Below are 72,089 nucleotides of genomic sequence, written 5' to 3' on the forward strand. Positions count from 1 at the left end.
CCGCAACTAGAAATGGCCCAAAATGCAACATGGTTACCTCAAATGTTTAACACAAAACTGACCCTTTTGTTTTTCAATCAAAGTGGGAAGGTGTGGTTCTTGGGCCCTAGCTCAGCTGGTACCTAGGGATTCATAGCAAACCTGTACATTTTTGAAAACTAGACACTTGGGGGAATCCAGCATGGACTGACTTGTGTGGCTCTCACCATGTTGTGTTACCCGGAATCCCCTACAAACCTTAAACTTTGACTAAAAAAAAAGACATTTTTCCTCAAATGTCTGTGATGGAAAGTTGTGGAATCTGTACAGTGCCACCCACATCCTTACACCAGCATTCTCCTAAGCCCCCTGATAAAAATGGTACCTCGTATGTGTGGGTAAGCCTAGTGTTCGCAGCAGAAAATGCCCCAAAATGCAACACAGATATATCAAATGTGTCTATGCAAAACAGACCCATTTTTTTGCAAAGTGGGTAGCTGTGGTTTTTGGTCCCTTGATCAGTTGGCACCTAGAGAAACCTATCAAACCTGTACATTTTTAAAGCTAGACACTGAGGGGAATCCAGGATGGGGTGATGTGTGTGGCTCCTACCTTCCTGTGCTACCAAGAATCCCTTGCAAACCTCATACTTTCACAAAAAAACACATTTCCCTCATATTTCTGTGGTGGAAAGTTCTGGATTCTGCACAGAGCCACCAACTTCCTTCCACCCAGTAGTCTCCTAATCTTTTTTATAAAAAACTCACTTGTGTGGCTGGAACTTATCAAACCAACAGCAATGGGAGTTCTTGCTTGGGAACTCTTAATGACTGGTTGGGTACGTTCTTGTCACTTACACTAGGCTCAACCACACAAGTGGCGCAGCATTTTTATCAGCAGAAGTGAGGCAATGCTGGGTGGTAGGAATTTTTGTGAATTCTTGCAGATTCTGTAAGTTTCCATCACAAAAATGTGAGGGAAAATTTGCGTTTTTAGTCAATTTTTGAGATTTTCAGGGCATTGTGGGTAAGAAAATGGTGTGGGATGGATGTGAAGCACACCACCCTGGACTCCTCGGTTTTCAGAACTGTCTGGGTCTAGTAGGTTTTTCCAGGGGAAGCCTACCCAACCACAAAAAGTGCAGCTGTTCACCATTGCAAGTCGGATTTAGACAAACTGTCCTGGTCCATTTGTAAAAACAACACCCAAAATAATCAAATACCCTTTTGCTTGCCTTTGGGATAAGATGCTTTAGTCTGAAGGGGAGAAGGAAGACTGATTCCCCATTTTGAGGGGGGCATGGCCATGCCCTTGCTGGGCAGGGAGCCACCACTCCTACAAATAAAAAAAATGTAATTCCTGGTGTCTAGTGGTCATTCTGCCCCCTGTGGGGTAGATGGGATATTTGCCTCACTATATACCCCTTGGGGGCAAAAAAACGGCTTCCTTTTTTGGGGGTTGGGGACATGGGTATGCAAATGCTGGGCAGCCCCGACACCCAAAAATAATAAGTAATCTGCGATGTCTAGTGGGCTTTTTGCCCCCAAGGGGGCCAATGGGAGTAATTGGCCTGATTAACCCTGCATCCCCCGGGGGGGGGGGGCAGAAAGACTGTTTCTTTATTTTGTGGGGGTGAAGGCATGTCCATTCTCATGCCGGACAGCTCCCCACCAATACACATATATTAAAAAAAGTAATCCCTGGTGTCCAATGGTATTTTTGTCCCCTGAGGAGGGGCAGATGGGGATAACCTTTAGGAGGAGTGGAGGCATGGCAATGCCCATGCTGGGTAGCCCCCACCTCTACAAATAAAACAAAAATAATCCCTGGTGTTTAGGGGTTTTCTAGCCCCGGGGGGCAGATTGGCTAACAATAATGAAAATCTGCCCATGGGTGCCAGAAACAGCCCTTGTCCAAGGGGCCACGCCCCAACTTATATTTTCTAAAACGCCTGGTGTCTAGTTGTATTCTGCCCTCCCGGGGGGGAAGACTGGCCTAAAGATAAGGCCAATCTGCCCCCATGGAAGGCAGAAAATGGCCACAAATAACTTCCTAATATTGGAAGAGGATCCTTACCTAAGGGGCTGCTCCCTGCTCCCCAAATAAATTACTGAAATGTAGTGGGGTGATCCCTGCTTGGGGCTCACCCTCCCTGGGCAACCAGAAGCAGGGATACACTTAGGAAAGGTTCCATTAAAAAGGGAAGATTCTCTCCTTTCCAACAATGCCTCTACTGTGTGCTTTGCTGACTGGGGGCTGAGATAGCCCTGTGAGCACCAAAGCAGTAAAAGTGAAATGAGACAATCATCTCATTTCACCTTCACTTTCAATGTAATGACGTCTGCACACCCTGCGCGCAATCATTATTAAATTGAAATGCGTTGGGTGACTGGGGAAGCTGTTCCCCAGCTCACGAGGTGAAAAAAGAAAAAATGAAATCCCTCTGCCGTTTACAGCAGAGGTATTTGGTGGCCATGTGATGATGAGGGAACGGTTCCATCCTCAGCACATGACCACCAAGGCTGAGGATGGACCCGTTCCATCCTCAGAACCGAAATTGTTAATGGAGATGCAATGGTTCCATGGCCAGGTTTGACTGCAAAACCAGTGACCAATTTGATGCTTGTTTTAGGGCCCATGATTTTCATGCTATACTACTGCATTTAAGTTGCAAATTGAAATCTTCTGTGGAGTACTACAGATAACTCTCAGGATGGTGTTTAACCAGACACTTGTCTAAGCATTGACAGACTAGGAAGCTACCTTGGAGCTACAACAGCCAGTGGATACCAGATTGGAACTGCAAGCAGCAAAATATTATTCTCATAAAGGGGGCTTATGCAGGATTAAAATATTTCTTCACCAGGGAGGGACACTCATGCATGGAAAGCAGTATAAGCATTCAATGTTATTAAGAATTATTACCCTAGCATGTATTTTGAAAAAATCCTATTTTTCAACATGTTAGGATGGAACCTCCCGGCCACTCCCTCTCCCTATTAGAGGGCAAATCACTTTTTTTTTAAACATGTCAAGTACTATCTACATCACTATGCCACAAGCAATGAATCAAGGAGAACAGCAGGATACTACCAAATTAATTACACGGTCTCAAAAAACAGTAAAAATATCTCTGAGAAGTCACCTTAACAAATTTCAATACTATGTGAGCAAATAAAACAAACACATGGTAGTATCCTTGCAGCTAGACTTTCCTTAAGGGAACAAGGAAAACAAAAACGTTATATCAAAAACCAGTGTGTAAGACGGTATCTTTCAAAAGTAACATGAACTCCTAGCATTGTTCCACAATATACAGAAATATATAGTGCCATCATGCATTATAAAAATATATTTATTGCAGTGTGAATTCTTTGCAAAGAGAATCTAAAATTAAAAACTTTGGAAGGATTTCTATGTTTCATGACACATCATTACCTGGATGTACACAAAAGGGGGACTGCTAGAAATGGGGTCTCTAAGTGGCAGAGGTATGCACCCAGTCCAATTAGGGACCACATCCTAGTCAGGGTAAGTCAGATACACAATCTAAATTAAATTGTGCTCACCCTCTGGTAGCGTGGCACAGAACAGTCAAGCTTAACTTAAGAGGCAATGTGTAAAGTATTTGTGCAACACTTAAATTACAGTAACACAGTGAAAACACCGCAAGAGACTCCCCACTAGTTTAGAAAAATAGAGAATATTTATCTGAGTTAAACAAGACCAAAACAATGAAGCTCCATTAAGCAGAACTCAAAATATGAATTCTTAAAGATTAAACTGCAATATAGTGCTTATAACTACAAATCGCCAAGTGGGGATATCTGGTCATGATAGACTGGGTTAAATTCAAATGTTCAGACTGACCGCAATGAAGTGCAGGTTGGATACAGTCCCTGATAAGTCCCGCTGAGGTTTTACCTGTACAAGAACTGGGCCAAGAGTCCAGTTCATGGGGAAGAAGTTTACTGGAAGCAAGCAGAGCATAGCTGGCGGTGGTCCATGGGGCACGATAAGCCGCCTGGAATCCTGGACAGACTAGCTGGCGCCTCGGGGTCGTGAGTGGCGATCCTTGTTGTGTGAAGAGATGAACTTGCGCCTGCTCACACTGATGCTTTGTGCGAGCTGCGTGATTCTGGTGTAAACGGGAGGTTTGCGGTTGCAAAGAGCACAAAAGCTTGATTTCAGGAGCTGAAAATCTCTTCCAAGGGCCCAGGACTGGAGGAGAGCCTCTTGGTGGTCAGGAGCTGGTTGAAGACAGGTCCAGGACCTGTAGTAGAGTTGAGGGAAAGTCTCTGATGACCATGAGAATTCCAGAAAAGAGGCAAGCCTGCAAGCCCTTTGAGTCACCTGGTTCTGTATAGGCTGTAGAGAGCAAAGTCCAGTCCTTCTTACTACCAGGCAAAAGGCAGCAGACCAATACATCAATGCAGTTTTGCAGAGTGCAGAGTGGCAGTCCCTCCTGGCAGCACAGCAGCCCTTTTTCCGGTCAGAATGCCTTTCAGATACAGAAGTGTATTTAATGGGGTTTGAAGTTCAGTACTTGTACCCAGTTGATCCTTTGAAGTGAGGGAGACTTCAAAGAGAGGCTTTTGAAGTGCACAGTCTCTGCCCTTCCTTCCCTGGCTCCAGACACCCTACAGGGGGTTATGCAGCCCTTTGTGTGGGGAGAAGCACATTCAGGTGTGCTAGCTCCTCCTTCCCATTTAGCCCTGGAAGACCCATCAGCCTGGTGATGGACCATCAAGATGCAAATGTCACACCCCAGCTCCCTTTGTGAGTGACTGTCTAAAGGGAATGCACAAAGACCAGCCGTGTATTCAGACATCTATAGGGAGACAGGCAGAGCCACAGAATGGTTAAGGTAAGAAAATGCCAACTTTCTAAAAGTGGCATTTTTAGACATACAATTTAAAATCCAACTTCTCCATATGTTGGGATTTTAAACTGAGTCCGCACCAAACTCCAAATTTCAACCTTTTCCCAATTGGAAGTTACACTTAAAAGTTGATTCAAGCTAACCCTAATGTTAACCTTCGGGAGAGGTGGGACTTGCAGTAGTGAAACATTTTTCACTGCCAGGACAAGTTAAACTTAACAGTGCATGTCCAACTTTTTAATTACACTGCACCCTGCCCTTGGTGCTAACAAGCTCCTAACTTCGGGGTGACTAAGTCTAATAAAAAAGAAAGGTTTGGGCCCGGCAAGTGGGTACACTCGCCAGGTCAAAATAGTAGCTTAAAACTGCACATAGAGGCTCTGCAGTGGCAGGCCTGAGACATGTATAAAGGGCTACCATAGTGGGTGGTAAAATCGGTGCTGCAGTTCCACCAGTAGCATTTAATTTACAGGCCCTTGGCACATATAGCGCACTTTACTAGAGACTTACAGGTAAAGTAAATATGCCCATGGCAGATGAGCCAATATTGCCATGGTGCAGAGAACAGAGCACCTGCACTTTAGCACTGGTTAGCAGTGGTAAAGTGCACAGAATCCTAAAGCCAGCAAAAATGAAGTTGGACAAGCAGTAGATCAGAAGGTAAAAAGTTAGGGGAAACCATCCCAAGGAAGCCAGATATAACAAGGACCCTCTTTGCCACATTTATAGTCTAACAATTCTCATTTTGGCCCACTGGTGGTCAGAATCATGCACAGTTTCAAGCAGTCACACTCCTGATCACAAATGGAGTAAAATGAAGCATACAACTATAACAATGGATGGTAATCTTCAGAAATTACCATCCATTACAAACGAAATATATTTCACACCCAAGCACTGATAGTGAAACTGAAACTTTTGCAAATGAGTATTCCGTCTCATGCCTCCCTCATGGGCTCTGTGAGGGACTTTTTAGTAGTCAAACAGTCCTGCCATTTACAGTGAGTCAGAGCTATAACAAGGAAATCTTTTCCACCAGGCTGCCACTGGACTGAAAATAAAAACATCTGCTGGCGTCATCAAGGGCCTCAGCCAATTTCAGCTATGTCAAAGTCATGACAGATTCTCCGTCAGTCATTGGATATTACCATGGATGATATTAAAGATTGGGAACAGATTTGGCACAGCCTTAGGAGTCAATGAGGCAGCCAAGTTCGGATTAAATGAAAACTGAGTCCACTATGACAGCTGAACGAATTGTGCTTACAAATGCCAAGGTTCATCTTTTAATAAAACACTTGAGAAATATATTGGACAGGTACATGCAGAGGGGATCCTCTTGGCTCGCAGGATAGTGAATGATTGAAAAAGGCAGAATATTGGAGGTGTTTGCCTTCCACTCTATTCCCATAATGGCCAGCTCTGCTACAAGAGACATTATTGATCATATAAATCTCTTGCAGTGTGTAATTGAAATCATGCACCAATAAGCAATGCAGTACAAAAGAAAAGCATATTGCCTGCTATTTTTTCTATTTTGATTGATTTAAGAATTTTCTACATTTACTTGGTCCATAAAAATGACACAATGGGCTACATATATAAGTCATCCAATCAACCTCTTTTCATACTGTGTTCTTCATTCAAAAGATACCATCAAATGCTCCAGTTCTTAGTTCATTTGTAACGAACAGCTATTGATAGTGAAAACTAGTAACTACCTACTTCATAAAATAACTTTAAAATCTTAAACTTTGACTATGAATGAAAACCTAAGATAATATAATTCAAAAATACTTTTATCAATATAACATCACCACTCCTAGCTCTTACGAGTGATAGAAGGATTCGCTGTGCAGTGGTTGCTGCATCCCTCTGTTCTAGAGACACCCAGAGAATTAGGTTCCATACAAAAGGTCAATAGGGGCACACTGCTAATCAATCAAAGCTTCAAGTACACTTTGAGCAGAAATAGTTGCAATCTTTTCCTAAAGACTAGTAACAATGTTAATATTATAAACAAAATGAATGTTTCATTCCTTTCCTAAAGGCAAATAAAAAGAGTATCGTCTAACCTCTCCTGAAAACTAAATACCGATACGAAAAACAAAAGGAATAGTTTCAAACTTTTGCTGGCTGATAATAACAATAATAAAACAGTAAAAACAGTAATGATAAAATGTATGTTATAAAGTTCCTAATATCCCCTAACATGTGGTACTAAGGAATGCAGCTGATTCTGCCTTGATGAGATTCACACTTGGGATTAACCAATTATGGCAAATATGAGTGTCAAACTCTAATCGGAATAAATCGGTGTAGAAAAGATTTCAACCCCTCTTCTGCTGGGCTAGCTTTCCATAAGGCGGTACTATCTCAGAAGAACGGATGAATAAGTGATTAATACTTTTTAGTTATGGGTATTAAATTCAAAAGAATGTGTCGTTTCAGAGTCTTCTAGAGATTTAATAACCAGTGTAGACTGTATCGAGAAGGTATTGAGAATCTTTCCTGGTGACAACACCTAAATGAATAGCTCTTTTTGTGCCCTAATTTTAAAATACATTGGAAACTGATGCCTTTAACCTCCCTTAACTCTCAAGTGATCTGGTAAAATGATTAACCCTCGCCTCAAGTGCACATCACACTCCTAAGAGGAGTTAGACCTAACAGGGATTTGGTTAATAGTATCTACAGAAGTAATTTCCTTTTATTAAAATTACATTTGTTATGGCTGACACGTGAGTGATATAGGCACCTGCACAACAGTTTGCCACCTTTTAAATAGGCTGGAGTGAAATCTACTTCTTAAAGTCCATGGTTACTACTGCTGCGCAGAGCAAATAAGCTGCCTGATCTATCCAATATGCCCATGCTATGAGGAATGCAGATATAGTTGCTGCACAGTTCATCTTACTTTACTATAACCAACAGCTGCTGGGATTGTTCCAGTGCAGAATTGTACTGAGCACTATTGAAATGTGGATACATTGAATGCCCACAGGAGATGGAGTGATATAATAGCTTTCATAAATTAAATACACATTTTTTCAGACGGGAAGCAATAACAATGGAATTTGAAAGGCATAAGTCATTAGTGGTAAACACATGCATTTGGTACTTATTTGATAAGGTATTGACTCTAAATCATTCTTTTGTAAGAGGTTATATAATGGTACATAAGCGCTAGTTGGCCCTAAACCAATATCAGAACTATGCCTGTTACTACTCTAGCTTTCATAACTGTGCAGAAGGATGCTAAAGACATGTAAATAGACTTACTTAGGAGGATCTTACATTCGTCACTTTGGACTGGCCCATGAGCTACCATTATCATACAGGCGGGGACTCCCTTGTGTTCATTGGGGCTAAATACAGCCCTTGATAGTTACAGAATCAAAATCATCTATCTCACAGCAAATGGTCCTTCTTAAAAGGAAGAAGTGAAGATAAACAACAGACATTCTTTTTAGCATTCCCTCGTAATCTTAAGTAATGACCGTTTTTATATTTATGAACTTTGTATGTGCCTTACATTTTATATTACTTTACCCATATTTCGGTTAGTGTTGTTATATCCCTATGCCCACCTAACACCTCATAGGCATAGATCACGAGACTGTCTCTCACACTGCTTCAAGGGTGAGGCAAGAAATGTTCAATAAGTATTTGGTTTTTTCCCTGAAGGACCCCTTGGTTAGGTTGTTTTCAGGGCATAGCCGTCTTAAGCTGACAGTAGACGCTTGCAGAACAAGAACTGTCTGGTGTTGAAAGTGTGTCAGACATAAGCTTAGAGTTAGATGTTGAATCATAAATCCTGTGTAATCGTCAACCGTCTAGCATGTTGAGTTACTTTTCCACCACATGAGGATGAGAAACATCTGTATGAACTGCAAAACTTACAAAGAGATTTATATAACACAAATAGTTTCAGTCTGGTGGCATGTTCTGACAAATGAATGACACCTTTCCTTTGGAGCTGATTTAAGTGTGGAAATTTCCAAAAGTGAGTGTGTCTTGCACACAGAAGTGAGCTGGTAAATATCTCCAAATGTACTGTGTTAAACACGACGGGCAGCAAAGTTTATTGGACAAGATACAAAGAAAAAAGTTAGATTCTGGTAACATATAATAAAAGTGTTCATTTTTTCAACAAACTCAGTTGTCACTGGTTGAAAGCTTACATGCATTCCCCAAAGTGACACTGAGTCCATTTAGTGGTCAATAACAGAGTAGCTACTTGCATAGCAGTGATATTTTAGTAGCATTGCTTACAGTAAAGCTTGTACTTAAGGATCTGCTGAACAAAGGGGTTTAGGTAGTTACCAGCTATAGAATACAAGACTTTATATAATTGAAACTTGGTTGCTCATATAAATTGCATGTAATTGCATGATTAACATTCTTACTGTGTTCTATTAGTTTGAATGTTTGGTAAATTAATGTTTATCTTGCCAGCTTGATGATCATTGCTTTGCAACACGCACAGCATTCTTACTGATCCAAGGGACTGTTATGACATTTGAGAGAAGAATCGTTCAGCAAATTTCCTTAGAATTGTGACTCCACTTGTATACTCTGAAGTAAATGCTTTCCGCCATGGAGTGCACACATCCTGAATGCATTCTGCACACAGTGGAATTATCGTGGGGGTTCTTTTCTGACTTCCTATTAAGGTAATCATGTTTTCTTCTTTCAGTGTCTCTATCCAACCGCTGGTATGGCATCTAAAGAGTATTTTCTAACTTTTCATGGCTCAGCTGGTATTTGTGACACCATTTAATAAAACCCCAGGCCAACCGACACCCTGACATATGGTGAGCCCATTCTCAGTTGTTGTTTTTAATCTGCTGCCCTTTACTTCAGAGCCAATTATCAAACAGTTTTGGGATCACTGACAGAACAATGGAAATAAAAATATTATGTGGATAGAATATTGTGTCAAATTGTCTAGGTCCAAAATATCAAAAAACTAAGTGCAAATATGTAAGTATAAATTTACTATTATTAACTCCACATCTACGTCCCCTGAAGATACATAGCTGGTCAAGGTACATATATGTGGAGGTATGTATAGTAAAATGTTGCTTACTTATAGAAACATACCATCACAATATTTGGTCCCTGATGTCCTTGACATGATATTTTGTCCACACAATATATTTTTCTCCATTATTTTTTCTAAACACCCGCTTCTGACCCTCTTTACATATTTTCTTCGTATCTTCTTTTTGCCAAATAGTTCTGACTTTGAATATATGCAAGTCATGTATAGGGTTCTTTAGGCCTACATAGTAGGCTCCGCTGCCTTGCGTTCTTTTTTCCACAAATCTCCACTCTACCATCAGGCTACCCCATTCAGAGACCTGATGATGATCCCATTTCTCTGATGGGATCAAAACGTTGTTGACTGTGGCACAAACAGTTAAAAATAGTTTGTATCATATATTAATGGTTAGTGCTGTTCTTGTGGATAGAATATGCACTATGATCACTTATCACAAGTGTGCATCACATTTAAGAGAGCAAAGAGCACATTTTATTCACTGGCACACACTAGGTCCTCGTAGTACATTCTCTGTTTTGCATTTTTATTATTACAATCCATTTGGATGTGCTATCTATTGTTCTTTAGTGGTATTTGTCCTAGTTAGATTGAGGCTTCGCACATTTGGCAAACTTGAATGGGTTATGATTTGGGATAGGGTTTAGGAATTAGAGTTGGTATTGGGCTAAAGTAAAATTTAGGAAGGATTAGGATTTAGATTTGAGTTAAGGTCTAATGATACATTTTGCTACGAGTATGCATGAGTAATTAAATAATAAATATATCTGGTAGATGGAGCGGGTGACAGTATGATATAGTCTCTTCTAGCTAGTACTCCCTAAACGTAGATTGTGTTCTTTAAACTAACAAACAGCTAACGTTCATATAGAATAGCAAAATGGATGCGCTGAGGCTAAATTCCGAATAGTGAGTCTATATCCAGGGCCGGCTTTAGCACTGTTGGCACCGCTGCAATAATCTTTTTGGGCGCCCCCCATGACCTCCTTCTCAAGAACTCCCTCACTAACACCCTCCAACAGTGCCTCTCATCTTTCCGTAGCCCCTCTCTAACATACATTTCATTTTTATTTTTTATAGCGCTACTCGTAGTTTAGTCGCACTCAGTTCTGTGATCTGCATGGTACACGTTCTTTGCAGCAGGTACATCTGCGCTACTTTATGTTGTGACAAATTTGCCACTAGACAAAACTCCATCACTCCACCAGCAACATTCACCACCAGTCATTGTTACCTGAAAACTGCTACACATGCAAGGAACTTTAAAGTACGTATTTTATAACCGAGTTACTTTAAACACAATGTCCCCTCCCAAAGGTGCGACTGCACCTGTCCCACCACCCTAAAGCCGGACCGGTCCGTTTCCATGGGAAACATGAGGAACGAAGAGTTTACATTCACTTGTAGGCCAATGGCTGGTAAAAAATACACCAAAGGTGACAAAGAGAAAGCGCTTTCAATCAAAAGACCACTGAAATGAAGTGACTATCAAAAAGCTACGATAACAAAGGCCTTGATGGTTTTGTTCTCTCTTTTTCCTAAAACTGTAATATTCGTTTTCGCTTTCTTGGCCAGGCACCCGGCGTGTATCATCTTTCACACAAACGCGTCTCTCGATGGCACACATCTGTGATAGAGGCACGGAGCCTGCAGAGGCGCTCAGCTCTGCTCCCTTCTGCCTCGCAGATGTGCCCCGTGCTCTGAACCCACACACTCTTTTAATCTATGGTCTACCTTGAAGAGGCTCGATGAAAGACAAAGGGGTACATAGCTCGGGCATTTTAGATTACAGAAAAAGGAGGAAGACATTGAAGAAGTGAATGCTGCCAGATCAACAAAGAATATAAAAAACAAACAAATGCAATAAAAAAACGAAACCATATGTGGAGGGCACAGAGGCAAATATCTCCTAGAAGTAAGACATCAAAGCCTTCATTCGGAATGCAGAGTGATTTTCGATTCGTTAGGTACAATGCATTACAGGCTGAACTGTTAACTGATCAATAATCCTAAAAGATGCAGTGATGTAGAATTTCTGCATCCTCGATTTATTGATCCCTAAAGTATGGGTAATCCCTGAAGTGAGAATATCAAAGAAGTCTTCCGAAGCTCCTCAGAATTACGACCATAGACCTATCAAAATAGTCTATCAATGAAAGGACAGCATATCCAGTTGGTGTACTGTTTTTTCAACAGTGCTTCACACGAATAGGAGCTATATCAGAGATCTTTAAGAGCACTGAATGGCGTGCAGTAAATGCACATTGATATGGATTATAGCGCACAGTGAAAACACTTACAACAGTGATGATATGATGTATTAGTTCAGTCACACATTTATCAAGAACATCCACAAAATTAATATGTCCGAAAAAGCGCAACCTGTTTTTTCGAAAGCACACCTCAAATATCAGGACACCCTCCCTTATGAAATCTCTCCCTCTTTGTCTATGTGATCTCAAGCAAGAAGAAAAGATATCTTCCTGACACCCGTAGATTGTCGAGAATTAAACTATGTCACACAGTTTGAAACACTTTCACTTGTAACCACAAAATGGTGGGACAGATGCAAATCTGGTGGGAGGGCACTGACATGTAATTTAGTCATGTCATGTGACTACCACAAAACCGTACAATGGCATTGGGCCGATCAGACAAGAAAGCAGGGACTGCTACATCCAATAGAGGCCTGTGTGCTGATCTGGCAAAGGAGTCATTGAACATTGATAAATTTGTGAAGGCCTTAAAGAATAAACTAGGTTTTACAGTCAAGGTGGTAGGAAAGGAGAGAGTGCAGGACAAGATGAAAAATACCCCAGTGCTGAAACCAAGTACAAGTAATTAGAATATGCAGTGCAGGAACTGTTGGTCTTACAGAAAAATTGAGTGCCTTGATAACTAATGTGGTACCAGATAGATAGCGTGGAGTCCTGTGAGACTTCAATGCAGAACTTTTTTTAAAGATATGTGCAGTGTGCTTGGCTATTTGCTTGATTTACAGACTAAAACCATGCAACACATTGTGTGCAATGTATTCAAGCTGCCACTCAAAATGCACAATGTAGGCCTGTCAGCCTCAGGGTCGTCTTCCCCCAACCTTTTTGCCTCACTCCTTCATTCTTGCTGATCTCGTTTTTGTTGGCCTTAGGACCCTGTGCTCTTTACCACTGCTAATAAGTGCTAAATAACGTGTGCTTACTCCCTAAAGCATTGTAATAATGGCTTACACCCAGTTGGCTTATTCAATTTAGTTGTAAGTTCTTAGTAAAGTGGTACAACATGTACCCAGGGCCTGTAAATTAAATAGTACTAGTGGGTGTGTAGCACTAATTGAGCCACCAACTTAAGGAGTCTCTCAAACATGTCTGAGGTCTGCAACCTGTAAGTGCAGTTTTAAACTGCCATTTCGACCTGGAAAGATAAAACTTGTGGTAGGCCTAAAACCTTCCTTTTTACTACATATAAGTCACCTCTAGGGTAGGCTCTAAACAGCCTATGGGGCAGAGTGCAGTGTATTTAAAATGTTGGACACATATCTATAACTTTTACATGCCCCGGTAATGAAAAACTCTTAAATTTGATTTTTACAACTACAAGGCCTACCTCTCCCTCAGGATAAAATTGGGATACCTTATTACCCTTAATAAGTGCTAACTTCCAATCAGGAGCAGGTGGGAATCTTGAGTTTGGTGTCTAAATAATTGCAATTGAAAACCCTCTTTTATGGTAAAGTCAGATTGTAAATCACAATTCTGAAAATGCCACTTTCAGTTAGCACTTCCTTTTCTTAACCATTTGGTGCCTGCAGCCTGTATCCTGGGTCACATGACTAGGTGTAGCTGGCAGTTGGTCTTTGTGTATTGCTCCTAAACAGTGAAACAAAGAAGGACCAGGTGTTGCAGGACAGGCCATCTCTGGCTTGATGAGAGGGAGAATTTGTCACCTACTACAGTTTCAGATCACTCAGGTTCTGCCCTAGCACACTCACAAAGGTTTTCACACTAGTCTTTTGTGTACCCAGACACACTTGGGCCAGAAAAGGGAGGCAGGAAATTCCAAACACTTCTGAAGTGGAAACCACCAGAACCTTGTCCTATGTCAAAGTTGGCATTAAATGCAAATATTGGACTCAGTTCCAACGCTTCAGTACACCTATGGACCAGGGGAACACTCACAAAGTCTGTTGTGCTGCTCTGCTGCAGGAAAGACTGCTATTCTGCTGCCCGAGTGAAAGAATTGGACTTGCATGCTGAAGCCAGGAGCACCAGAGTGACTCCAAGGGATTGTTGGCTGGCCTCCTGATCAGAATCTCAGGGCCAGAAAACACTCCAACAACCTTGAACCCAGCACTTCAACTCTGTCTGCTGTGAGTCTTGCCCCCAAGTGGTCCCATCCCAGTCCTGGACCCTTAGACATGCCGCTGTGTGTCACATCTTTGATGCTGGACCTCACATCTTGGCCCGCAGTCCATTGGAGCTGGTGCTACGTGACACATCCTCCATGTGGGATCTGGCAATCTTCCGAAACATGAATTTAAGGTACTTTGTTCAGCAGCCTATCTTGGTCCATCTATCCAGCCTGCACTCCACTGCAGTCTGTCTGATATTGTGACTTGTTCCAGGTCTGGCACGACAAGATAACGACAGGTGGCACTATGTGTTTTTAGGCACTATTTTCACTTACATCTTTAAAATTACATTTGTCCAGTCTACTGTTTAAAAAAAATCATTTTTGATCTCAAAATATTTAATAAATTGTACTCTAATTTTTCAAATTGGTGTGGGAGTTTGCTATGTTTCAAGCTACTAGTGAGTTTAGCACAGGTTAATTTTGCATTTGCTTGTGACTTCACCCTGATTGCAATTGTGGATTCTGCATGAGTAGGGTTCCATCCCCTCAAGCAGTAACCTAATTTTCTACACAAAGGTTTATATATGAAGTAGAAATTACCAACATCATTGCTCTGATGACCATGGAATCTGGAGGCAAGATTCTGAACACAGCACTTAAAAGGCAATATTCTGATGGGCAGCAAAAGGCTACTTCTTCCTGATTTAAGCACCAAGAGCCAGCACCTGGGGGCAGTGGGACTACCCATCCCAACAGACACTCGCCCAGAGGAGGGGCTGTCAGAACCTTCCTGCGCCACAGCACTTAAACCACTTGGACATCTCCCATGGCACTGGACATTCAGCCAGCACCAGGGGACAGTGGGACTACAGGTCCCAGGACACACTCGCTAAGAGGAGGGGTCACCAGAACCTTCCCGCGCCTCCGTGCTTAAAGCGATTGGTCTCCTCCAGCGACACAGGATGTGCACAGGCTGTTCCCGGACAAGGCCTGAGCCAAGAGAGGCTGGGCCCCCTCTTTTTCATCCAACTTTACTCACCTACAAGCCTCCTGCTGCCATGGATAAGGTATTGTGAGTGCTTTAATTGCTTTGAATTGCTCTGTTGAGTTCTTGCCCCCCTTTTTCGTTCTCCCTGGCTTTTCTGCTTGACTGATTGGCTCGTTGCAAACTGGTAAAACAACAGGGTGATAAGACATGGGCAAACAAAAGGCATCTGATTTAATCAAACCCAACGTTGAGAAAATTAGGAAACCTGTAAAGGGGACTGTTTCACCCAAAATGTTTGATGGAAGAACTGTACTCTGGATGTTATTTATCATTTTATTAAAGAGGTTGAATCTATTTTGAATACTGAACTCTCTGCCAAATACTAATGTGCTAACCATGTTTAAAAAAAAGAGCAAGAGAAACGGTGATCGAACGTCATCACACCACTGCTAACTGCAACAATTCTTCTGCTCATGGCACCTCCATCCACGCATCCCGTGCAGAAGCCCCTGTTGTCTCCCAAAGTTAATATTATTTCGACTGTACCCTGCTCTAATCGCTATTCAGTACTAACCGATGTTACAAGTCCCAGTCAAATTCAGCCTCAGGACCACCTGACAGGTAAAGCAAGTACAGCTGTCCTTGATACCAGCATGGGCTTTATGCATCTAGGGGCAGTGGTGGCATCAGAGGGGAATTTAAATTATTCAGAACTGCGTAATAAGTTGATTGACATCAAGGACCTTTTGCTAGCCCTAACCCTCCAGCTTAAGAAAGTGTCCATGTCCACTGATACTTGCTGTTGCAGATATCATGTCACCTCCGATCCTGTATGCAAAAGGGATTGCAATGTTGAAACAAGCCCAATAATTGCGGGGACTGACACTGGGTAATGTAAATCCCACACCATCAGCAGCACTAATGCAGAAGTGCTCTTGAGGTCTTCTGCCACCTCCTGACTATACAAAGTCAATGCAAATGAACAACTATCAGATACATGATCCAGCTTTAAGGCAGTCTAAGTGAGAGGGTTCCATAGTGTCCAGAATGAAAATTCTGGTCGTTTCCCCAATTACCCATGTGATGAAAGGGCAATTTAAAACTTACATTTCCCTGCTGCTAGAGAGTCAAGGCACCTGGAAACCTAGGGCAGCTCCGTGCCTTTAACAACATGCAGTCCGAGCATAGAACAACAGTCTACCTAACCACAGTCCCCAAGATGAGAAATGTCTGCCTTTCTGATTTTAGATATCCAGAGCCATCTCTTTAGTAGGCTGCAGAGAATTTTTTTTAATAAAGGGTCACATAGCAAAATTAAAAGATGTCTTAATTATCCGAAGTGGTATTCACCAGACTGAAAATTGGCTAAACAGGCCCTAAAAAGGGCCGTTAGAGAATGTAATCATTCAGAAATCTGTGTATCTGGTATCAGATATAAAGCAGCACTCAACCAGACTAAGCGCAATTGGGAGGACAAAAACGGACAGGATATGCTTTAGGCCCTGAAAGTTAAGGATAGATAGACATTTTGGGGTATACTTACTCACAGGACTGTTGGGAGCATAGAACTCAGGACAATCACATTCAACCTAAGAGATGGGAGGAACACTTCTCTGAACTGTATGCACAATCTAGTCCGAATTAATATTTGCCAAGAGTCTACCAGGAATTCTGTGGGCGTTACACCAATAATAGGCTACAGGTACATTGCAAGTGTTTCCTTTAGTTTTGAAGACACCCTTTCAGCTATTCAAGGCCTCAAGCCCTTAAAGGTACCTGGCCCTGGCCATATCCCTGGAGACTTGTTAAAGTCTGAACCCCTTCTTTGGGCCTCTTATGTGAATCACCTATCAAATGTGATTGCAGCAGTGGGAGAGATCCCTGACACCCGGAAGGGAGCTGATATAATCCGCATTTTTAAGAAAGGAGACACAGGCTGCCCTGCTAATTACAGGCCTATTAGTCTGATCGACAACCTGCAAAAAAAACAAAATCAGCACTACAGACCAGGTTTTAAAATTTTCTCTTATATATTGGAAATATGTCCTCCTTAGCGGCCAGATATTATATGTCACATTTGTTGCTCTCTGTGCTGCATTCAACGTTGTGCCACGCGAGAAGCTCTGGAAAGTGCTTGAACTCATGGGGGTTCCAAGAGGTTTATTATATCTTCTCATCCGATTCATGAAAACAATTATGCACAGGTACAATGGGGGCTAAGGGCAAATTTGACAGAGTGCCTTCCAATACTTTGCAGAGTTAGGCAGGGGTGCGTCCTTGCGCCTACTTTGTTTACCCTATATGTTAATAATGTGGTAGAGGAGCCAGGGAGCTTTGTTAATGATTCCCCTATCCTAAATGGGGTAAAAGTACTAATACTGCTATTCACAGATGACTAACTGCCAATATCAAAGACTCTGATGGGTCCTCGAATACTGCTAGACAGATTTCTAGAGTTTTGGCCAAAACAAAGTTTATGGTATTTGGCAAGAGTGCAACCAGGAGCAGCACCATGAAGATTGGACCCGATGTACTAGACAGGATGTATAGTTTTGATTATCTGGGAGTGGCGCTTTCAGACAAACACCACTGGGGGCATCAAGTCACTAAAGGTTTACTTATACTGTCACATAGATCCAAAGATATACTCCACTTTTATAAAAAGAAACACTCTTGTCATATTTCACCAGCCCTGGAAGCTTATTGCGCCAAGGCACAGAGTGCTGTCTTATATGGAGTAGAAATTTGGGGTTACAGCGACACACATAATTTGACTATAGCAGAGAATAACTTTTCCAGGGCATTGATATCTGTACCTGTTAGCACCCCACTCACCCCATTTGATCTCGACTTAGACATTAAATGTGTTTCAGATTTGGCTTAGTTGAGGCCTTTATTATTATGGGTACGAGTTTGCTCGACACAAGAGGTTTTTGATTTTAGAGACTCCTTGTGTGACTTAATGAAACTAGATCACACTCTAAAGGTCCCTTGGCTTAGATTTTTCTCCAGCTGGTGCGAAAGATTTAGATTATATAAATTGTGGGCCTCCCTTAAAGTAATCTGTAAACGAAATAAAATGGTTTTTAAAATGACCTTCTGGTCTTATGTGTAAGAGCATAATTTAACAAGAGGTAACCTGGGGCACCTGACAGAACAGTTTTTAGAAATGAAGCCCCTACCTGTCTATGAGAATTATTTTTAGATACAACACCACCCCTGGCTAAAAGTGTATTTATTAGATTCAGATATGTTAGCCTTCCTTTAAGAATATTTCATAGAAACTGGAAGGATGATCAGGCAGCCACCCTTTGCCCAACCTGTGGTGCAGAACCTAAAACAGTGGATCATGTCCTGTTTGTTTGCCCAGGGTACCAATGCTTACAACGTAAATGGCTACACCCTCTCTGTCTAGCATTGGGGATGACCAGATGTTCTGAGGCACCTGAGATATGACACATCTGGCCTGATTGCATTTTCTATTAGTTGTTTTTTTGTTCAACGTCTGGTTTAATTGGGAGAAGACTATGAATCACTCCCAGATTTTGCCTGTGTGGTACGAAGCGGGACATGGGTTGTTGCCTTAACTACTTGCACATTAGGCTGATTACACTTTGATCCTGGTTGATATCCTAATATACAAGGGGGGGGTCGGTGTGCTCTACCAGTGGGTGCGTAGGTTCCAAATATGTTCTTCTGTTTTTATTATGCTGGTGTTATCTAATTTTTAGTCCAACTTGTCACAGATCAAGCTACAGATACAAACCCAGGTGTCTCTGTAGAGTGTCTTTATCAGGAGTCATATTATTTTTATGAACAAGATGTTGTTTTTAGATATAAAGCTTAGCACTAACTACATATGTCTATTAGTATGCTTTTTATAATTCAGGATTGTTGTGAAAAAATAGATAAAATAGGGAATGATTCTTGATTCAGTTTTTATGTACTTTATTACTGTAGGAAAGGCAGAGGTTACAAATGACTGAAGTTCCTGATAACATCTATCTTTGTGCAGTTTTATGCATTTGAAAATGTCTCATGCTTGTCATGATTGTCCATATGTAGACTTTAATGTTATACAACTGAATAAAGTTTGTGGGAGCTGAACTACCGAGGAAGAGAACCATCATGGATGGGTGATATGATCCTGTGGTGAATTGAACTGTGCTGTCTGGCCAGACTGAGGGTGGACCACCAGGGGAAAAAGGATGTGTTGAAGTTTGGACTTACCTATAGGGCAATCAGACAGTACCTGATGGACTGGCCTGACAGGTCAGTGTGTGGTTGCTAGAAATCGGGTCTCTCGTTGGCAGTGGTTTGTGTCAAATAGGGACCCTCACTCTAGTCAGGGTAAGGGAGCCACACACCTAAGATAACCCCTGCTCACCCCCTAGGTAGCTTGGCTCAAGCAGTCAGGCTTATCTCAGAGGCAATGGGCCATATGTACGAACACATTTTATCATTGACACAGAATAGGCAAAACCCTTTGATACATATGGCCCAATGTGTTAGAAATGGGGTCTCTGGTTGGCAGTCAGTTTGCACTCTGTCCAAGCAGGGACCCTCACTCTAGTCAGGGCAATGGTGATACACACTTAGATAACCCCTGCTCACCCCATTGGTAGCTTGGCACAAGCAGTCAGGCTTATCTCAAAGACAATGTGTAAAGTATTTGTATCAACACAACCAGTAATAACACTACAAAATGACTCAATACCAGGTTAGATAAAATAGCCAATATTTATCTGGGCAAAACAAGACCAAAATGACAAAAATCCAACATACACAAGCAAAGTTATGAATTTTTCAAGATTAAACACAAAACTAGCGCTTAGAAACACAAATGCTCTGATTAGGTGTTATCACGGTGTCATGACAGACTTGTTCCCAACAATCTGACTCAAATACCACTGGTCATGGAGTCACACAGAACCCCAGGTACAGTACCTTGTGAAAATGAGGAACCAAGCTGGTGCACAGAGTCGGGGATTGCAGCATTTCTGGATCCGAGGCAGCGTCAGTTCCGGTGCTGCAGAGCGAAGGAACAGAGGCGTCGGGTTCTTGCTGTGGAGAGGTGGATCCACATACGTCCGGTGGAGTCAATATCTGGCGGTCACGACATGGTGCTGCAACTTTCATAGTGTCGGGGACTTCAATGAGGCTGCACGGCATCGGGCCTGTGGAGTCATCGCACTCCAGTGAGGACCATGGCTTTGGTGGCAGGCAGTGTCACGGGATTCGGCAGCGACATCAGTCCGGAGTCGTACAAAGTTGGTTTACTTGTTTCTTTTTTTTTTTTTTTTTCTACCAGTTTCTTCTTTCAAGGGCCCAAGGATTGGATTAGGCACCACTTGGCAGGGCAGGAGTCTCAGCAGAGAGTACAGGTGCTGGCAGAGGAAGTCTTCAATGGCCCTGAGCCTTCAGAACAGGGGCAAGCTCAGTCCAAGCCCTTGGAGATTTTTCTTAAGCAGGAACATACCACAAAGTCCAGTCTTTGTCCCCGTTCACAGACAGAAGCAGCAACTGCGGGATAGCCCAACAAAGCACAGTCACAGGCAGGGGCAGCACTTCTCCTCAGCTATTCACCTTGGCCCAGAAGCAAATCTTAAAAAATATAAAGTCTGGGGTTTTGGGTCCACTACTTATAACACTTTCTGCATTTGAAGTTGCCCAACTTCAAAGACAAGTCTCTGTTGTTTACAGGAACCTGCCTTGGCCAGGCCAGGCCCCAGACACATACCAGGTGGTTGGAGAATGTATTGTGTGTGAGGACAGGCACAGCCCATTCAGATGTGAGTGACCACTCCTCCCTCCACTCTAGCCAAGGTGGCTTATCAGGATATGCAGGCTACATCCCAGCACCCTTGGTGTCACTGTCTAGAGGAGATTCGCAAACAACCCAACTGTCAGTCTGACCAAGACAGGGAATACACAAATGGACAGAGTCACAGAATGGTTAAAGCAAGAAAATGCCTACTTTCTAAAAGTGGCATTTTCAAACCAACAATCTCAAAACCAACTTCACTAAAAGATGTATTTTTAAATTGTGAGTTCCGAGACCCCTAAACTCTACATTTCTATCTGCTCTCAAAGGGAAACTACACTTTTATAATATTTAAAGGCAGCCCCCATGTTAACCTATGAAGAGATAGGCCTTGCAACAGTGAAAAACGAATTTGGCTGTATTTCACTGTGAGGACATGTAAAACACATCAGTACATGTCCCTCCTTCAACATATAGTGCACCCTGCCCATGGGCGCTACTTAGGGGTGCCTTACATGTATAAAAAGAAATGTTTAGGCTTGGCAAGTGGGTACACTTGCCAAGTCAAATTGACAGTTTAAAGCTGCAGACACAGACACTGCGGTGGCAGGTCTGAGCCATGTTTACAGGGCTACTCATGTGGGTGTCACAATCAGGGCTGCAGGCCCACTGGTAGTGTTTAAATTACAGGCCCTAGGCACCTCTTGTGTACTTTAGTAGGGACTTACTAGTAAATTTAATATGCCAATTATGGAAAAGCCAATTACACAAATAATTTCACATAGGGAGCACTTGCACTTCAGCACTGGTCAGCAGTGGTAAAGTGTCCAGAGTAACAAAAACAGAGTCCAGCACACAGCAACAACATAGGAAGCAGAGGCAAACAGTTAGGGGAGACCACACCAAGGTTGCCAGATCTAACACAATGTGTAAAGTGTTTGTACACACACACAGTGAAAACACCACAAAAATGCTACACACCAGTTTAGAAAAATATCCATTGGTTATCTGAGTAAAACAAGACCAAAACAACAAAAATCCAAAATACACAAGTAAAAATATGAATATGTAAAGACTAAATCTCAGTAATGTGCTTAGATACACAATAGCTCCAAATGGGGCTATCATGATGTCTTGACGGAGTCGTTCCCAACAGTCCGATGCCAGTTATGAGGGAGTGCAGGCCAGTCACAAAGTCCCACGGACTGCAGGCACAGTACCTTTGAAAACGCCGAGGAAACAAAGACGTTGCACAGAGTCAGGGAGGTGAGGCATTGCTGGAGTGGACTCAGTTCCTTATTGCTAATGGGGAGGTGAGATGCCAGTTCCTTACTGCGAGACAGGGGAGGTGAGGAGGTGGTTCCCTACGGTTGCAGGGGAAGTGACGTGGCATTGGTGATGAGGAATCAGTTCCTTGCCATTCAGCAGGGTTGATGAATCCAGCATGTCTAGACGTGAGGCGTCCTCTTTGCGGTATCGCGATCACACCATGGTGCCACGGGTACTCCGGTGGAGTTGGGTATCCCAGACGTCAGGGACACAGCACTCAGGACTCACACTGTTACTGGACTGCAGAGGCACTGTAGCGGAGTCAGGCTGGCGGCGTTGGTCATGTTTGTTGTACTCAGCGGGGCCACATCTCAGGTGCAGGCAGCGGTGTGGAGTCAGACAGAAGCACTGGTTCCGAAGTCACTCTGGAGCGATGTACTTGGTTTCTTCTTGGTTACACCAGAACTCACTCCCAAGGGCCCAGGGACTGGATTTGGTACCACTTGGCAAGTCAGAACTCTCAGCAAGAGAGCCCAGGTGCTGGCAGATTAAGTCTTTAATGTCCCTGAGACTTCTAACAGGAGGCAGGGTCAGTCCAAGTCCATGGAGAACCTTTGAAAGCAGGATGTAGAAAGCAAAGTCCAGTCCTTTCACTCCCAGGACAGAAGCAGCAGGCCAGCACAGCAAAGCAACAGGCAGAGTGACAGTCCCTTCTACAGCATCTAGCTCTTCTTCTTGGCAGAATGTCCTCAGTCCAGAAGGACTCTAAATTTGTGGTCTCAGAGGTCTAGAACGTATACTTATTTCTGCTTTTGATGCAGGAAAACTTCAAAAGGAAGGTCTTTGTAGTGCACAAGACCCTGCCTTTCCTGCCCTGGCCCCAGACATTCCAGGGGGTTGGAGACTGCTTTGTGTAAGGACAGGCACAGTCCTATTAAGGTGCAAGTGTCAGCACCTCCCACTACTCTAGCCCAGGAAGACCGATCAGGATATGCAGGGCGCACCTCAGTCCCTTTGTGTCACTGTCTAGATTGAATTCACAAACAGCCCAACTGTCATCCTGACCCAGTCGTGCATTCCACAGACAGGCAGAGGCACACAATTGCTAAGCAAGAAAATGGCCTCTTTCTAAAAGTGCCATATTCAAACTTACAATTTAATAACCAACTTCACCAAAAGATATATTTTTAAAATTGTGAGACCCCAAACTGCACATCTCTATCTGCTTCCAATGGGAAATTAGTCTTAAAAGATATTTCAAGGCAATCCCCTTGTTACCAGATGGGAGAGATAGGCCTCGCAATAGTGAAAAACGAATTTAGCAGTATTCCAATATCAGGACGTGTGAAACACACCAGTACATGTCTACCTTTTAAATACACTGCACTCTGCCCATGTGGCTTCCTTGGGCGTATCTTAGGGGAGACTTACATGTAGTAAAAGGGAAGGTTCGGGCCTGGTAAGTGGGTGCACCAGCCAGGTCGAAATGACAGTTTAAAACTACACACAGACACTGCAGTGGCAGGTCTGAGACATGTCTACAGGGCTACTCATGTGGGGTGCTGCAGGCCCACGAGTAGCATTTAATTTACAGGCCTCGGGCACACATAGTGCACTTTACTAGGGACTTACTAGTAAATCAAATATGCCAGTCATGGAGAAACTAATCATCAATACATTTTAGACAGAGGGCATATGCACTTTAGCACTGATTAGCAGTGGTAAAGTGCCCAGAGTCCTAAAGCCAACAAAATCAGGTCAGAAAAAATAGTAGGAAGGCAAAAAGTTTGAGGATAACCTTGCAAAAAGGGTCAGGCCCAACACTGGTCCAGGTTTTTAAGCAAATTTGTGAGCCTGTTTCATGTCCATGAGGGCCACTTTCTACTGTTAAGTTCCCTGACAACAACACAAACATTGCCTGCAGCAAACAAATATATACATTTTCTGTACCCTGCAAAACTCCCATACAGCTCGTCTTTACAACTTCAAACCTGAACTGATTCGCAAATATGGGCCACTTTTATTAGCTACCTGGGGCCATAATACACAAATTACTCTGGGGCGCAACAGGCGTTTGCACTCACTTTTCACGCCCCTGGGGCACTTTGATATTACAGAAGGGACTGCAGACACCTGTGTGGCCCCTTCTGTAATAGAGATAGTGCTTGCTCACATACAGTGCCAGAACAATCATTAGAGGGCATTCCCTCATTTGCATGGAGGTGTGGGCACATGCAAATGGGGGAATCTATTTGCCTCTGTGCCTGCGCAGTATTACCAACGGGGCCACAGAGGCAAACATTCCCCATTGAGTATCTGTCTCACTGGAAAAAATGAGCAGTTCAAGGGGCATCACTTAAAGCCTAGGCAAAGTAAAATAAATTAGACAGCTCCTTTGTTGAGTGGTGTGCCCTCCTGCATGTTTCACCATGGGATCTTCTGCAAGGGTAAAATTAAAAATGAGGAACCCTTACCTGCGCCTAATTACTACAAACTTTTGAAACGTTTTTACAGTGTGGGGAGGGGTGGGGCCTTGAAGGTGTGGAGATTAGTGCCCATCACAGCCGGAGGCACTTTTAAATTCACTGCCTGCAAGTACACAACCCTGATACCGGGGCCCCTCAGCCCATTCACCACCATACGAACACCAAAATCAAATCTGTTGAGGCTGCCTCTTGGGAGGTTTCACACCTCATAATCATGGATGTCAATTCAACAAAATTGACAAGGGTAGCGGAAGCGACATCACACGCTATTTAATCTTTACTTTCCCTCACACATACATGTTTACATATACACACACACATTCACTCCTGCACACACTTTTTATTTATTTTTTATTTTTACATAAGCACACGCAACACCCCCAGGCATGCACACAACAAACATTTAAAAGTGTTTTGTTGTTTTTTTGTTGTTTTTTTTTTTACTTACCTCAGCTACCAAGGGGGGGGGGCATAGTCCAGCTAACTATCCTTCATTTTTTATTACACTAATAGTGAATAATATAACATTATTCACAATTAGGGTGATAAAAAAAACAAAAAACATTGAAAACAAGAAAGTGGATCCCAACTGACGTCCATAAGGATGAGCTGCTCCTGCGTTCCTGCCACTGATTTTGCCACCCCTGAGGCCAGGGGTCACAAAGGCAGTGCCAGGGGCTGCAGGGGGCAAACTGGGGGTCACAGCTGCAACCCCTGGCAACCGCTAAATTAGGTCAATGCTCGTAATGGGTATTGGCTGTGCAGAACCTCAAAGCAATTAGCTGCAAACTTGCTCTCTGCAGGTGTTTCCAGCTAGTTGTTTGCACACTGCGTGATATCGGCTCCTCACCGGGTGACTGTGTGAAGGAAGCCGATATTGTGAGACACGGGGAGGCGCGGTGTGAGTTGGCAGGTCTGTCACTATCTACACATTCAGTATTACAGATGTGAGTGTGTAACCACTTTAATTACACAAACAATTTGCACAATACAGCCTCATCGCTGTTCACTGCGTCATGGATTTGAGGTGTTCTGAACTTTAGTAAATTTTCCCGGATGCTATCAAAAATATTTTGTTTTATCCTTTTCACAGACGAACAGGCTCACCCAGTTCCGAAATGGGATAAAGGCAATGCTTTAAATGGACCGGTACTGACTACCAGCACTTTTTTATTTTGCAAGGGAGAGTACCGGCACATCTCAGGAAAAACGTAATACTTTTAATTGGAGAGTACCGGCACGTCTCAGAAACAACCAGGTACTCTGGCACAGAGTACCTGCACTTTCATTTTTCCATTTCAAGCACTGGATAAAGGATAACACGTGAAATATCCAATTTATCTTAAACAAATTGGATTAAAAATGTACAGCTCAACAGACATTGCTATATTTTGGAAATGTTATTCTCATTGTACCGAAACATTGAAATAGAAGAATAGACACATGTATTGTAGCCATTTATGAGCTCGTTTGATGGCTTTAAAACTTCAGACACGTTGTTAATTTAGCATAGGCATAAAATAAAAGATACTTTACACAAGATTGGTTTAAGAGCAAGTGACTCTATTCACAGTGTGTCTGTAAGATGAGGCTGCGCTTATGTGAGGACATAGATAGAAAGATAGCTTTTGAAAACATTAATCATGCTATTGTGTTTTTTAGTGAGCATGCAAAAATAGTTACGCTTGAACTCGGATTGTCATTTTAATTGTGACAATCAAGGGTTTCAATGGAGTTTGCAATTTTTTCCAGTGAGGCGACTCATAATTCAAAATGAGTGACAGCAAATGAAGGCTGAATAGAGGAAATTATGTATAAATGCTAGTTATCAACCAGTATTACACAAGGCAGCATTAATTCAGCAATATTTTAGGCAAACTTCTAGAATCAACATAGGGCCTATCTATCAAAACGTAGAATCCATCAACCAATCTGTGTATGATGGACATGGAATGCAGAAAGTCAAGGTCTTGTCTCGAATTTTCTTGTTTTTACTATCGCAGGCAAAGAACGCTTCCACCTTCTGCCTGTCAGTTGTTAGATTTGGCATAAGAACATCTTGAACTGTCTTGCTACCCTCATCCTATGAAACATTACAAAATTAATTACCTATATATATATATATATATATATATATATATATATATATATATATATTCACAGAAAATAAAGGTTACAGGAATGTTATAGTTAGGATCAGAGTTTACACGCACAAACCTATAGACGTTAAGCTGTTAGAGTTATTTCAAGTAACTATAACTCATACCCTAAGGTAACTATAACTTGCGCTCCAGCAATGTACAGTTTTCAGATCAATAATGTTACTGCAAATGTTGCAATGTTATTATCAATGATGTCATAGAAAATGACATTACTGATGTAATATGCAGGTTAAATTAGTAATTAGCAGTGCATGGCAAGGGCGCGAGCAACAGTTACCGTAGGGAGCGAGTTATAGTTACTTGAAATTACTCTACAACAACTGAATTTTGTATGGCTTTGTGCATGTAAATTCTGATCCATCATATAACATCTCTGACACCTTTGATTTTTCAGTGAATTTCTATGTTATTTTTTAGGGAGCAAAGCAGTGAAAAAGAGGGTAAAGCAAGGTGAGTGCACACAAAATACAGGTGAAAAAGCAAAGACAAAGCAGTGAAAACAAGGGAAAAGCAAGGAGAGGGCACACAAAATACAGGTGAAAAAGTGAGGACAAAGCAGTGAAAATGATGAAAATGGAAGGCGGTGCAAACAAAATACAGGGTAAAAGGGGAGATTAAAGCAGTGAAAACGAGGGGAAATCAAGGAGAGGGCACACAAAATATGGAGGAAATGCAAGGCGAAAGCGGCGAAAATGAGGGAATAGCAAAGAGAGGACATCCAAAAAAACGGGTGAAAAAGCAAGGTGAAAGCAGTGAGAACGAGGGAAATGCAAGGAGAGGTCATACGAAATACAGAGGAAAAAGTAAGGTGAAGGCAGTGAAAACAAGGAAAAGCAAGGCGAGGGCACACAAAATACAGTGAAAAAAAGCAAGGGGGAAGCAATGAAAACGAGGAAAAAGCAAGGAAACAGCACACAAAACAGGGAAAAAAGCAAAGCGAAAGCATTGAGAATGAGGGAAAAACAAGTAGAAGGCCCTAAAAAAATGGGGTAATAAGTAAGGAGATAGCAGTGAAAATGAGAAAAAGTAAATAGAGGGCACACAAAGAGCTAGTAAAAAATCCAAGGTGAAAGCAGTGAGGATTAGGGAAAAGATAGATGGAGGCACACAAAATGCAGGTGAAAATACAGGAGAAAGCAGTGAGAAAGAGGGAAATGCAAGGAGAGGGCACCTTAAATTCAGCGGGAAAAAGTAAGGTAAAAGCAGTGAAAACAAAGGAAAGCAAGGAGAGGGCACACAAAATTAAATGGAAGAAGCAAGGAGAAAGCAGTGAAAACGAGGGAAAAGCAAGGAGAAAGCAGTGAAAATAAGGTAAAAGCAAGGAATGGGCAAATAAAAAACAGGGAAAATAGCAAAGGGAAAGCATTGAAAGTGAGGAAAAAGCAAGGAGAAGTCGTTAAAAAAAGGGTAAAAAGCAAGGAGGAAGCAGTGATAATGAGGGAAAAGCAAGGAGAAGGCACACAAAATAGGGGGAGCACGGAGAAATCAGTGAAAATGAGGGAAAAGCAAGGAGCGGGCACACAAACACTGGGTGAAAAAGCAAGGAGAAAGCAATGAAAACAAGGGAAAAGCAAGGAAGGCACACATAAATGGGAAAAAAGCAAGGTGAAAGCCGTGAGAACGAGGGAAAAGCAAGGAGAAAGCACTAAAAAAAACTTAGTAAAAATCAAGTACAATGCAGTAAAAATGAGGGAAAAGCGAGGAAAACAGACAGAAAAAATGAGGGAAAAAGCAAGGCGAAAGCATTGAAAATCAGGGGAAAGCAAGGAGAGGGCACACAAAGTACGGGGGAAGAGGCAAGGCAAAAACAGTGAAAACGAGGGAAAAGCAAAGCAAAGGCATACTAAATACAGGGGCAAAGCATGGAGAAAGCAGTGGAAATGAGGGGTGAACAAGGAGAGGGCACACAAAATACAGGGGTAAAAGCAAGGAGAAAGCAGTGAAAACAAGAAAAAAGCAGGCGAGGGCACTCAAAAAACAGGTGAAAAAGCAAGGTGAAAGCAGTCAGAATGAGGGAAAAGCAGGAAGACACTAAAAAAATGTATGAACAAGCAAGATGAAAACAGGAGCAAGAGCGCTGTAGCAGCCTGGGGAGAGTGGAGCCTTTTTAAAATTTTTGCTACAAATTTGCGAATCCATCACGATTTTGTGTCAAAAATGTTTAAAAACGTTTTTGGCTCTGGAGGGGTCCCCGTGGAACATCACAACTTGATCTAGGGTTAAGGGTATTCCCTACCCTGCCCCCTTCTGTGTTTTTTTGGCCTTTTTTTGGGGACTCAGCTGAGTCTGAATCCCAAGATGGCTGATAGCACTTCCTGGTTGAAGTGCTAGCAGCCAATCAGATCGCAGCATGAATTCTGTCAGGTCCACGGATCCTCCGCATCCCTAGATACTACTGAACAAATTTACACCAATCAACAAAAAGGGCAATTTCTGGATCAAAAGCTACCTTTATGACAAATTTGGTGTAATTCCATCCAGCGGCTGTAGTTTTGTCTAAAATTCCCTACAGAAATTGCATGGAGAAAAAGCATTTTGGGAGCCCTGCTTTTTCTCTGCCCTCACTTGATTAATCACCCCAAATCTTTCAACACGGCAGCTGAGCATGTTAACTATAACTCGCACCCCACCATGCAGTTTTCTCATCATCATTTAACTGCAACTATTGTAGTGATATTACAAATGATTACATAGCAGATGTTATGAGTGATGTAATATGTGGGATAATTAGCAGGTTATAGCTCTGGCACGAGTTATAGTTTCCCTTACGGCATGAATTATAGTTACTTGAGCTAACAATAACTATAAATGCTGAATGTCTATGGTTTTGTGCGAGTAAAATGCGAACCTAACTAGAACATTCCTGTTTTTTGTGTGAATTTTTATAGTTTTTATAATTTTATTTCCTAACTGCAACATCAATCTAACCTTTGTTTTTTTCAGTGAATTGCTATGTTTTTGTTATTCTTTTGGAAAGTTATCTGAATTATTGATTTATAAAAAGAAAGCTGAGACATATAAATACCGCACACACCACATTCCTTGGCTACTACTCTTGCAGTGCTCAAATCCAGAAGACCAACCTTCTTAGTCTTCAATCCAGAAGAAAAAAAAAACATCCAATCATAATAATATGGCTCAGCACCCACAAACAATTAGTTTTTCAGTTGGTAAACAAACGAACATTTATGGTGCAATAATGTAGTGCACAGACTCCCAGCAACATTTTCTAAATTGATATAGCCAATGCGTTTCATCAAAAAGGACTTCTTCAGGACTACAAAATAGACTATATACACAAATTTAAAAATATTATACATGAATCCTTATACACAAGCAAACCTTTTCCTTAGAGCCATTGTGAAATTGTCATTAAGTTCTATGCATATGCACAGGTAAAGTATATAATCAAATACAATTGCAAGTAAGTAGATATTGTATTTGATTGTTTACTATCACTGTAATCGTGAAGAAGTCCTTTTGGAAGAAACACGTTAGCTATATCAAATTGGCTACATCGAAAGGAAAGAAGAAAAAGGAACTGCTTTAAATGAAAGAAATATGAAATAAAAGGAACTTAAGTACAGAAAGTTTTGCTGGGAATCTGTGCATTACATTATTGCAACATCTTTGTTTGTTTACCAACTGAAAAACTAATTGGTTGTGATTGCTGAGCCATATTCTTATCACTGTAATTACTTTACATTAATCCAACCACCCTGCGACCTACCCCTATGAGAACCCAACCCCCTGCCATGCATTGCCTTTGGCCGGCAGCCAGGCCATGGGGCCAACCACCTATAAGCTCCCAACCCCACACCACGCACGGCCTTCCCCTGTGGTGGTGGGGGGGGTTGGTCATAGGGCCTGGGGCCTGCAGCCTACCCCCTTTAAGCACCCAATGCTGTGCCATGCACAACCATACCCATGTGTGGCGGGGCTTGGCCATTGGGCCTGGCTGCAGCCTACACACTTAAGCAGCCAACCCCCCACCACGCCAAATTTGGCGTAATTCCATAAGTGATTCAGGCTGTGGTTAGGTTGAAAATCCCTATGGGAATTTGCATAGGGAAAAAAAAAAATGTCAGTCCTCTTTTTCTCAGCCCCCACTTGACAAATCCCACCAAAACTTTCAAGAGAGCAGCTGAACTGACTGTTTTACAAATTTTTAACGTTTTGTGAAGATTTGTCAAACGGCACCAAAATTATTGGCAAAACAAAAAAAGCTTTTACTATGGAAACTAGGTCCTAATTATAATTACCTACTGGCTACTACCAGTAGGTAATATATATACACACACACATCCATTCATCTGTTCAACTGTCTTCACATTTTGCTTCTGCCCACCACAGCACAGAAAGTGGGCTATTGGCTCTCTTTCATTTTGCATGCCTGCATTTTGCTTGTTCCGACTCATTTAAAACAGTTGCCAGTAGCTTTATTATTGACTATACCTCCGGAAAAATAAACTTTGTATTAAAGAACACAATTCTTTGTTATCTACTATTAAGAATTTGGAAACTAAATAGTTCCCATCTAAATCTAATACTGATCTTAATAATCTGCTTAAAGCTAAATTACATTTCAATACTCTCTCTACTGATGAGGCTTCTTAAAAAGAATTGCAAGCTATTAAGGGGGTAGGAATAAGATGGGTAAATTACTAGCTAATTACCTTCGCTAGCTAGTTCAGATGGTATCTTGGATGAATGTGTCAATTTTTATAAATCACTATGTACTCCAGAACTCTATGTACAACATTCTCAAATTGATGATTATTTATCACACACTTCTAATTCTTCTAATCTGGATTTCACCCCTTAGAAAGAGATATTTATGACAATGAAATTTTGCAAGCTCTAAACACATTAAAAAAAGGCAAAACACCCGGTCCAGATTGTTTTACTGTAGAAGTTTATTTACATTTCCCATATTTTAATTCTGTGTTTTTTTCTCTTTATTCAGTCACTTTACTATAGCTGATGATACCTCAGGTTCTTTTCAAGATGCTACAATATGTCTGATCCATAAAGAAGGTAATTATTCTACACCTTTAGACCTATTTCTTTGATTAATGTGGATTATAAAATATTTGCAAATCTGTTAGCAATAAGGCTTGAAACTTTTCTTCCGAGTCTTATAGGGAAGGACCAGTCTGGTTTTATAGTAGCTGATAATACCAGATTACTTGTTAATGTTCTTAGCAAATCCCCTGTTCTTAAAAATATCACTAGCTGCCATAACTATCGATGCAGAAAATGCATTTGATAGGCTTACTTAGGATTTTATGATAAAATCTTTATCTTAGCATGTGTTTTGGCCCTAAAATAATTTCTTATAGCTGTACTGTATAAATTCCCACATGCTTCTGTTTTAGTTAATGATAAAGTATCTTCAAATTTTCCTCTTCAGCGTGGTGTTCGACAAGAATGTCCTCTTTCTCTCCTGTTATTTGTTTTAGCTCTAGAACCCTTCCTTGCTTGCATTCATCTTAACTCTAATATTTCTGGTTTTTCATATGGAGATAAACATTTGAAACCTGCAGCATATGTGGATGATATTCTCATTTTTATTTCGTCTCCAGAAAATTGCTTAACAAAATAGACTGCCGCTTGGGTAAGTGCCTATGTCAGACAAAATTAAGCATGGCGTACATTGATCTTTTATGCAGGTTGCTTTTTGCAGAAAAGTTTAGGTTTTCTCCCTTTTGCATGCAAATGGCAATAATATTGCTCAAATAATAGATGTTTTCTTGTTAGATGATTGACATACCACAGGGGCTCCTTAAGTACCACAAGTTAGAATACCAAGGCTCAAATTAATGATTTTATTTAGTGATGTTACTTTCTCACGAAGTTTGTTTGTGAGATTTGAATTGTTTTGCAGCCAACATACTTATAATCTGGACTGGAATAGTGTGGTTTGGGGGGGGTGAATAGAAATTGCATGAGCTTCTATCAGGCCAAAGCAATCAGTGGCAATACCAATATAGTTGTGACCTTTATATTGTGCACCTAGCAAACTATACCACACTTCAGTTGAAGGAACAGACAACAAGAGTTGAAGTAGTGTTGTGACCCAGGCAGGAGGAGATGTAACTCAATCAGTACTGCCCTCACTATTTTGGATCCCGAATCTCGCCCTAACATTGTTTTATTTCTAATAATTCAGCATTACAGTACTTTTGGATTTGTATTACCTGGGTTGGTTCTAAATTGCAAATATAAGTATGTTTGTACATTTATATGATATATGCATATGTAGATATAGATATATATATATATGTATATATATATATATTTAACTGAAAATACAAAGGTTACAGGGACATTATACTTAGAAAATAGAATTTTAAAAAACCCTGTAGAAATTCACTTAAAAAACCTAAGGTTACAGGGACGTTATAGAAAGGAAATAGAATTAAAAAAGACAAAGAAATTCACTTTGAAAACCAAAGGTTACAGGGACGTTATAGTTAGGCTCACATTTTAAACGTACAAAACCATAGAAATGCACTTGTTATGGTTTGAGACATCTCAAGTAACTATAACTCAGTGTCCTGAGATAACGTCCCTGTCATGCACAGTTTTTTTCGTCCAAAATTGTACTGCAAATATTTCATTGATATTATCAATGATGTTATCAAAGATGTCCTATGTGCCGTAATTTGTGGCATCATTAGCAGTACATGGTGAGGGTGCAAGTTATACTTACCTTATGGCAGGAGTTAGTTACTTTTGCCAAGCGTGGTGGCAGTCGGGCCACAGGGTCTGGCCTGCTGCTGGCCCTTTGGCCAACATCTTAAAGCCCAACATTGCGCTGTGCATGGCCTTCAGCCATGCGTGGTGGGGCAGGCCGCGGGGCCTGAGAGAGAGATTTAGGCCCGTATTTATACTTTTTGACGCTAAACTGCGCTAACGCAGTTTAACGTCAAAAAATTTTGCGCCGGCTAACGTCATTCTGAAGCGCCATGCGGGCGCCGTATTTATTGAATGGCGTTAGCCGGCGCAAGCAGACCGGCGCTGCCTGGTGTGCGTGGAAAAAAACCACGTACACCAGGCAGCGCCGGCGTTGGGAAAAGTGGCGCTAGGGCGTCTTAAAAATGGTGCAAGTCAGGTTGACGCAAAAAAACGCCTCTACCCGATTTGCGCCATTTTTAACGACGCCCAGACGCCATTTACATGACTCCTGTCTTAGTAAAGACAGGAGTCATGCCCCCTTGCCCAATGGCCATGCCCAGGGGACTTATGTCCCCTGGGCATGGCCATTGGTCATAGTGGCATGTAGGGGGGCACAAATAAGGCCCCCCTATGCCACCCAAAAAAAAAAAACAAAAAAAAATTATACTTACCTGAACTTACCTGAATGTCCCTGGGATGGGTCCCTCCATCCTTGGGTGTCCTCCTGGGGTGGGCAAGGGTGGCAGGGGGGGTCCCTGGGGGCATGGGAGGGCAGCTGTGGGCTCATTTTGAGCCCACAGGTCCCTTAACGCCTACCCTGACCCAGGCGTTAAAAAGTGGCGCAAATGCGGGGTTTTTTGACCCGACCACTCCCGGGCGTGATTTTTGCCCGGGAGTATAAATACGACGCATTTGCGTCGCCTTCATTTTTTTAGACGGGAACGCCTTCCTTGCATCTCATTAACGCAAGGAAGGCGTTCACGCAAAAAAATGACGCTATTTGCCCATACTTTGGCGCTAGACGCGTCTAACGCCAAAGTATTAATATGGCGTTAGTTTTGCGCCGAATTTGCGTCAAAAAAAACGACGCTAATTCGGCGCAAACGGAGTATAAATATGCCCCTTAGACTTTGATGAATGATATACTTAAAATGAGATATATTTTCAGACAAATTGAAAAGAAAAGTGCTTTTGTCAGCTACAAAGAGTAAGATCACCTTTCAGTATGTATTTAAATATTTATAGTTGAAAATAAGCTAAAGTAGGAAATGACCCCAGACTCACTTAGACTAGAACCCTTAACCTTTAGTGTGCATGCCTGAGACCTTAACCACTAGGCCAGAAGAAACTCCTTACTATGCAGTGTCCAGATGTAGCTATGACATTCAACCAACAGGGAAAAAGACTTCAATGTTACATCAATAGGAATGTTTAACAGTCACAACACTAGAAAATAAACGGACACACTGTCATGCAATACTAGGATTTGAACCTACTGACAATGCAAGAGCTTTACCATTAGGCCATAAGTGACCCTTCTCTGCTGCCCTCAAAACGTAAGTGTTACATTAGCGCCACAAATCTTGCTACTTTGATGCTTTGAAGTTATTGCATGGAGTGACCATGGCAATAACAATCTCTCACTCAGTCTCCTCCACCCCATTATGAGAGAGTGACAGGACCACAGTGGGAGCCTGAAGGCCCCCTGCAGTCCTAGCTGGCTCCCCGCGTCCTGCAGGAGCTGGCACTGCTCCCACAAGCACGGAGCTATTTTAAATAGCAGCTACCTGCTTCTGGGAGCAATGTTTTCATCTATTTCCCTGCATTCATATTTGGATGCAGGGAAAGAGATGAAAACTTCACTTTCTGCAAGTGAGAGCTGTTTGACTTCTCATGCTTGCAGAAAGTAGCGTGTTTGTTCTGACTTGGTGGGAGCTGTCAAAGCCCTGGGACAAAGCAGGAGCCAGCCCTGGAGGGTGGTGGTCCCCAGGGCCATCTATGTCTCCCCAAAAGGGGGCCCCTTCCAATGTCAAATAGCCCTGGGGAGGTGGTGGTCCCAGGGCTATGGGGGGTGGGGGGGCACGCTGTCCTACATTGTATTTCATTAAAGCCCCAGGGAGGTGGTGGCCCAGGGAGGTGGCAGTCCCTGGGGTTACGTGGAGTCCCAAGGGCCCCCCCGCATTCATGTTGATTGACTCATGAGGGAGGTGGAGGTCCCCTCAGCTGCGGAGGTGCTGCACAGCCCCCCTGCATGTAATAAAAGCCAAGTCCCAAGATGGCTGCCAACACTTCCTGGTTGAAATGATGGAGGCCAATCAGAGCTCTGCATTATTTGCAAAGACTTTGCAACCTCATATACAAATGTATTTTCTCTTTAATATCTCAAAAACTGCTGAACAGATTTACACAAAATAACCAAAAGCACAATCTGCGTACCGAAAGCTAGCTTTTTGACAAATTTGGTGTAATTTTGTGGTTCGGGCTGTAGTCGTGTTGAAAACTCCTATGGGAATTAACATGGGAAACGCACATTGTTTTTTAATCCTCCCTTTTTCTCGGTCCCCTCTTAACAGACCACCCTGAAACTTCCTGTGCGCAACAAGAATCACCGGCATATATTTTTGGGAACATTTCGTGAAAATGTTTCAAACGGTGCCAAAGATATAGGCAAGTCAAAAAATGCCTTTTCTATGAAAACATGGTCCTAACTATACCTACTGGCCACCGTCGGAAGTATATATATATATATATACACATACACATACATATACTCATGTGTATAGATAGTTTCACTGAGAATGGTTGAAATAATTAATAGAGTTAGGAATTTAACAAACCTTAGAAATTTACTGAAAAAACAAAGGTATGTTATAGTTAAGTGAAAATGTCAGTTAAAACAAGCCATTTTAAACAAACCATTGAAACTCACCAATTATAGTTATCTGAAATAACTATAACTCACTCCTCATCATGCATATTGTTGTCATTGATGTCATTTCAGAATTCTGGCCTGGGGAGCAGAGTGCGCCTGGGTGGGGGAGGGGCGAGGAGGGTAGGATGTCCCTATCTTGCCTCCTTATGAGTTTTTATTCTCATTTTAGTTCGTTTTTGGTCAGGGGACTAATTTGACATTGCAACAGCCTATTAGATCTTATCTTGAGGTCTGTCACATCTGCGTATCACCTGCATGAAATGTATATAAATTCTGAACTTTAATTCCTTAAAAACTACTGACTGTATTTACACCAAACCACAAAAAGCATATTTTCCGGACCAAGAATTACGTTTGTGCCACATTTGGTGCAATTCTGTTCAGTCATTTTGGCAGTAGCTGTGTCTAATTTTCCTTTGGAAAACTGCAAGGAGAAAATGTGTTTTGGGCATCCCCCCGCCTACTGCCCCCTATTTCTCTGACCCGACTTGACAGATCACGCCAAAACTTTCCAGGAAGTAGCTGAGGTGGACGAGACTTTTTTGGGGTAAAGTTTTCTGAAGATTTAAATGGTGGAAAACTATTAACAAAACAGAAATGTAAGTTTCCTGGAAACGTGCCACAATGCCATCCATGCCAAGCTGCAAAATGACAATAGCCTTTTACTACTCCAGGCACGGTAATACCACTTTGGATTAGTAAAACACCATCACCATCCAAGCCAACATGGAATAAAGGAGGGGTCGCTTCTTTTTCAGTGGAGTGGTAAAAGACTTAGGTCATATTTCCGCTCAGTGTGGATGGTGCTGTGCTAATTCTATGTTGAAATACTTTGCTGTAAAAAAAAAAAGTGGCTGAAGGCATTGTCCCTTTCTAGCTCAGCATGGATGGCACTGTGCTAATCCTGTGCTTACAAATTCTGCTAGAACAACAGACATTTGAGTGTAGCTGCTGTTGTACGGTGCTCCATGTAAAGGAGCTGTTCTCTGCCTAAACTTGAGAAGTACCGAGAATGCCTTACTTCTTTTTTACATATCTTATGCAACACTTTAAGCCAGAAAAGGTATTACAGTGGGTGCTCTCTTGTGTCTGGACAACTCTTTCCAGTAACTCCCAGCCTGAGCTCAGTCTAGGAAAAGACCTGAAAGAGGTGTATAATGTCTCCCAGAAGCGCACCACAGGCTAACCTGTATGGGCAGAAATGTACTAAGCTCAACAGAATCTGCTGGGTGAAGCTGTGGATATTTAGTTGACACCACATTGTTGACACCACATTGTCAAATCCTGCCTGATCAATCTGTTGAGCTGCTTGTAACATTTCAGTGGACTTGAAAGGGAGAAAACAGGATGCCAGGGCAATTTTTGGATATCTCTTTACAGGTTGCTGAAGGACCATGCTTTTGCCCTACCAGATGTCTGTCCCTGGGTTTGTTGAGAGTGCAGTGCTGGCTTCAAACTGTATTTTAGTACTAGATCTGGAAGGACACTAGTGATTATCATGGTGCACTCCCCTGTACATCCATAACCCTCAGATTCCAATTTTAGTGTGGCAGAAGATACTTTTGTCATTTGAAAATGCACATGTCATTGTGGGCCTGTTGCAGTAAGACACACAGGAACTACTGAAAATGTTGGTAGGGTTGCCCTCACTCACTAACTGGTGCCATGATTAAATGTGCCACCCAAGGCACCTGATCAAAACACTTTCAGGACCTGCTGAAGAACAGAAGATAACTGGACCTGATATTCGTGACTTGATAGGAGCCCTGAAGGTCAACACCTGCTCCCATATGTACTCAGAACAATAAAGTGGACAACAAGGTACAGTAGGCTGACCTTCTCTGTGACTAGAGGGACACAACAAGCTGCAAAAGTCCTTTTCCTGGAAGTCATAGCTGCCTAGGGGCAAAAGGACTCAACTGAGCACTGCTGTTTACCTCTGCCCGACATCCTGTGAGTCTCCAAGTGCTTCCTCTAAAGTCATGAAGACTTTAAAAGAGTACTGACATGGTCGTTTTGGCACCAGAAGAAAGTCCAGGAACTTTTCAAAACATTTCCTCCAGACCAATGCGACAAAGATTTTTGCAAATTTATTTGACTTCCAGACTTTCACTGGGACCAATCCGACCTGATCTCCATTGCAATAGAAAAACTGAACCTTGCCCCGGTCTACCATAACCATTGACTATCATTGGCACTTTTTTCAGAACTATTTTTACTTAAAACTTCAAATATTCATTATTTTGCTTGTTGACATTTTACTCTAAATTTCTAATTCGGTTGGAGATCTTTATTGCGTGGTGTTTTGAGTTAATTTCTGTTTTGGTACTATATAAATACTTGTCCTAAGTTAAAGCTGTCTGCTCTGTGCAATAGCTCCCATGAGCTTGAGCTCAGGTTAATTTAGTGACTGTAAGGGTTTACCCCGACACAAGTTTTGATTATATTGTGAGATGGGCAATCCACCCTAATTAATAATCCATCCATTCCAAATAATAATCCATTCACCCCAAATAATAATCCGATTTCCCGCAGATGTGCTTGAACTAAATATAATAGTTTTAAGGTTTTGGGGTACGTTTAGGTAATGGGTTGAGAAGTTATTTAAGGTTAAAAAAGTGTGCTTTTGTTCAGGATTGTGGTGCATTTAGTAGTTGCCATACCTTTCTTCAAATCACATGTGGTACAGTTTTCTGCATACAGTGTCAAGAAGCCAAAATTATGTGATTTACTTGTGTTTCTTTCAATTGGCTATTCAGTTTTAAGTAAATGAACATGACTATTGCAAACTACATTTTTTTTAGATGAAAAACAAACTCCTCAAAAGATACTAATGATGACAAATCTATCTGCCTTACAGATCAGTCTCCTTTTGCTGGAAATCACTTGTTTAAGTTGGAGAACAGTGGAGTTAATGCAATGATGAATCGTGTTTCATGTTATTCTATAAAAGCATTATGAAAAACTATTTTTTGTAGATGTTCTCAGCACATTCAACACTGTCTAGCCAAATCTAGGGGTTATATATCTGATAAAACCTATAAATGGTATGTTTGCAGAACAACATGGTTAAGCAGAACTTTACATATAGATCTTGCTGAATGTGTTATTCCATGTGTCAAAAACAGGTTTTAGTTTGATATGAGTAATAATGTTCACAATTACACTTTCTTCAATGGAAGGTGTGCTGGGTTGAATCTACTGATTTCAATGAAGATCATAGCAGGCATAGGTTGTTGTTTTGTAGATATATTATTTTTGGATGGCAATGGATATACAACTACAGAGGGGCCTCATTATCACTTCAGCGGATGGAAAAACCCGTCCGCTGAATTTCCAACAGGTAGGCTGTCACCTGTGTGGCAGCCTCCTCACCGGCGCCATTATGAGTTTCCCACTGGGTCAGCAGTTGGAAACTCAGTTTCCACCCACTGGCTCAGTGGGAAACTGCCTACTGCATTGTCTCCAGCTCTTAAAAGAGCCGGCGGCAATACTGTAGTGCGTAGGGTGCACCACCACCCATTGCAATGTTCACTGTATGCAAAGCAGACAGTGAACATTGCAACAGTGCAGGCCAGGGGTGCACCTACAATGCCCATGCCAAGAGCATGGGCAGTGCAGGGTCCCCCCCAGGGACCCCTGCACCCCACCTCCACCAGCCTTTTCATGGCGGTGTTACTGCCATGAAATCGCTAGTGGAGAAGGGGGTCGTAATCCCCAGGGTGGCGCTGCTTGTAGTTCGAACTCAGCGGTTGTGGCACTCAGACCACCACATTGGCTGCGGTCTGATCGCCATGGTGAGTCTGACAGTCAATAGACCACCAGACTCGTAATGATACCCGGAGTGTCTCAAATGCAACATGTCTCCATCATCCTACATGCAGGTGCAGTCATAATTTGGAAAATGTGCCAATCAACAATGTAACAGGAAACGTGCCTCGCCACAAAATGTACTTCAATAACAAAAATTAAACCACTTCTAGGATGTTTTTCTTTGAGATATACATTTCTTGTAGCATTTTCAGTCACCACAACCTGTAAATATTGTAGCTTGCAACATTTCTAATTGTACTTAGGATTACCCATTCATGTTTTGTTGGTGGGGTAGAGGCTATTAGTACCAAGCCATGTATCACCCTTTGATTGTATACATAGCGAAGTACGAAAGTGTTCTATCTATATGCTTCTTTACCATTCTTCTTTAAGTGCTCCACTTCACAAAGCAACAGAGAATACAGAAACGTGGCGAGCTTTTAAAACATGTCTCTGACTTCCAAGGTAAACAGTAATATATAAAAGAAGTGAATTGTGAAAAAGACATTGCAGTCACCCGAGGCGCATTCCAAAATGTCACCTTTCACATTCTTAGGGCACAAAGACTGCATAGTTCTTTAAAACAAACAGCCAACATTTTTCCTGTTGACTGCGAGGCACTGCCATGAGATAATACCACCCCAGGCGTAAATGTCGTTACAGGGTCAGAAGGATATTTGTTTTTGGAAAAGGCAATTGAATAGTTGTTACTTATTCAGTCAATTATTAATTCAATAGACACATACCAAAATGATGTACAAAGACCCTCCTCTTCTAATGTCCAAAGGTGACAGAGCAGTGGTGATAGTGTCTCAAACTACAGAGCCAAATCTTTCTTGTCTTATTTTTATAGTATATGTTGTTTGTGGCGAGTTGGTGCCTATGGGTGATGTATTTTAAAGCACATTTTTTTTCTTGATGCTATGGCTACCAAGGTTGTTAAAGCCTGGAAGGAGAAGGTTAATCCTTTACTTCTTTCAGCTCAGAAGAAAGAGTGACCTATTCTGGAAGTCACACTGTCTGTCCCACTTGTAATATGGGTTCCAGAGAAAATGCCCTCTGGAAAGTAGTGTCAGATACAGCGTTCCTCGATAATGGTGGAGAAGCGTTGTCCCTCTGCTCAAAGCCAGCAGATGAAAAATAAAATTATAATAAAACAATTTTATCATCATTTTATTTTTCCACTGACAGCTGACGCAAGTCTAGGGCAGGGCGGGCCAGGCCATCCTCTTGATCAGGGAGGAGTTGGGGTCACATGTAAGCCAGTTTGGCTGGCTGGCTTAGGCCAGCCAAACAGATATGTGCACTTATATTTCTTCAACTCAGCTGTGTTGCACAGCCGGGTGGAGAAAAAGCACAGACTCCCTGTCCCTGAGGAGCACCAAACCAGCCTCCTAAGGCCAATCCTGATGCTTCTCTCATGCTTGGTAATAGCATGACAGCAGCATCTGGATTGGGTGGAGACTCTGGGAGCCTGTGCTGTGTGGCCCATTGACTGCCAGGAGCAGAGGAGCACAGTGGCGACCAGGAATGTCAGGGGCAGGTAAGTTCTATTTTTACAAATTATTATCCTCCTCCGTCCCACCACTTTTTATTTGCAGTAGCCACTGCTGGTTGGATAGCACATGGAGTCCAAATAAAATTGGCATGCAAAACCTCCAAAGTGCTGGGACAATAGGGTGGCACAGGTTTTGCAAAACAGGTGTCCTGGATCTTGGAGAGACCAGACTTAAACAAAGCTGAATTTGGAGCTCGCAGGCCTACAACAAAGCTGGAGTTGGATGAGTACAGTAGGAATAGGGCCTGTGCTGGAGGCAAGTGAAGCAGAGCTGACAGGCCTACAGCAAGTAGGAACTGTAGCAGGAGCATAGAATCCAACTGCATGAGCAAGCCATAGAATTTCTGACACATTTGAGCCTTTAATCAGAGGCTTTGTATACAATGCTGGACAGTAGCAACCTGACAGGAAGGGGCTAGGCGTTATTGTACAGAAAGTACCTGTCAGGAAGGAGCTGATCTAAAAAAGAAACATAACATTTGGTAGCCATCTTGGAATGGAGTTTCAAAGTAGAAGTGGACCGAAAGTTCCTACCACAAGCCGCACTCTTTGCTTGTCAGTTAGCATATTCCAATTATGGAGGATAAATATGATGAAGACTTTAAAAGTATTCATTAACATATTGAATCTCCTCTTTCATTTTGTTGGTGTTCTGATGGTATGACAAAGAATTCATGCAGGAAAGCCTTCTTGCAATAACTTCTCCTTTGAAGAAGGTACTGGGTAAAATGGAATGTAGAGTGGTAGATTGGTGCACGATAAAATGTTTTACTCAGAAGAGAAACAGGGACTGAAAAATATTTGGTGGTCGGAAACCACCTTAGAATATCAATGAGAAGGAGGGTTTTTTGTGAAGACATTAATATAATGTGTTAAAAAGACTTCCTGCCTGAACAAGTGAGAGGGTGTCGGCGGCAGTCTGTAATGTTCACTTAGCATGGAGCTCCGATTGAAATGAACTTTGGTTAATTTTGGGCATCTTTCTTGAAGATCATGGGCTTTAAACAAAAAGCAAAGGTGAGGCTTAACAGAGATGCGTGGTAGTTCTGTTATTTAAAATATTTAAAGTTTGTGCAGAGACTAAGTAGCTGTAGGAAACCAAAAAGATTAAGGTTAAGCCCCCTTTTGGATAAAATCCATAATTTTCTGTATTAGATATACAAACTATGAAAATGATTTCATAGGTATGCGTTTAAAACCAACGTTCGTGAAACACATGTAGCCCAACTTAATCTGTTCGTACACTCGGCTTAGACTGCTTTGTCAAGTTTCATGCTTATCTTTTAAGAGAGGGCAAGGCAAAAAATGGGGGTTCAAAGTAGAAGCAGTAGCCCTCCAAAGTTTCATAAGAATGCTGTCCATTACGCAAAAACTTGAGAATAAAATTACAACAACTTGCCATAGAAACTGATTTTTTCTCACAATAGGCCCTTTTCAGGTGTTGTAAATGTGTACTTCACTTTTACAGATATATGAGGAATACAAAAAAAAATACACAGTAATTAACAAGAAAGTTTTCATCTACTGGCCATTGCAACATCAACGGTTTCTTCCCATCCATGGCTAAAAAAAAGGAGAAAAGATTGTCGGGGTTTTAAAAGAAAAGGAACCCTAGCCCGGCCAAAGTGGAAAACGTCCCATAATCCATTATGGCCATTTCAGCCCACCACTCATAAAACTACACCCACAAGTGGCTACTTTAAAAAAAATAAAATGCTGCCTCCATTTGCCTCTATGAATTGCTCACAAGTAGGAGTGTCACATATGTAGGAAAGTACCATCTTGCCTGGCATGTTACCCCTATTTTCAATGTATGTATGTTTGTTTTTGCCCATGTGTCACTGGGATCCTGCCAGGCAGGACCCCAGTGCTCATAATGAATGCCCTGTATGTGCTCCCTGTGTGGTGCCTAACTGTGTCACTGAGGCTCTGCTAACCAGAACCTCAGTGTTTATGCTCTCTCTGCTTTCTAAAATTGTCACTGCAGGCTAGTGACTAATTTTACCAATTCTCATTGACACACTGGAACACCCTTATAATTCCCTTGTATATGGTATCTAGGTACCCAGGGTATTGGGGTTGCAGGAGATCCCTATGGGCTGCAGCATTTCTTTTGCCACCCAGCACACTGCCACTCAGACAATTCTTACACAGGACTGCCACTGCAGCCTGAGTGAAATAACGTCCACGTTATTTCACAGCCATTTTCACTGCACATAAGTAACTTATAAGTCACCTATATGTCTAACCCTCTCTTGGTGAAGGTTAGGTGCCAAGTTACTTAGTGTGTGGGCACCCTGGCACTAGCCAAGGTGCACCCACATTGTTCAGGGCAAATTCCCCGGACTTTGTAAGTGTGGGGACACCATTACACGCGTGCACTACACATAGGTCACTACCTATGTGTAACGTCACAATGGTAACTCCAAACATGGCCATGTAACATGTCTAAGATCATGGAATTGTCACCTCAATACCGTTCTGGTATTGGGGGGACAATTCCGTGATCCCCCGGGACTCTAGGACAGAACCCGGGTACTGCCAAACTGCCTTTCCTGGGTTTTCACTGCAGCTGCAGCCAACCCCTCAGACAGGTTTCTGCCCTCCTGGGGTCTGGGCAGCCCAATCCCAGGAAGGCAGAACTAAGGATTTCCTCTGAGAGAGGGTGTTACACCCTCTCCCTTTGGAAATAGGTGTGAAGGGATGAGGAAATGCTTTGATGGGCACAGATGGTGCCCATCTCTGCATAGGCCAGTCTACACCGGTTCAGGTGTCCCCCAGCCCTGCTCTGGCAGAAACTGAGCGAAGGAAAGGGGAGTGACCACTCCCCTGACCAGTACCTCCCAGGGGAGGTGCCCGGAGCTCCTCCAGTGTGTCCCGGACCTCTGCCATCTTGGATTCAGAGGTGTTGGGGCACAATGGACTGCTCTGACTGGCCAGTGCCAGAAGGTGAGGTCAGAGACCCCTCCGGATAGGTGCTTACCTCTTTCAGTAGCCAAGCCTCCTTTCTTAGTAGCCAAACCTCCTTTTCTGGCTATTTAAGGTCTCTCCTCTGGGCTATTCCTCAGATAATGAATGCAAGAACTCACCAGAGTTCTCTGCACTTCCCTCTTCAACTTCTGCCATGGATCGACCGCTGACTGCTCCAGGACGCCTGCAAAACCGCAACAAAGTAGCAAGACGACTACCAGCAACATTGTAGCGCCTCATCCTGCCGTCTTTATTGACTGTTTCCTGTTGGTGCATGCTCTGAGGGCTGTCTGCCTTCACCCTGCACTGGAAGCCAAGAAGAAATCTCCAGTGGGTCGACGGAATCTTCCCCCTGCTAACGCAGGCACCAAACTTCTGCATCACGGTCCTCTGGGTCCCCTGGGTCCCCTCTCATCCTGACGAGCGTGGTCCCTGGAACACAGGAGCTGGGTCCAAGTGTCTCCCACAGTCCAGTGGCCCTTCTGTCGAAAGTTGGTGGAGGTAAATCCTTGCCTCCCCACGCCAGACAGCAAACCTGTGTACTGCGTGATTTGCAGCTGCTCCGGCTTCTATGCACTTTTGCAAGGATTCCTTTGTGCACAGCCTAGCCTGGGTCCCCAGCACTCCGTCTTGCAGTGCTCAACCTGCTGAGCTGGACTCCGACATCGTGGGACCCTCCTTTATGACTCTGAGTCGACTGCTGTCCTCAGATCTTCCATGTGCCTGATCCGGTACTTCTGCGGGTGCTGCCTGCTTTTGTGGGGGCTCTCTGAGTTGCTGAGCACCTCCTCGGTCTCCTCCTCCAAGGGGCGACATCCTGGTCCTTCCTGGTGCCCAGCAGCACCCAAAATCCTCAACCTCAACTCTTGCAGCTAGCAAGGCTTGTTTGCGGTATTTCTGCCTGGAAACACTTCTGTAACGTCCAGCATGCTGTGGGACATCTTCCATCCAAAGGAGAAGTTCCTAGCCCTTTTCGTTGTTGCATAATCTTTGGCTTCTTCCACCTGGAGGCAGCCCTTTTGCGCCTTCATCTGGGGTTTAGTGAGCTCCTGCCCCCCCTGGACACTTTTGTGACTCTTGGACTTGGTCCCCTTCCTTTACAGGTCCTCAGGTCTAGGAATCCATCTTCAGTGTTTTGCTGGTGCTAGTGGTTCTTGCAGAATCCCCTATCACGACTATTTTGTCTTTCTGGGGTAGTAGGGTAACTTTACTCCTACTTTTCAGGCTCTTGGGGTGGGGTATTTTGGACACCCTTACTGTTTTCTCTCAGTCCCAGCAACCCTCTACAATCTCCCATAGGTCTGGGGTCCATTCGTGATTCGCATTCCACTTTTGGAGTATATGGTTTGTGTTGCCCCTAGACCTATGTCTACCTATTGCATCCTATTGTGATTCTACATTGTTTGCACTACTTTCTGTTACTTACCTGTTTTGGGTTTGTGTACATATAATTTGTGTATATTACTTACCTCCTAAGTGAGGGTATCCTCTGAGATACTTTTGGCATATTGTCATTAAAATAAAGTACCTTTATGTTTAGTAACTCTGAATATTGTGTTTTCTTATGATATTGTGCTATATGATATAAGTGGTATAGTAGGAGCTTTGCATGTCTCCTAGTTCAGCCTAAGCTGCTTTGCCATATCTACTAATAAGGGATAACTGGACCTGGCAGAGGGTGTAAGTACCACAAGGTACCCACTATAAGCGAGGCCAGCCTCCTACAACGTAGCTCCCATCTTTCTCATGGTTTGCCTCACAAGATAGCTCCCAGAGTAAAACAGCCCAGAGTCTGGCCCTGTGGGCGAGAAAAGATCACTCCAGGTTTATGGCACTTGCATCTTCTTTGTAGCTTCCTGACATGAAACCCCACAAGCCTCTTAAGTCTGGTCCAATGAGCAGTCAATTGTTGTTCTCCATCACTCCACAGTCCTTCTGTTGCCACAGAATCACCCATGGGCTCAAACAGCATGTGTGTTGGCTTTCCACTTCCACCCCACCCTCCTTACTCACCATTATTTTAATTAGTGTCTCGGGTAACATGTGCTTGATAATGTTGGTGCTCATTGATGTTCATTACTTCCTGGGCAAAAAGTGATCATACTGCCTGAAATAAGTGGTCCTTGAGACTGTATGGGACTAGTCTACTTCTATAAGAGGTAAAATACGCTGTGAAGATTAGCCCCATGCAGGGTAAAGCTAATAGCAAAAGGAACTGTTTGATGGGTAGGGAGAAGAAAAGCTTTGAAAAGGCCTCTGCCTCAGGCATAAAGTTATGATATGCAATCCCTTGCCCCTTGTCCTGTCTTTGGGGGCAGACAGTATCAACATTATTTTCGAGAACTCTGAATGGTCATACTAGCTTCTCTAAAGGCCCACCTCTCTATAGGTACCTGAACTTTGTGCTGTTCCTTCAAAGACTGTTTGCTCCTGCACATTTTCCTTAAGGAAGACACACTCATGGACAAAGAAAAGTTGCAGTGAATTGTAAGAGGAAAGTAATCACTGGTGATGCAGAATATCTTATAGTCATGGTGAGGGGGTTGGAAAGGTGAATGGCAGGTCCCTCTAATGGGCGAGGGTCAACGACTATAGCTCTGTAGGAATTGGAGTTCTATCCTATGAAAACTTCAAGGTTCTTCATTCCTGTTTGGACCTTTGGTTTTTTACCTATATTGAGGTTTGAGACATCCAAAGGGAGTCTCGGCCATAGTAATGCTGTGCTAAAATAAGCTCAGCACTGTAGCTTACAATGCCCACCCTCTAATATAAGGTCAGCTGCCTGTGGAGTCTATGGTATTGGGCTATGGGTTGGTTGTAGCACACTAGTAGTTCACGTACATGGGATGGCTAATGAGGATGCCTTTTTTTTTTTTTTTTAATTCCACCTGTCATCTGCATACAGGTAAGCTCTTTGGCAGAAAAACACCATTCTAAATGTAAATATAGACTTGAAGCATATTGATGCCAGGTACCCATAATTCATATCAATTCAAAAGGAAGGAGTATTCATTAGGATAACATGTACTGACTTCAGTTTCTTTGTAAGCAGCACAAAATGTATGGTGAAAATGTGTTAAATTATATTTCTGTCTTGTCACATAGCCCGGAGTTTTTGTTTAGTGGATCTAAAAGGCATATTTAGTGGTAGTGTCACCTAAAGTTAACTCCATAATGATCTCTATAATTTTGTGTGCATACATTGTGATTCTCTAAATCTCTAGATTTATGTTACATTTTAGAAGGAAATAAGTGCTTCACTTGCTGCTTGGTAACATGTTCCAAGTTGCGGTGCTCAGCACATGGTTGAGCAATCTGCGCTGCCCAGACCATTTAGTCATCTCTGTGTTCATAGTCACCACTCAAGAGTCCAGAAAACACAAGTAGCCCACTCATTTCAATAGAACTGCCCCTGACAATATACCTGCATGGGTATTTGTGACAGCATACCCTGGCTACCTAACATGGGGCCCCTAAAATGGTTGTGTAGGCTGTGGAACAGAAGGGCCTCTCTGATCTCCTGGATATATCCTTCAAAGTGCTTAACATTTTGTTATTAAGAGTCTCTGTCTGATCTCATGGAGATATCCTTCAAAGTGCTTACATATTTGGGGTCCAATGTGGCATCTACCAATGTATGTGCTTCTAGGGAATCTTCTTCATTTAGAAAACACCATGACTTTCAGGAAAGGGACATGAACAAGCTTTATAACCAGCCCTTCCCAAGATGATGGTGTGTCCATAGAAGATTATTCAAGGTTCTCAAGCCAAAGTGAAGTAGAGATCTTTCTTGGGTTTTCAGTTCTCATTTCATTGCTACAGGGAGGAAGCAATCACAAAACCAAGATGCATTACAACACAAACTTATCCCTTTTTTGTTGTTGTGTTGTGTGCCCCCTTGCTCTTATTTCTGTTCTAGATTTTTGCTTTCAGCTGTCAAACCTTTTTTGTCAGGAATTCTACATCTGGGAGTCTTGCTTTACTCCTTCCTGGTGTCAAAGAGAGTTTGGTGCTTTGCAGCTCTCTTCAGTTTTACGTTTCATCTGCAATTTTGAGCTTTAAGGTTGCTGGGAAGCATTTTTCTCTTCATGGGGTTTTCCTCCTAATCAGGAGTCTCTTAAGAAGACAACTTCCATGTATATTATTCTGTGCAGGGTGGCACTGTGGTTACTGAAAAGAGTTGTCCTGTCCTCTGGAAACTAAGAAGAGATCCCAACCTTGACAGTTAATTAGATTAACTTTTGTCTTGCCTGCTGTAACTTCTGTCTGCTGGAGAAAAAAGGCAGTTTTGGCATCCTCTTGGTAATTAGGTCAACTTATATCCCAAAATTGGGAGGGCAGAATCGTGTAACGTCATACCTCAGAATAACCCTTTGAATGTGGTGAATGAAAAGAGGGTGGCACTGAGGGGCAATAAAGAAGTGAAGCTGAGCTGCTGTGACCCTAAAACTGGAGAATGTTCCAACTTGAAAACTCCCAGAAACCCGAGATTGGACAGGATTAGACTGGGGGAGTTTCACCAATAATTAAGGTCTCTACCTCCCTTTAAGACCTTCTGCACTGGGACATAGATCTAAGATAGAGAAAGTAGAATAGCCGGGAACCTTGAAAAGGAAAAAGAAGGACCAGCTCTGCTCTTGACTCCTGCTAGGAGGACTAGATGATGTGGCCCTTCTTAGCTTGTGTGTCTGACTTTCACTGAACTCTGTAGGACTGTTGGCACTAGAAGGCAGGGCTTTGTGAATAATGCAATCCCTGTGATGACTACAGTTGAAAGTTTTTTTTTTTTTTTTTTTTTTTTACATTGTGTGGTCCTCTGTGACAAATGCTGAGCTTTTGCATTGTGATAACCTTGTGTCAACTACTATAAGGAAACGTTGGGTACTGTGAACATGGTTTCCATCACTTGGCACATGGGGTTCATACGGTTTGCTTCCTGTAGCATTATGACAAGCCTCATAGACAGCATTGTTTATTGTTTAACAAGGTCATTACATTGCTATCTCGATGCTAGCTTAGAAGGGTCTGGAGAGGTCTGGTGTGCATGGTGTACATTTTTAATTTTATTTCAAAGTAAAAGCACCATCTGAACATTGATTTACTAAGTTGTATTGTGTTGTTTAGCTGAGTTTTGAGGTTTGACTGCGTTTTGAGTTTCCAGGGCACTTTCACTCCCTCTGTGAATGCTGGACAGCTCAGAATCGCTCCTCAGAATCAAGTCTAAAAGCAGTGTACTTGTTCTGCAGTTTCATGTTGTATGCTCTGTTGTCATTTTAGGTCTGGAATTAGCCAAGATCTTTTGATTTTACTAAAACTATATGCCTAACATACTTACTTAAAAGGGCTTTCAGCTAGGGCACCTCATCAATTGATCTGTCGCTGTGTCATTCACATTTTGCACCTACCCACTACAACATACAGCACTGGGCAATGGGACAGCCTACTTAAGCCACTGGTTAACTTCACTTTGAGTGATTGCATTTTACTCTCTCACAATGAGCACATCCGCACATAGGGTAGTTCCCTTCAATGCCCGTGCATTGTTTGTTTTAGTGTTGCCTTTACGTCTAGAGTCTGATGTGATAGCAAGACACTTTCTATCAGCTCTTAATCCAATGAGCGCATTATGCCATTAGCAGTTCCTGTCTCCTACAAATGTTGTTGCAAATTCCTTTTGGGGTGTCCTTTATTTTTCTGACTGCCGCTTTTTCACACCATACCAGATTGTGTCCATTTAGAAATTGTTCAGTATTAAGTTATCCTCTTTTTCTCTTTTTACCATGCACATAGAACACGTTTCTTTGGGACTCACTTTCACCGATGGTTCTTTCAGATATTTTTCCAAGTATGCAAACAGGCTTTTATTGTGTTTATTTTGCAGCAGTTAAAACAATTTTCTTTTTTTTCCTTATCGTTCATTTTTTTTAATAGTTTCCTGCTTTCTTTCACTATTACCTTCCTTCTTTACTTTTTCTTCCTTCCTTCATTCTCCTTACTTGCTTTCCTTCTCTCTTTCTTTTCTTGCTTTCCACTTTTTTCTTCTTTCCATTTCCTCTTCTTTCCTTCTTTTTAGTTTTCTTCTTTCTTTCCATCCTTCTCTTCATTTATTTCTTTCCTTCTCTTACTGTCTTCTATCTTTCTTACTTTCTTGACTTTTCTTTCTTCCATTTTTGTTTTTTGTCCTTCCTTCTTTTCCTGTCTTCTGTCTTCCTTATATTTATTCTTTCTGGCATACTGTTGTTCATTCTTTATTTCATTCTTACATTTTTCCTTCTTGCCTTCTTTCTTTCCTTTTTCATTTTCCTTCTTTCGTCCTTTCCTTACCCCTTTCTCTCTTCCTTTACTTCTTTCTTTCATTTTTTCTTGCCTTTCTCGTCTTTTTCTGCTGTCTTTGACTTATTTCTTTCCATCTGAATTTCTTCCTTTCCTTCACATCTTCTTACTTACCTTCTTTCTTTTCTTCCTTTTTTGCCATCTTTCTTTGTTTCTTGGCTTCTTTGTTTTTCTTGCCTTCTTTCTTCCTTCTCTCTCCTTTCTTTCAGGTCTACATTTTTTTCATTCCTCTTTTCCTTTCTTCTTTTTCCTCTTTCCTTTTCTTTTATGTCTTCCTTATTGTTTTCTTTCCAACTTTACTTTTATTTTGCTTCCTTTTTCCCTTTTCTCATTTCTTTATTTTCTTCATTCACAAAGATAACAGACTGGCAGCCATTGGCTTAACAATTGGCTTTTGTAAGGTCTGTGTTAGCTGAGACCTTTTGACTTACCATCTTGCTTTCTTCCCTTCCTTTTTTCTGTCTTTCTAACCCTTTTCTGCCTTTCCTCCTTTCTGTGTTCCTTTCCTTCTTTCTCAAAGGCAGGAGGCTAGCATCATATGGCACAACAATTGACTTTTTAGGTCTGTGGTAGCCAAGACCTTTTCATTTTACTAACATTATGTGTATCACAATTATTTTTAGGGGCTTTCAGCCACACTTTAGCTATTCGTCTGTGGCTGTCATTCACATTTTAATTCCACTCACTCCTACATGCATCTGGGGGCATTATATCAGCCCATTTCAGCCACTGGCTGACTTCACTATGACTTGTGGCATCTGCCCTCGCACAAGGGCAGCATACCATAACTCACCCACACACAAAGTAGTTCCCTTCAGTACCAGGAGTACTTTGGCAATGTGCGCTTTTTGTGACCTAAAAACATTTCTGCTTTTAGCCATAATTTTTATTAGATTGATGAAAGCAGGCAGCTTTCCAAACCTTAAAGTTTTGCAAACAAATATGAGAAATCAAAATAAGAATTACCAAAAGGCTGGAGGCCAACACCAGACCTATTGGCTTTGCCAATATTTGTGCTTTAAGAAAGAAAACCTAGCTGTTTAACTCTGACTTTATCATTGTATGAAATTGGCAACGTTTATCTCTGATAAAAAAAAGTTCAGATTAATTGAAACGGCATAACAATACCTATGGGAAAGAAATGAATCTAGCTTTTTCAAAAATGCAGAGGAACCAAGCAAATGTGCTTCCTTGCAGTTTAAACCGGTCTGATTAATGAGTTCTTTTAGTGCCTGCAGCCAAGGTCCGTCACACCGAAATCTCAAAGCAATTTGATTTTACTCCCCTTCTGCTTAAGAAAAAATAGAAAGGAGAAAAATTCAATCACATTATTTTTCAGCCTTATCTGTATTTTGTAGAAGTGGGGCCATATAGGTTTGTTGTAGTCAAAAATAGGTAACACAAAGGTGTTCCTTTTTGTGGTACATCTGGCTCATGGGACGAAGTTTAAGAGGAAAAATTGAAACCTTACAAATCAGTCTCCTAAGGATCTTGCCACCAAGACTGAGGGTCGATTTGCTTTGCTGAACCACAAATGTTCACAACAATCTTCAGGATGGGTTTTCACAGGTTTTAAAGAACAGAAACCGCCAGGTACATTGCTGTGTCCGAAATCAATCAGTATGGAGTCCTTCTACATACTCTATTCAGGTTTATGTAAGCTTTCATTTGTTTTCAGTTAAAACATCGATTCATGTTTAGTCCCACATTGCCTTTGAGCCAAGCCAGAATGTGATTTCTTAGTGACTCCCGTTATTTATACCTTCCGCTTTGGGGACACTGACCTTCATAACGACCCTCTTGTCCTCTGACAATTTAGAAATACATGACGCATTTTTGCCATTTAATCTTTCAATTTCAATATCACTTCATGAGTGCACAATGTAGACCTGAAGTTTGACATTAGGAGGTGTTTTGCTACATGCAGAGGTGGCGAGAGTTATAGTCATTAGGGCTAGATGTGAGTCTGAAGATTCTTTTGATAGTACTCTGGTCTTCTCTGGTAGTCCCAGGATCCGCCAGAGAGGCAGAATCAACTTCAGAATATAAGGAGGCTATCTAAGAAATGACACCATGTGTATTGTGTAAACAACACCCTACTGTTTTGTGACCTAGAAGAAAGTATTAGAGTTACTTAAGAGAAAATACTTCTTCAACTCTAGTGAGGTGTATTTAGGACTGTACAATAAATACCACTTGTTCTGATTCACCTGACAAATGCCTAAACAGTCAATCAATCAATCAACTGATTTGTAAAGTACACTTGTCACATGTGAGGATATCCAGGTGCTGGGCGGCTGCTGTGCTCTAGTCAGATACCCAGGTCTTGAGGCCCTTCGTAAACTCCTGGAGGGACGGAGATGTTCTGGGGTGTGATGAGAGGCTGTTCCTGGCTTTGGTTTGCAATGAAAGAGAAGGTGTAATGTCCATAGGACCTGTGACATATGCCATGGGTGTGCGCAAGGGAGAGTGTTGGTGAGCGAAGGTGTCTGGATGGGTCGTGGAAGTTCGGTCAGTGGTTGAGGCTGGTGGGTCCTAGGTTGTGCAGTGCCTTGTATGCGTAGGTCAGGATTTTGAATTGGCAGCGCTTGTGTATAAGCTGCCAGTGGAGGTTCTTTAGATGGGGGGGAGAGATGTGTGTCCTTCTAGGTAGGTCCAGGATGAGTCTGGCAGCTGAGTTCTGGATGACTTCGAGTTATTTTGTGAGGTGAGCTGAGATTCCTGTGTAGAGAGCATTGCCATAGTCAAGGCGGCCAGTGATGAGTGCCTGCATGACTGTTCTTCTTGTGGTGATTAGGAGCCACTTGAAGATTTTTGAAAGCATGAGTAAGGTGAAGAAGCAGGTGGTGGAGACTGTTGATCTGCTTCTCCATGCTGAGTTTGTTGTTGATGATGATCCCGAAGTTCCTGGGGGTGTCAAGGGCTTGGGGTGTGGTCCTAGCTCGACAGGCCACCAGGCGCCATCCCAGAGTGAGGCTGAGTTTCCAAATAGGAGGACTTCTGCTTTGTCAGTGTTGAGTTTGAGGCAGTTTTCCTTCGACCATTTGGCGTTAGAGTTCATGCAGTGATGGAAGTTGGTCTTTGTTGTGGATGATCTTTGTAGCTTGAGGATGAGTTGGGTGTCATCTGCGTAGGAGATTGTTTTTAGACCGAGGATCCTGTCAATGCTGGCCAATGGGGTCATGTAGACATTGAGCGTGGAGCTGAGGGAAGAGCCCTGGGGTATGCTACAGATAATGCCCTTAGGTTGTGAGGTGAAGTGGGGAAGAAAGACTCTCTGAGTTCTGCCAGAGAGGCAGGAGGCGATCCACTGCAGAGTGTTGCACCTGATTCCAATCTGGTGAAGTCCCTTGATCAGAGTGTGATGGGAGAGTGTTGAACACAGCCGAGAGGTCAAGGAGAATGAGTGCGGTTAATTCTCCTTGGTCGAGCAGGGTTCTAATGTTTTCTCTGGTGGCAATTAGTGCACATTCAGTGTGCTGTGGTTGGCCCTGAATTCAGATTGGGAGGTGTCTAGAAGTTTGTGGTCTTCTAGGTAGGTGGTGAGCTGCTGGTTTATGGCCTTCCCAATGGTCTTAGTTGGGAAGTGAAACAGAGAGATTGGATTGTAGTTTTTGAGATCCATTGGGTCCACAGAGGGTTAATTGAGGAGGGGCTTGACTTCGGCATGTTTCTTATCTTCGGGGTATGTGGCTGTAGTGATGGAGCTGTTGAGGATGTCTGTGAATTTGATATCGATGTTGTTGTTGCTATGTTTGAACATGTGGTCTGGACAGTGGACATGGATCCATTGGGGATCCTGAGTGAATGGATCTCATGATGTTGGTGGTGGTTTGAGTGGTTAGTAGACTCCTGTTGAGGATAGAGGCATCGGTCACTGAAGTTGAGTAGGCTGAGAGTGTCGGCAGCAGTTGGCTGGGGTGTTAAGATTCTGTATATTGTCATGGAATTAGTCAGAGAGGGAATCCCACAGTTCTTGTGATAGTGAAATGTTGCTTTCTGCTGATGAGGGGTTGGAGAATTTTTTGACAATGTTGAAAAGTTTGCTGCTTCTGTTAATACTGGATTTGATCCTGGTTAGTAAGTCTAGCTTCTTGGCTTATTTTAGGTGGTTGTGATTTTGGTTGAGTGAGTGTTTGAAGGTGTCTCTGTCACTGAGAGCTTTGGTGGAACACCAAAGTTGCTTGATTTTTGCTCCTTGGACCAGACTACTGAGGTGTATCATTTCACTTGTTTGGTGAGTTTGTGTATGACCATTTTATAGGGTGCTAATCTGTTGGCAGACTGATATCTGGGAGTTAAAGATTTTGACGGCAGTGTTGATGTCTGAAGTTTCCATGAGCTGTGTTAGTGGACTGCCAAGGTGGTGCACTGGAGATTATCTTTGTAAATGATGGTTTGTTGGGTTGGTCGAGGTGGCTGATCTTGAAGCCATTAGGAATGGCTGCAGTGATATCAGGTGCGGAGCAGTTTGTGAGCCATGTCTTGGTGAGCAAAGAGATGTCTGGCTCAAAGAAGTGAATGATGTTCCATACCTCAGTTGAGTGCCTGCAGAGGGATCGTACGTTGAGCAGGATACCTTCTAGTAGAATGAATGAATGGATGAAACTTTATTGCATCATTAATTAAAATTGTTGCACCAAATACAATAAAACAAGATAAACACCCATTGTAGGAAAGTACCATCTTGCCTGGCATGTAACCCCCATATTTCACTGTATATATGTTGTTTTAGTCTATGTGTCACTGGGACCCTGCCAGGCAGGGCCCCAGTGCTCATAAGTATGTGCCCTGTATGTGTTCCCTGTGTGATGCCTAACTGTCTCACGGAGGCTCTGCTAACCAGAACCTCAGTGGTTATGCTCTCTCTGCTTTCCAAATTTGTCAGTAACAGGCTAGTGACTAAATCTACCAATTCACATTGGCATACTGGTACACCCATATAATTCCCTAGTATATGGTACTGAGGTACCCAGGGTATTGGGGTTCCAGGAGATCCCTATGGGCTGCAGCATTTCTTTTGCCACCCATAGGGAGCTCTGACAATTCTTACACAGGCCTGCCAGTGCAGCCTGAGTGAAATAACGTCCACGTTATTTCACAGCCATTTACCACTGCACCTAAGTAACTTATAAGTCACCTATATGTCTAACCTTCACCTAGTGAAGGTTGGGTGCAAAGTTACTTAGTGTGTGGGCACCCTGGCACTAGCCAAGGTGCCCCCACATCGTTCAGGGCAAATTCCCCGGACTTTGTGAGTGCGGGGACACCATTACACGCGTGCACTGTACATTGGTCACTACCTATGTACAGCGTCACAATGGTAACTCCGAACATGGCCATGTAACATGTCTAAGATCATGGAATTGTCAACAATTCCATGATCCCCCGGGTCTCTAGCACAGAACCCGGGTACTGCCAAACTGCCTTCGCGGGGTCTCCACTGCAGCTGCTGCTGCTGCCAACCCCTCAGACAGGTTTCTGCCCTCCTGGGGTCCAGGCAGCCCTGGCCCAGGAAGGCATAACTAAGGACTCCCTCTGAGAGAGGGTGTAACACCCTCTCCCTTTGGAAATAGGTGTGAGGGCTGGGGAGGAGTAGCCTCCCCCAGCCTCTGGAAATGCTTTGATGGGCACAGATGGTGCCCATCTCTGCATAAGCCAGTCTACACCGGTTCAGGGATGCCCCAGCCCTGCTCTGGCGTGAAACTGGACAAAGGAAAGGGACCACCCCCTGACCTGCACCTCCCAGGGGAGGTGCCCAGAGCTCCTCCAGTGTGTCCCAGACCTCTGCCATCTTGGAAACAGAGGTGTCTGTGGCACACTGGACTGCTCTGAGTGGCCAGTGCCATCAGGTGACATCAGAGGCTCCTTCTGATAGGCTCTTACCTCTCTTGGCAGCCAATCCTCCTTCCTAGGTAGCCAAACCTCCTTTTCTGGCTATTTAGGGTCTCTGCTTTGGGGATCTCACCAGATAACGAATGCAAGAGCTCACCAGAGTTCCTCTGCATCTCCCTCTTCACCTTCTACCAAAGGATCGACCACTGACTGCTCAGGACGCCTGCAAAACCGCAACAAAGTAGCAAGACGACTACTAGCAACCTTGCATTGCTTCATCCTGCCGGCTTTCTCGACTGTTCCCAGGTGGTGCATGCTCCGGGGGTAGCATGCCTCCTCTCTGCACCAGGAGCTCTGAAGAAATCTCCCGTGGGTCGATGGAATCTTCCCCCTGCAACCGCAGGCACCAAAAGACTACATCACTGGTCCTCTGGGTCCCCTCTCAGCATAACGAGCGTGCTCCCTGGAACTCAGCAACTCTGTCCAAGTGACTCCCATAGTCCAGTGACTCTTCAGTCCAAGTTTGGTGGAGGTAAGTCCTTGCCTCCCCGCGCTAGACTGCATTTCTGGGTACCGCGTGATTTGCAGCTGCTCCAGTTCCTGTGCACTCTTCCAGGATTTCCTTTGTGCACAGCCAAGCCTGGGTCCCCAACACTCCTTCCTGCAGTGCACAACCTTCTGAGTTGTCCTCCCGCATTGTGGGACTCCCTTTTGTGACTTCGGGTGGACTCCGGTTCACTCCTCTTCCAAGTGCCTGTTCAGGTACTTCTGTGGGTGCTGCCTGCTTCTGTTAGGGCTCCCTGAGTTGCTGGGCGCACCCTCTGTCTCCTCCTCCAAGTCGCAACATCCTGGTCCCTCCTGGGCCACAGCACCACCCAAAAACCCTTAACACGACCCTTGTAGCTAGCAAGGCTTGTTAGTGGTCTTTCTGCGTGGGAACACACCTGCAAGCTTCACCGCGATGTGGGACATCCATCCTCCAAAGGAAAAGTTCCTAGTCCTCTTCTTTCTTGCAGAACTCCAAGCTTCTTCCAACAGGTGGCAGCTTCCTTGCACCCTCAGCTGGCATTTCCTGGGCTCCTGCCTACTCTCGACAGCGTTGCGACTACTGGACTTGGTCCCCTTGTCTTACAGGTACTCAGGTCCAGAAATCCACTGTTGTTGCATTGCTGGTCTTTGTTCTTCCTGCAGAATCCCCCTATCACGACTTCTGTACTCTCTGGGGGTAGTAGGTGCACTTTACACCTACCTTTCAGGTTCTTGGGGTGGCCTATTTTTCTAACCCTCACTGTTTTCTTACAGTCCCAGCGACCCTCTACAAGCTCACATAGGTTTGGGGTCCATTCGTGGTTCGCATTCCACTTTTGGAGTATATGGTTTGTGTTGCCCCTATATCTATGTGCTCCTATTGCAATCTTCTGTAATTTTACGCTGCTTGCATTACTTTTCTTGCATAATTTTGGTTTGTGTACGTATATCTTGTGTATATAACTTATCCTCATACTGAGGGTACTCACTGAGATACTTTTGGCATATTGTCATAAAAATAAAGTAACTTTATTTTTAGTACTTCTGTGTATTGTGTTTTCTTATGGTATTGTGCATATGACACCAGTGGTACAGTAGGAGCTTTACATGTCTCCTAGTTGAGCCTAAACTGCTTTGCCATAGCTACCTTCTATCAGCCTAAGCTGCTAGAAACACCTCTTCTACACTAATAAGGGATAACTGGACCTGGCACAAGGTGTAAGTACCTCTGGTACCCACTACAAGCCAGGGCAGCCTCCTACACCCATAAAATGCAAAGAATATTCTTCAACACAAACCCCTACATAGGAACTCATATGGGTAAATAAGTCATGTGTTATCCTAAAATAGATACATATAAAATATGTTTAAAATGATCCAATTATGCTGCAGCCTAAAATTCTACAATTGAAGATTATAAACCTGTGTTGCCCCTCCATGCATGAGTGCTTTCTGTTTGTTCATTAATCCAATGTGCATCAAAGTTATTAATAGGCTCCAATCTCTTGTTAGCACAAATGCCAAGTGTAAATTTCCATGTGCCCCACTAGTTAACCAATCTCTTGGGAGAAAAGTGCACAATGATACATTCAATGTACCCATCTTGTTGATCACAAAACCTTATCTGTCTCAATGTCACGGGCTCACTTGGTTATACTAGGTTCACATAAACCCATGGGAGAGAGCACCCCCCCAGCTAAATCTGCCATAGGCTGCTTAATTCTCAGCTCTATGGACATGTATTAAGCCTTAAAAACGGCAAGTGCCAACTCCCGTATGCCCCTTATGTTATCCACAAAGTGAAAGGAAGCCATCCCCACATGGGCGACTTGACCCTCGGCTCTTTGAGTTCGTATTGAAATAATGCAAATGAAAACATCCATGTTCCCCTGCTTTTTAGCCACAAAGTGACAAGGGGTAACCTCTTACATCTCCTTACTACAGTGTCCAAAGCCATCTAGAAGAAATGTGAAGTCAATTAGGAGGTCAATTAGGAAGTAAGAGAATGCATTTTTGAGTGGTCCTGCTGTCAAGTGGAGGTGGGCCATAATGGCAGGTGAAGGGGCAACAGTGGTAGGTAAGAGGACCCTTGGTGTTTGTAGGTGAGGCGAGGCAGCAGTCCCCATGAAGGGAGGGGGGTACTTAGAGTGAGGAGCTCTGAGCCTGAGTAGCAGAGGATGGTGGAAGTACCAGGGTTCCTGGCACTAGGCGTGGTACAGGCACGGACGGGCTTGCCTTTGATGTACCAGCGGCGCACTCACTGTGCACGTCCACTGCACAGCCACACAGCAGCCTGCATAAGTTGTCATTGGAGGTTGGAGGGGTAGTCAGGGAGGCGGGAGGGCCGAAGGCGGGAAGCCACTGGGCATCAAAGAATGGCAGGAAACAGGCAAGGCAAGGTGCAGTAAGCAAACCAAAAACAGGCAAAAGAAATACACAAGACTAACCTGAACAAATAAATAATGGTAAATACTAAACTCGTCTGCATAAATACAGCACAATAACTAAACAGTTCAGCAGGTACCGGTGGAGAGCCTGACAGCTGGCTTAATTCAAAAGCTCATGCTGTGGGAGTGTGGTGCCTTGACAGGAGGAGTTAGCAACAGGGAGAGCGGCACACAGACCAAGAGGTTGGGACTACTCACCGAAGCCTCACAGCGGCCTCCAAAAGTAGTCCTGGGAGGTGGGAGGGGTGAAGGTGGAAAGCAGCGGGGAGTGAATAAACAGCAGGAAATGAGCGGGACAAGGCACAGAAAGGAAACAAAAAACAAACAAAAGAAACACACAAGACTAACCTGAACAAATAAATAATGGCAAATACCAAACAAGCCTGTACAAAAACCACATAATAACTAAATTGCCAAAATGGTTCAGCAGGTAGCGGGCAGAGGGCCTGAGAGCTGGCTCCATCTAGAGGCACGTGCTGTGGGAGTGTGGTGTCTTGACAGGAGGAGCTGGCAGCAGGGAGAGAAGCACAAGGACTGAGAGGTGGGGTCTACTGAACAGGAACAGGGGTCCTAAATCATGCTGGGTATCCTAGATGGTGAAGGGGTGTTGTAAGATTTTGATAAGTCATCTGGTGTCTCTCCTCTGCTCCACTCCTGAGTGCCTCTGATGGTTCCTACTGCTACTCTGTATCTGCTCCAGTCCAGCTTCAAGTTTGCCACTTACGCTACACCTTCATCACTCTGTACTCCAGTACCTTTTTCTATTCATCCCACACTATCCCAGGTGTCTTGTTGGTTAAATGCAGGCTTTGACCCAAAATGACCCATCCAACGTGCATCCTGATAGGAATAGTGTTTTTCCAATTATCAGAGGTAGAGGAGACATTGTGTTGAATCATCAAGGCAGTTGCATCTGTTCAATCTTCTAGGTGGGACTGTCCACCAGTGTCTTTGTGGTGGTCTCCCCACCACACTGTGTTTATGAGAGACATTTAGAGAAAACATATTAATTTGAAACCTGTAGAGATCTGATACTCTCCAGCATTCTATTTATAGAAGGTGTTCTTAATATTACCTTAGAAGAGTTTCCTTTCCTTTGGGCGCTGATTCACAAACCATGGTCTGAAATGGTCAGCATATCCACCGTCTTGCTTACCTAGTAGGACTTGAGCAGATTTTAATTTTATTGGCCATAATAATAGCTTGAGGTTTCTTATCAGTTTTTATTGAGATTTAATTTTACTTAATATCTCTAGATATGAGAGACTGAGGACAATGCCAATAGCTTGTCTTGCAGGTTGGCATAAGCAGTATATTGTTGTGGAGTTTTTAGAGGCTGCCTTGTCTGAATATTACACAGGGAGTGTCTGGATAATGATTTGTAACAAATATACTCCTAGACTTATTATTAGCCTAATGCAATAGAAGCAGATGAATCTTTTATTTTAGGTCACTAGTGATATTAGGCCAAGGGACTATGACTGGGGGAGGTGAAATGGAAGAATGATAAGCCAGTCACTGGGAACCCCACTTTGTTTCAGCTCTCTTTTGTTTTTAACAATAATGCCTGATGCAGTACAAACAAGCAAGACTCAGGGACACAACACTGAAGAGCACATGAATCCCATGGTCAAGACATCCTGTCCTGCTCAAGGTCATTGATTCATGGACTGCTAAAGGCAAATGACTTCAGAAAGCAAACAAAGTTGCTCAGAACATCTCTTAAAGTTGTCCCTATCAGACATCCAAAGGAGAGATGAAGTAAACTGAACTTCTTTCCAGGTGCTATGGAGAATACCTAGCGAGTCTGCCTTAGAGGAAGGGCTTCTCTTGAGAGATCACAATACCGCTTGCACACCAACCCCAGTGGTCACCTTCGCTTACCATGGTCACCAAGGGGCCAAGATGAATCCAGTCTGAGATGAAAGGACTGGGTCCCCAGTATGTACATAACTGTGGACCAGACAGTCAGTGAATGCCTCCTGTGCCAGGTCATTGGTAGAAAGGATCAGCTTGCTCCAATCATCACAGAGGACAGATTCACAAAACTTAAGTCCAATATCAACGCAGAACTTCGATTCCCGCAAGATGGAAGGTACAGATTGGACGTGACGGACTCATACATGTACTTCCCCATTGCTGAAATAGTCCAATTAACAGCGTTTGAGTAAGTGCTTCCCAAATTAGAAAAAGCCTTCGGCATACTGTCAGTTCTCATGACTCACAATAGGCCATCCTTCTTCCAGGCGGAATTTCAGTACACTAGGCATCTGACATTGGAGGAACTGAAGTAAATTCTTAATAAAAAAGTCAGGATTTGTGTCAAACAAAATGGCAATGTAAAATGGATCAAGTACCAAAACTTTCCACACTGACCAATGCAGAGGACCCCCTTAAACATGCAGTTTGGCCGACCCTTGATCGACACTATCCCAGTGTCCCTGTACTAAATGACACAGCTTTCATATCCCGAGCTTAGCCACCAAAGGGGACAGTGCAGTAATGAGGCTGCCAGCAAAGCCAGGAGGGCTCAACACAGAAGGTTGTGGATGTGGCAGTGATTGGAATTGTTACAGAGGGAGGAAAAGTCAAGATGGCAGCACAGCTCACGAAGGAAGTGACAAAACCAAAAAATATGCTGTTGTGGTAAACTGCATGGTGCAACCAAACCAGCAGGCCAACAGTGCGAATGCCAGAGTGAGCTGAATGACAGGCTGGGATGCAATGTCACTGCCATCACCAGCCAAGTCCCCATATCATGCCACAGGTGTACCAAAGTGAAGCACCACCTCTCCAGCTCAACAGAGGGTCTGAGGTTCCTCATTGGTCGGACAAAAAACAGTATGATTTGCATCCAAATCCCCATCCCTTGTGAAAGTTGATGGATGTTTGATGACCGTTTGATATGCATGGATGTTGCAGTCAAGACACTAGAGACTTCAATTTGGATGAGGGATGTGGTAAGCCACTGAACCCATGCAAGCAAGCCATGTCAACATGCATCATGACACCCAATGGACAATCCGAGGTTCCCTTCTGTGCTTAGACGGCATACCAACTGCATATGTAGTATTATCTTTCTTAGCTGTGATACCTAGGCCATAGTATCCATGCACACAGTCGCCTAAGGAGAGCAAAGCCTAAGAGAATGGTGAAAAAGGCAAGCCAGGAGTGGCAAAAATCACACCCAAACTGGAAGCTGTGGGGAAGTTAAATGTTGCATCAGGTTCCTCAAACGCCAAACCTTTTGCATGTTATGAATTAATTAGACAAAAAGGCAAATGTAAATTCCATCTAATAACCACTAAGCCCAAAAGCTGTTTAGGGGTGGACATATTTGCGTTCTACTATTCTTTACCTGGCCATATTTCTCACTGACCGCATGACCCTTTCTCATGCTCACCTCTAATACCCTTAACACAAACATTTGATTTACTCACTTCACTCCTGTCTCATCAAGGAAATGACTCCACTACCTTCCATAGTTCTTTGTAACTAGAGTTACAGTGCCATCATTCCTCACACTACAGCATACTATTACACAGTTATGTGACAAACTCTTTACTTTGCTTGCCAAGGTGAGTTGACTGGGAAAAATAGGGGTGCTTTATAGTTAAAAAAAAAAATAACAAAAAATTAAAAGCGTTGTTAAAGGAAATTATGGTTTCCTTTACTTTTTTGTAGAAAAGCATAAGAATTTCCCTTAAATACTAGAAATCAAGTGACATTATGGTGTCAATGCAAGCCCTAACAAAGAAGGCCAAGTGCAGTGAATTATGTCCACATGGAGGTTTGATATACAGGCTGCCCCAAGATCAGACCCTGCTCACAAACACGTGGGGACTGGGCGTGGTCAATGCTTGCAACCAATTGCAGGAGGTTGTGTCCAAAGGTCATGCCCTATGGGTGACCCTCATTGCACACCTGCAAATGCTTTACCAGTGGATTATGTCTATATGGGGGTTCTTTCAAACACCATGCATCAAACTTTATCCTAGTTCATACACTGCCATTTTCGATATCGTGAATTATGTTGCCAATTATTTCTGATGCCATCATTGATAATATTGACCTTATTTGAGATGCGCTAAACTGAGGTCATGACCATTGCACTGCAAGGCATGATCAGCTGACAGTTTACCATACTAGAGAATGTCAGTCCTTTTTTAGGTCATGCGCACAAGTGCTCTGGCCTATTGTAATCTATCTGTGGGCTTTTAACAACGCCAATCACTATCACTTGTTCATGGGCTTGCCTTTCAAAAATCCCTTGTTATCATTGATAAATGCTTTACGTTTGTCCCTTCTTGGGGCAGTTTTGTTTCCGCCTTGGTTATCGACCCTCTTACATGGATAATTGCACGTTTGCCGATATGTCTGACTGCGAGCAAACTTTTTTCTTTTTGTGCCTCTCCTTTGTGCTCACACTCAAGGCGGCCATAGCACTTTGAATCGGCTTGCTTTTGTCAACTAACATCTTACTTTTCATTTTCAATTTATGTGGCAAGAAAAGTCCAGTTAGGAATTTACAACGCTAATAGCTCTAACTCGAGAAAATGCAAGAATAATTTCTTTACAAATGCTTGTTTAGGTTTGCAGTGTAACCATAACTTCCCCTTAACTGGCTTTTTAAGTGAATACATGGTGAGACAGGAATATAGAGGGCTATAATGTGTGCCTTAGTGTAATTATTATCTGACTTATAAAACCTATGTGAAATAAAAGTCATACTCTCTTATCCAAAATCCAAAGTCCAAAATCAGATCATGCTAAAATATGACCGGATAATTTCATAAATAAGTGTTGAAGAAAGCAAAGATACCCATGTTTTCTGCAAGAGGACAGGTTGAAATATTATCTGACTCCAAGGGAGCTCCAAAACATTACAAATACCAAATGAGGACTATAAAACATTGTCTATGTGAAAAAACTCCTCAAGAGGACTTTAAGGTACGGTACAGACAGCCACGAGTCTTATCAACTCTGACTAATCAAGAGGCAGCAGTAAGCAATGAAACCACATCTAAGATATGATGCCATGACTGACTCAACTTTGAAGCCTTGGAAGCTTAACTTGGGCCAAACTGGAGGTTTTTTACCAAATGTTAGAACGTCGGTTTAGAAATACTGATCTAATATTTTATGTAGCAAGACAGACTTCTATTATTGGCAGTCTGTAACTAAGATGCAGATGGGTATGAACTAATTTTATTTTACAGAGGAGCCCCTTTTTATATAAAAGAGTAAATTCTGGCATTTACTCTTGAAACGGAAAAGCAGAAGCAGCTCCTCTTGATGTTATGGACAAACGTACAGAACAAGGTTTTCAGTCAATATAGGTGGTTGAATCACCTAATGAGTAAGGGATGTAAATGAGACAGGGGCGGTTCCTCCTCCATGGCGGAGGAGTGTTGCCCCCCGCCAGCAGCAGCAGCTGCAAACCTTTTACAATAAAACCATAATAAACTATGTTCATTATGGTTTTATTGTAATAGGACGGGGTCACAGGCAATGACAGGGACGGAAGGGCAGTGCACAGCACTCCCCCTCAGTGTGCATGTATGTTTGGCCTGCCATCTTGGGCCGGCCAAACACACATGCACACAGAGCTCTCTCCAACAGCCAGCAGCCTGAAAGCAGAGTTCGGATTGGCCGCAGGGTAGGCTGGGAGCCTGTGCCTGCAAGTACTGAAGCCAGAGAAGTGGAGTGGTGTGGAAGTTGCGTTTTTTCAAATAATTATTTTTTTGTCATTCCCCACCACGCGCGGTCACCCCCCAGCCTCTCTCCCCACCCCCTGAGAGACACAACTGAAATTAGACAATGATTTATTTCCCAGTAGAAAACATCCAAAGTGAAAGGAACATTGAGCTCTCCATTTACGACATTGAACGGGCAGAAGACTATAAACATAATTACAGGTCTACTGCCATCTAAATTCCAAAATACTCTAATCCACAGGCACCTCATATTTTGCAGGGAATGAGAATTCCCAGAAGAGGGGCAAGGCAAAGGAGCTTAAGCTACTCCTTCCCCCCCTTCCTCAGATCAAGTTATGCACTGACAGCAAAAGTTGCGAGGGGCAGGAGGCGGAAGCCTCCATACCCCCGTCCCTCCCTTTGCCTGCACCACAAAAAACACAATTTGGCAAAGTAGAGGGAGAGATGAGTTGTGGAGACATCTTCCACCCCTCGATCACAACCTCTGTAAATCATGTTTTTCATTTGGAGCTGGAGAACCCAATTTTAGTTTTCTTTGAAATTAGAACAATATCATCTAAACGAACACCATGTTTTAATATCAAACCTCCACCTCAGGTAATACCAACCAATATGCAGCACACAATACCAGTCAGTGATTACACTTCCACTAATTTGTTATTGGCCCTTGCCTTCCACTAGGCCTGTTTTCATTGAACAATTCAACAAACTCTTCACTGAATAGCTAATCAACTTAAGCGGCAATAACTTGCACGGTGGCTTCAAGCTCCACTTCTGAAACAAAAAAAGAGATGCCACCCACTTAATTTTGTTAACCCACCTCCCCTGCACACACACACAAGCCATCACACCGGATATCCACATTATAAAGAGGGTTGATGAAGTGGGATAATCTATTCTGATAAACTGGTAAACCTCATCCCTTTTTCTCTTCACTCCTCAAATGTTACTACCATTGAGCAGTTTTAGAGACCGAATCAATGATTCTAAAATCAGAGGTACTATGATACGCCCATGAAGCTGTGTGCTGGGTTTGGCAAACTGTGGCAGATGGGGCAGGTCTTGCTGCTAAATCCCACTGCCAAAGCTAAAAATAGGCCCACAGGCGTTGAAAATTAAGTAAATTTTAAAAATCACAATTAAATTCTCTGAAAAATCAGAGCTAAAAAGTTTGTATTTTTGAATTATGTTTCTGGCTCATACATGCAAGACCACTCAAATTTGCCATTTAGGGCTCCCCACATACAAATCAGATACCATTAACTATGATACTAGCCATGATCAAAACATCAATTCGCCTACGGTACAGAAACAAAGAGAAGAGCCATCATGAAAACAACATGGTGAGCAGGGTGAATTATGGCATGTGCTGTACATTTATAATAATTGGCATCATTGATTGGTTTAACAGATTGGAGACATAACCAAAAAAATGTGTTTTTACTTACATATATATCTCTGAAAAAATAAAGGTTACAAGGCCTTATAGATAGGCTCACATTTTAAACATACAAAACCATAGAAATTCACCTGTTAGAGTAATCTCAAGTAACTATAAATTGTCCCCTAAGGTAACTAAAACTCGCGCCCCCGCTATGCACAGTTTTTTCATAGTTTTTTTACTGCAAATATTACATTGATATTATCAGTGATGTTATCAAAGATGTCATGAGTGCTGTAATTTGTGGGGTAATTAGAGGTGCATGGCGAGGGTGTGAGTTATAGTTACATTAGGTCATGACTTATAGCCCCCTTTATGACAGCGGGACCTGTTTGACAGATCCTGCTGTCAGAAAGAGGACTTTGTTTACGATTGCTTGGTGGGAGTGGTCAGCTCCTACCAAGCAAAAGCAAACATATGTCCTGTGGGCGGGCACCCCAGGACATAGGAGCCGACCCTGGGGGGTGGCGGTCCCCAGGGACATCAGTGGCTCTACGAGGGGGCAGCGCGGCCCCCCCTCCAACAATCTGTTTTGCCCCGCACTTCAATGTAATTTGTGATCCCGGGAGGTGGCGGTCTCTGGGGCTGCGGGGTGGGGGCACATGGCCCCCCGCATGCAGCGTTAATAATGTCCTGGGGAGGTGGTGGTCCTTGGAGCAGCAGGGGAGAGCATGTGGCCCCTGCATTGAATTAAACAAGGCCTTGTGCAGATGGCCATCCCCGGGGCAGCAGGGGAGCCCGGGGCAGCAGGGGAGCACGCAGCCCCCTTGCAAGCAATGTTAATAATGCCCTGGGGAGGTGGTGGTCCCCCGGATGGGGGGGAGGGACATGTGGCCCCCTGCACATATTTTATGTATCGCCATGGGGAGGCGATGGTCCCCTGGGCTCTGGTGGAGGCCGCCGGCCTCCCCCACATATAAAAAGCAGTTTGCTCTGGGGAGGTGGTGGTCCCTGTTGAGAGGGGGCACGCAGCCCCCTCGCACATATAACAAAAATCACCCCGGGAGGTAGTGGTCCCTGGAGTTGTGGGGGGGCTGGGAGACCCCCCAACATTCAAAATTACAAATGCCCCCAGGACCTGGCCCAGCCAGGGGATTTTAAATAAAACAAGCATGGAAGCCCACAATTTTTTTTAATTTTTTTTTTATTTTATGTCAGAAATTTGCAAATATCGTAAATTCCTTGTGCAAAAAAAAAAAAAGAAAAAAAGCATTTAAATTGCTTTTGTGCTCTGGCACTGTCCCTCTGGGACACCACCACCAGAACTAAGAGGTCATGCTGCCATCACTTTCTGGTTTGAAGTGTTTGCAGTCAATCAGAGCTGTGCATTTCTCTGCACAAGCTTGTCTTTTTTGTGAAATCACTGCGGCCAGAGATAAACAAATTTGTTTTCCTTTTAATATCTCCTAAACCATTGGATGGATTTACACCAAATAAGCGAAAGCATAATCTGCTTACTGTAAGCGAGCTTTCTGCCAAATTTGGTATAATTCCATCCAGTGGTTCGCGCTGCAGCCTTATTCAAAAGTCCTATGGGAATTAACATGGGAAATGCAACTTTTTTGAATCTCCCTTTTTCTCGGCCATCACTTGACAGATCACCCCAAAACTTTCTGTGCACAACAAGCATCACAGGGGCACTTTTTTGGAAAATGTTGTGAAGATTTGTCAAATTGTGCCAAAGATATAGGCAAGTAAAAAAAAAACATGGTCCTAACAAACTACCTAGTGGCAAGCGCCACTAGGTTTTTATATATATATATATATATATATATATATATATATATATATATATATATATATTAAAAAAACTATACATACACAATCTGCTAGAAAAACAGACATTTGGAGTGGGCAGATCAAGAGTGTTGCTTCTGCTGGAGATGTGCATCCAACAAGAGCAGCTCTCCACCTACACCATGTATATTCACTGAAAAAAACAAAGGCTACAGGGACTTTATAGTTAGGAAACAGAATTAAGAAAACATTCGAAATTCATTAAGAATTTTGGGGACGGCGGTCCCTGTGCCATCTACCCCCTTTCTTAATAAGGACTCTTTTAATTATTTTTACATCAATGCTTTTTCTACTCCTATTATGACATTTTTGTGTACATAATGTCGTGTACTGCTACACTGTTTCACTTTAGAGTGCTATTTATCGGTTTCATACAATGATTTTCTAAAGTTATCTTTGCAATCGCGTTGTGTAATGTTACGATGCGATCCTCCACATGCGCCTGCTTCCTCTACTCATCTTATTCCATGTCCTCATACAGCACTCTGAAACCTGCATAGGTGCGATCTGCTCGAACAATAAATATGCAAATAAAATTAATAGAGTACGTCCAAAAAGATCGTCCGCACATTCCTTAGAGATGAAGTCGCCACAACTCCACCAACATGTAATTTAGATTCAGGGTAGATGAATACATTCCCACAGAATAATACACTGGGATGACCTTTGAAAGTATGAAATGTTCCTATATGTCAAATGAGCTTGACTAATTCTGTTTGGGGAGGGTGACGTAAATATGCTGCGTCTTATTTTAAACCTGGCAGGCCTAATAGAAGCAGCGGTAGTGCGACCATCATTTGTAAAATAATGCAAAGTCTGGCATGGCATTTTTGAACAACCTGGAAATGTTCTTACAGTAGGGTGACTACAAAACCATTTGCAAATTCCAGGGTCCAAATCCAAGGGTTGTGTCCCAGTTACAGTTATTTTACAGCTTGCAGAGGGATGGTGGTGCGTGGCCTGCACACAACAGCTGCAGCTTCCGATGTTCAGGTTCGGCTTTGAGAACCTGTCGCTTCAAAGAAACTTTGGTTTCCTGGTGACCGTGGAATAGTGCGGGATCTTATTTAGGAAATGTTTCTACAGATATCAGTCGTGCAGAGGACACGTGCATCAGTATAGGCTTACACAAAAGTTATGTGAACGTGTAAGCAGAGACACGGCTTGCGCAAAGGTAGAGCTGCAGCTACTGAGCTGTGTTTTGACACAGAATCATGCTTCGCTATGCAGGGTACGCAGCCTGCCGGTGCTGGGGGGACGTCTAACAGACGCGTGGTTTAAGATGCTCGAGACGCCGCCGTCAAGTCAAAAGAGAACAACCCCTCGAGAAGTGCGGGGAGCCAAAGGCACGAGAAATCCTTTAATTACGTGTGTGCCTTCAGCTGTATCACAATGCATCTCCAGCAGCCTTGAAATTCATGAGCGAGGGCACGCTGCAGAAGAGTGATCGGCCGCCTCAAGACACTCGCCACCTGGGACTCCGCTGCTAAATTGCATGCACTGAAAACCGGGCACAGGGCGCGTGTGAAGAAATGCAAACAACGCCATCATCTAGCGATAAATGTATTTCGGCACATTCACGATGAAAATAATGCACTTTTCTGTTAAGCGACCCTGCGAGGATGTGGTGTTACGGCCTAAGCTGCCGACTTTGGAGCTGGGGAACCAGTCGAGTCGGGCGTCGGCTCAACATTCTGTGATTCTGGGCAAATCACTTAATCTCCCCGTGCCCACCAACAATGATTATGCCCTTGTGTAACGTAAGTGATGCTCATATAAAGCAGCTCCGACACCTTCTGGCCAAGTTCGCGCTATAAAAAACATAAGCACGTGGCAACGGCCGGAACTTTTGTCTAACTCACATTTTGCACCGCTTACAATTAGACCACTGACGCACATGTGAAAAAGTGATCTGGCCACAGCGAGAATACAGATAATGGTAACACGGCAGAAGCAAAGACGAGGAACACACATTCGACATGCCCACACGACTCACCTGCTTAGCGGACATGTCCCCATTGGGCTGTAGGCTGGGGCTGTCACAGGGGCTTGAAGGGGCGCTCCGGCTCTGAGGCAGGAGAGAGCGCACAGCTTTCAGCCACTTCATATTAATGCAGCAATCCTGGCTGCCTGCCGTAGGTACCAATGTTTCCTAAATAGTGCTTAAGAGGAGTTAAATTCCGACAAAGGCCCCAAAAAGTTACAGAACTAGACAGCGGCAGAAGCATTCGTCTTCCCAGACACAGGCTCACGCGTTGTCTCTAGTTTCACCTCTCTCCCTGTTCTTCCCTCGCAGCGTGCGTCTCTCTCTCCGTCACGTTTCTCATTTCGCTTTGTTCCTTGCGCATACCCCCGTGTCTCGAGGGTACGCATATCTATAATTGCAGACACGCCATCTTAATAAATGACTTACATTACCAACGCATGGGTGGAACGCAGAAATCATACCATAGTGAGAAAGTTAGCGCCGCACACCAGTAGGATGAAATTCCATTAAATTATAAACACATATACCCTATGGCTTGTTCTTCCGTGCCTTTTATTGACAGAGAATCCCTAGACTAACCAGATGCTTAAAACATGGGATGGAAGATACGACAAATAAAATGACAGGACCTTCTTGTCCTGAAGGGGCCGTCCAGGGTACAGGAAAGGAGCTGTTCTCTATTTCCAGGCCCACCTCATAACCAACAACAAAATTCATTCTAGAATGTTGATTTGCTTGATGTAGTCTCCTGTGGTTTTGAGACGTTGTGACATCATTTACTGGTTGGTCATTTTAACACGAAAAGCATTAAAACAGTCCTGCTTTTTTAACGAGATGGCTAAAGCAGCATTATCTAGCTAAATCAACACAGAACTTTGCCCACTGTTGATTGGTTTTGTTAGAACTTTTGCACGTTTAAATCAAAATGTGCAGGGCAATTCATCTAAGCTTGGATTCACATGTGCATAATGAAGTGACTTAATCCAACTGAAAAAAACTTGCTAAGACATAGGTGTGTTTTTCTGGCTTAGGCTACCTAGGCCACAGTTAGGCCTCCTCGCCATTTTGTACAAACCGAATGCCGAAAGCCGTATCATCATGTTTA

This window comes from Pleurodeles waltl, chromosome 4_1 (assembly GCF_031143425.1).
Source record: "Pleurodeles waltl isolate 20211129_DDA chromosome 4_1, aPleWal1.hap1.20221129, whole genome shotgun sequence".
Lineage (NCBI taxonomy): Eukaryota > Metazoa > Chordata > Amphibia > Caudata > Salamandridae > Pleurodeles > Pleurodeles waltl.